A 66,085-nucleotide genomic window follows, 5' to 3' on the forward strand; every position below is an offset into this window, starting at 1 on the left:
GAGCTGAACCTTCTTCATATCTTAAAACTTGAAGTTAAAAAATAAATGAACTGAGTATTGCCCCTTTGAACTTGCTCGTGATAGATGATACACAATTTTTGTATATGTATCATGTGTGTCTATACTTTAAATATTGCAAAGGCAATTTTAAATAAATCCCCAAAATATATAAAAAATACTAAGGTTGCAATTGGAGATGATGCAAATAAGTGTGAATTTAAACATGTAAAGTGTAAAACGGTTCATATAAATTACAAAGTTGGATTAGTTTTGCATCGACAAATTTACTTTTTACTAAATAGACTTTTAGTTGTAATTGATGCAAATACAAATTCCAATAAATCATGTTTTTTTTTTTTTTATCAAAAGCTCACTTGAATGCAAGTTAACTTCTTTTTTATTGATGTACTTTTTACAATTTATTGTCAACGTAAATATACATCAAAGTTTGGTCTTCACCAAATACCCACCTCTCAGTCATATCTCACTGTGTATTAAGAATATCTCCCATGAATAATAATAACATGCATATACAGATATACTAAAGATGTTCCCGATGTAAGGCTAAGACATAGTGTAAGGTCGATCGGTATGACAATGTGAGGATTAAGCAACTCGGCTTAATGATAAATTTAATTAGGTGACGTGTTTTAAGTCTTCCAGCCAAACTGTTAATTGATGGATAGTTCAAATTCAAATTCAAAACAGACAGGTATATATCAGCTTGTAATGGTTAAACACGATTTATAATTGTTAAATATATATTCATAATAGCTGATCATGGTTTGTAACAGTTGAATATGGATCTGTGACTGTGTTTGTAATAGTTGAGTACATCAGTCATGAAGCACAGGTGAAATGACAACAATATTGGTTAATGTATCGGTCCATGTCGATACAAAAACTATCACAAACCTTTACAAGCCCACATTGAATCATTACAAACCGTGCTCAATTATTACATACCCATACCACTCGAGTACTCGACCATTACAAATTGATATTCACTATTGCAAATCGATACATATAACATATTTGCCTCTTTTAAAGTTTATAAATTATCACATTAGCTAATGCTGTAAAAAATTGTATAGATTATTGCCACCCAGTTATACCATTACAATTGTTAAAATAACATAGAGCTCTCAACGGATCGGGTCTGGGTCAGGACAGGGTTGAACCAGTGCTTAATCAATAAGAAATGTCAAAGTCCTGAAACCAAATCAGACCCCATAAGGTTTATAGTTTTAGACCTAGAATCAAACCGATCTGTTCTCGGGTCTGACCCGTTGGACCTGATTATAAAAAACATGCTGAAAATACTATTCATTTAATATATGACTTGGGTCGGGTTTGAGTTGGTTCAAGATGGGATAAAAGCAGTCCTGGCCCAATAATAATCGGGACCAAAAAAGAACCAAAACTAATCCATCGGTCTAAATCCCGGAACCAGAGCCAATAGAATCGGTTCAGTCCCATCAGGTCCATCAGATCGGACCCAATCCATTGACAGCCCTAAAATAACATGTGCTTTAAGCTTTAGCTATACCTTCTACCTTCGGTGTTCTTTTGATGGTTCAGACTTCACACATAAACTATTAAAAATGTGTATATACAAAATTTATAATAATTAAGACTCAGATTTAGTTTTATTGATCTGTATTGGGGAATTTTGAGTTTTCTTAATGTATCCGCTTGTATCTTAATTTATGTGCATCTTAACTTTTCTACCAAATTTATACATTCCCTAAGGCTTGGTTTGTTTGTAAAACAATTTCATTTGCACCAGCACAAAAGTATGTTAATGCAAATGAGCTAAGAGAAAACTCCGGTTTATTTTTTCTTCAGGTTTTACTTTGTTTATTTGCCTACATCTGGAGCAGCAAAGCTTGAAGCAAAGTAAATCCTGAAGAGGAAAAATGAACCAGAATTTGCACTCCCATGCATATACTCGTGCAAACGCACCATAGATTATAGATACCAATTCCACCAGAGAGGGAGAGAGAGAGAGATGACAAAAAAAAAGGGCCTACGACTTGCTGGGATGGTGGTGACCAATGACCAATACGTTACTTAGATTCCATTTTTCTTAGATTAATTATGGAAACTCATACACTGTTGTTGATACTCATACATTGTCGGAAACGCATAGAGCAGGCGAAAACAACTTCATAGCATCTCTGTACACTTTCATCACCAACTTGAAATCTCAATAGACATGAATGTCTACAAGCCCTCCCAACTTATCAGCCCCCACAGAGCAGCTGCTCTCCCTGCCGAGCTTCTCTGCTGAGACCTTCTGCCGCGCATGGCAGCGCAGCCATAGACACGAAAGCCTCGTCCAAGCTGCCTGACTAGCAAATTGAACCCTGTACGCCAGGCTCAGCTGTGCCCATATCTCGTTGCCGTTGCCCATTACATTTGACTCGCGATTTTCTTCATAGCCTTCCACATCTGATTCCGTGATCATCACAACTGACCCATCGTCAAATGTCACAACGTCTCCGGTGTTTGTGGAACCTGGGGTTTTCACAATTGGCACCTTCACCCAGAAGCCGGATCTTCCAACCCTCTTCACCTTGCGTCGGTAATACTCCTGGACAGCCTGCATTTCACAGCCTCACATTATTCCCTTAGAAAGAATTGGTCATCCAACCAACACAAATGTAGAAAATGGCCATCAATTGTCGAATTCCATGTTCTATTGCAAATCCAGAAACAAGGGCTTACATAGAAAAGTCATTAATATGATTGTATCTCATCAGGATAGTTGCCTTGACAGTCTTAAAATCCTGTAGGATATAATCATATTAGGTATAATTTGAGTTCTCGGAAATTTCCAGAACACTCCATTAAAAGAAAAAGTTAAAAGGGTGAGTATTGATGGTTAAATTAAAAGCCAATACCTGCCACTGGGAGGATGCTAAAAGCACCCTTCGCCTAATTGATCTCACATACTCGTATGCAGCATCAGGAGTCATCTGTTTGTGTTCCACCTGTATAAAAACAAAATAAAATAAAATATTAGTCTGAAAAAGTTTCAATTAATTCATTGTGCCTGATTCTTGGGTATAGTGCTGACCAAGTAACAGAGGACAATAGTTGTACTGCGTCCACGACCAGCTTTACAGTGAACGTATGTTGTTTTCCCACAAGATGCATTCTCTTCATGAGGACACAAGGGAAAAGGATCAAATTACTATAACAGGCAATTCTACGGAGCAACTTGAGTGCCTTTTATTTTAAAGACAACGCATTAAATAGAGGCAGGTAGTAACACGGTATGCAAAGGACATCAAAGCCAAAAGGTACAAACAGTCCATCGCCAAGGCCCAATCTGTACAAGCTATGATATGCATAGGTAATAATAAGCAGATATACTTCTCCAATCTTATAAACCCCAATCTCAGGTAAGATTATTTTTTTATTGTTACACTTTACCAATAAAATATTGCATTCAAAATTGAGTCAAATAGATTTGCAATCAGAATGAAAATAAGAATCGAAATATTTTCCCTCCCTTTTTTGACAGAGATCAAAAGAATTCCATAATGCTCCATCAGAAACTGGATCTGCTACCAACAAACCTCTCAATAAGACACTACAGCTGCACATTGGGAACATCTCCCCTTGAACGACAAGAGAGATCTTCCTAATGTGCGGCTTGTTGGGAGTAGATTCGAACTTGGTCCACCACAGGCACCTCTTGAAGCTATGAAAAACAAAATGCAATGGTTTCTCTTTCAAGTTGTATGCAAACCCATCTTGGTTTCCTATTCTGTAATCCTTGGAATAAGTATGGGCAAATTTCTTAAACTACCCCTGAGGTTTAGGAAATTGACCAACTATACCCCTACTGTGTCAGTATTGTCTTAAAGCACCCCTACTGTTTCTGACAATTGTTGCACAACTCCCTTTCCGTTAACTCTCCGTCACAGACCATTTACACGTGACCTCACGTGTTTGATTTAATGTTAAATTATACCCAAAATACCCTTTAATGGTCGGAAATGCCCTTTTCACTTACGCACAAAGAGATCTACTGTTCATTCTCCCCTTCCTCTCGACCACCTCCCGGACCCAAAATCCCCTGTTTGTCCATCTCCCTTGCCGGTCATACGCTGTTTCTTTCAGGTCATACACTCTCTGCATCCACTGTCTGGAGAGAAATGGATTGCACTCGGCTATGGCACAACTAGCGGCTCCACAGAGCACCCCCATCTCCTTCTTATCAGTCTGAGCGAGGCGGTGAGTGATGGACTGCCTAAGCTGCCATAGACCTCCTCTCATCTGATCGTGCAGTAAGATCTGATATATTGCAGAAGAAAAGGATAAGAAAATATAACATAGAAATGGATGGTGATCTGTAAAAGAATCTCTATCCAACAAACCCAGAAAACTGAAAATGTAAGCAACCCAACCCATTCCACCTCCTTACAAGCCATTACCAACAGCGCCCTCCCCATTGGGGCTGCAGCCAAACGCCCGAAACTCTCCTTTGCAACCTCAGAGCAGCAGTATAAGCTCCATGAGCATCAACAAGGGTGATGACCATCAACGAGGCATTCGTTCTTAATGACCTCGCCCACGCATCTGACCTCGGTGATTCTGCATTAGCTCTCTCGCAGAGATGTAGACTCTGCTCCCTTGCACCAGCGTCCTCCGATTTTTACAAGTTTAAGATCTCCAATTTTCTCTCTCTATTCAGCGTCCTCCAATTTCCCTCACTTTCTCTCTGTTCAGCGCCACAAGCTAGTTTCTGTGGGATATAGCCCTCTGATTTTCTCTCTCTGTTCAGCGTCTTCCGTCTCCTTCAATGTTCCCGGAATAACCTCACCGGCAACAATGTTCTTCTCCACTCCAGCAGCGGTGTATGTTCTTCTCTAATCAGAAACATCTCTACGCCTGTTGTGTTAAATATAGGGTCAAAATAGTAATTTACTATTTGGCTCCCTTTCTTAATGTAGGGGTAAAAACGACTTTTCATGTCTCTGTTACAATTTAACGATGGCAACAATTGTTAGAAACAGTAAGGGTACTTTAAGACAAAACTGAAACAGTAGGAGTATAGTTAGCCAATTTCCTAAACCTTGGGGGTAATTTAAGAAATTTGCCCAATAAATATTGATTTATTTTTTACTAGAAGGGTGGAAATAGACAGTAGTATACAGGCAAAGAAAATTTGAGGCCTTTCAAAAGTTTAGTCTGAAACTCTTGCTGGTTCTAGTGCAGATCATGGTGTAGACGGATAATCATTGAGAGCTTTTAATTTCAATGGGTCTATCAGTGATTTACTGCTGATATTCTCAAGGTTGTTAAGCTAATAAATTAGACCTGTGAAACAGTCATATTCCTGTCTTGGCTGATGCCTGGAAGCGAAAACAGCATCAACCTTAAGGACACTTTAGACACCAATTCTAAGGAAAAAGAAAAAAAAAAGCCATTCAGTTTATAATGTTCCAGGACAGGAAGGGAAACTGAAAAGATCACTTACTATGTATGAAGTCTACAGCTTGGCATATATCTCCAAATGATGGAGCAAAAAGGTAATCCCTTGTAGGAATCACCAAATGCTCAATGCCATAATCCTACAAATATACAGAGAACGTAAGTGAATAAACAAATGAACTTTATTAAAAACAATTAAAAGGATAAAAGAAAAAGGGTTGACCGGTGGTGTCAAAATAATACTGTCTTCTTAGCTTCCGTTCTGAAACTCAATCTAGTAATCCTTTACATATACATCATGACATTTTCTTAGAAATACTCAATCAAGTAAAAACACCATGTGCACAAAAGGGGGAAAAACTGCATAAATAATAGATTCTCAGAAAAAAGAAACTGTGAAAGCTGAAATGAGTATGAATCCTGGAAATGGAAAAGCAGTCATTAGCACTCAACAGTCAACCACTTCAACAAATGTAGATATCAGGTTGTGTGTTGTCAAAACATAGGGAATTGGGATGCCTTCAGAACAAATCAATTGTCACCTATCTGCGAAGTATCATTCACATAACAAGAAGGGTCTCTTTTTTCCTCTTTTGGAAAACATGGAAAATAAAATTAAACAAGCAAGTGATTCAAATGATTAAGAATTCTATGGTTCATGCCAAGAAAATGAGATAAAAGGAAGCTTCCTACTATAAGTTGTAAGAAATGCCCTCACCACAACTTTTAACCAATCCAGTCCGTCTCATTCTCGACATTAACCAAAAGAAGTTGGAAGCCAGTCGCAGTCAACATAAGTTAAGATCTTATAAAAACAATTCATTAAATAAAAGTTAACTAACAAAAAAGTTTGTTTCAGTAGCAAATAATAGATCAGTATTTGCCATATGAATAAATTCTAGAATGATTCATTTGTCTTTTCAAAATTTACAATAACCCAGAAGGCAGTGAAAAATGCACATTGTTAATCTAATGTACTGACATGACAGTAAAGTTTTCAGACTTAAAAGGTTTCAGCTATATTTTTTCCCCTCTTACAATTACAACTTTGTCTTTCATACAGGGATAAGAACAAGAAGCCTGATATTTAGCAGAACTAAACAAGTAAAAACTAGCAGCAAAAAAGATCAAGTGAAAAACTGAAAATGAAGTGAAAGATAATAACAGAGATAAATACTCACATGATATAATGATGTGGGAACCAAAGTCTCATATGGCTCATTTAGTGTGATGACTCCATGAACTCCAAGTTGTTTCAAGCGTGGAACATCAGTTGGAAATGGAACAGCACCTAACAATATAAACTGATAATGAGTGTATTAGTACCATATTTAGAAATGGCTAAATACTTTCAAAATCATGAATATAAAACATAAGTCATTTAAGTCCAAGATTCCTTTAAACTACAGATCCAGATAATTAATTTCAGAATATAACCATATAACTGAACTGCAGCAAAGCTAGTAAATGTTTACATAGGAAAACCCAGACTATCTAAATTATTGAACAAAAAAAAACACCTTAGAATACCTAAGAAACGAGAACAGAACCACATCTACTGATCTACTTGAACCCAAAGCAGAACCATTTACTTAACTACAGGATAATAGCCATCATGATTCATATTGAAAGAATGTCCAAAGGAAGACTATCAAGGAAAATACAATCTAAGCCAGATCATTATAAATGCAGAGGACAACAGCAACTATGCATATTGGACAGGATTAGGAGCGGAGAATTTTTCTCAGTGCCATTAACTTGGTGACTAGAAGGATTCAAACTTGGCAGCCATTAAAGGCACTGAAGAAACTATTAGTTTTGCAAAATGAAAAAGAAGTTATTCATTCAACATGCATTACCAGCAAAATGGCAACACCTAAAAGAAAAAGAAAAGGTGGACATAGCAAAGAAATCTAAAAGGTCTTCAAAATTCAGATGATGCAGAAATGTTGTAGTAGCTTAAACTTGCAAGGGAACCCTTTGAATGGCAAATGAACTGTTAGAGAATATCAACCTATTCAAGGACTCATCTAACAGCTTAAGCTTTTAGGTTGAATGGTTCTTTGAGATGGTATCAGAGCCATTTTGACCAAGTGGTCTAGTGTTCAATCCTCATTACCCCCATTATAATTAAGGATTCGACTATAATTAAATAAGTTTCAGCACAAGGTATGGGTGGGCCTGTGCTTGTTCACGCTTCAAGCCCAATGGGCTTTCGTGTGAGGGAGCATGTTAGAGAATATTAACCTATTCAAGGACCTCATCTAACAGCTTAAGCTTTTAGGTTGAGTGGTTCTTTGAGATGAACAATCAAAGAAAGGAGCATATTAGCTTATTGTGTGACTGATAAATTAGAAAAACATGGAGGCAGCATCCCAAGAAAAGGACTACATCAAAATGGCTGCATGGATGCATGTTTCAATAACATCTAATATCTTAATGGAAACAAGGTCAGATACACCATGGAATGACATAATTTGGACCAAACTGCCTCTATAAGCATTCTAGAACTTTGCATCTACAAGAAAAAAATAACCAAGTCAATAACTAGTTAATCATAATCTTGCAATCTAGACTAGTCCACCACGAAATAGTCCATGGTATAATCCTTACCAATAAACAAAAGTGTCCTGGTGTAGAGGCAACAAATTAATCAGTTATTTCTGTAAATTTATGCCAACAATGATGGATAGCCATCTCATGTTTCAGAAAGAACAATAGTTCTGAAGTGGCCAAGCCCACTGAATAGTTCCTAAGCAGGAATATTACCTGCTTGTTTCACACTCCACTGCATCACCCATTCCATAGTGGATTAAAGAATTGGAGCAAAATAATGATCAGGAGAGAGAGAGAGAGAGAGAGGAAATGGCCTCGAAAGAGACTGTTTTTAATTAAATGGTTGAAGAAGCTTTTGACAGATTGAGGGAAGGAGATGATGGGGAGATAGAAAGAAGGCGAAAGAAGGTTGCAAACCTGACTTTTGAGAAGAATGCAGTCTTGGAGTTAAAGAGGATCAATGACAACAATAAGGTTTTGAAAGATTTGAATAGGATTCCAAATGCTGCAAGACATTTCAAAAGTCAGGAAAAAACATATAGTTTAGGTTTCGAAAATTTTGCCATATTGAATGGGGGTTTATTGGGGGCCAGCCCTATTAAGAAGGTGAAGAAAACAAAGAAAGCTCTCAAGAGAAGTAGAGAGGCTCCTGTTCAAGTTGCTGAAGGATTTGAAGAAAGGAGTTAAGTGTTGGGCCATGTTTATCTTGTAGTCTTGTGAAGTGATGTAGGGCTGTAGCAGAGTCTGGGTTTTGGTGTTTTGGCAGTAGGATGTCTAGTTGATCCCATTTTAGATGTTGGTTTGCAGGCTATTTATTGTTGTTTTATGGGTTTTATAAGGTCTGGTGATTGTCTCCAGATCTTGGGCATGGAGAATTTGTGTTTTTGGAGTGAGTTGTAGTCAAGGGGGTGGCTTCAGGTGTGGTTGGGTCATGGGTGTAGGGTGTAGGGTGGTTTATTTCTTCTCTCTGGTGACCTTTGGTCACCTTTCGTGTATTCTCTCCTTTTTAGTTTTAATAATTTTATTTTTATCTTAAAAATATTTTAAGAGAACCATGGCATCATTTATCACTAACAGAATTTCCTTTTTCCTCTAACTTTTTTCAATAACAATGATCGTAAGACTACTGAAGTTTAAAATCAAGTGAAAACCACAATTTTTAAGCCATAACTGGCTCCATCCTTTCTGAAGTGGTCTATATTCATTCATTCTGATTCTATTCTCTCTCCACATAAAATAATAAAAATAGACACATCAGAACGTAACATACAAATGGAGAATCTCTGTCACAATATTACTGACTGAAATCTAGAATTATGAAGACTTTTTTTTTGAAAGGTAATATGAAAACATATTATCGTCAAGAAGAGATCTGCTGCACTACTTGCTTTGTTTTTGGTATTTCTTCAACTTCCAATTACAGCTGATATGTAGAGAGACTGATAGTGTAACATCCCAAAATGTCATGCATGCAGCCCCAAAATGACCTGACTTTTAATTCATGTAACTAAAGTTTCCTAACATCTAAAGGATGGTGGTCTCTTGGGGGCGGGGCCATGTAATAGATTTAAAGGGCCTACAAGAAAAAGGGAGTGAAAGCCAAAAATAAAATTCAAAGAGGTGATGAGAAGAATGGCCGAATTTTTAAAGATTGGAGGAAGATTAAGAAAAGCAAAGTAAAAATGATTCCAGAATCTCAAGGAGAAGAAAATATGTTAGACGAGAGTGAAGAAGATGAAAAGATGATAAGATGATAGAGACCGAGTAGAAGGTGATGAGGTAGTTGTTGACCAGGTGAGGGAGGTGGAAGGGGAGTTTGATCCTAAAAAAATTATTGAAACAGAGGTTCAAGTGAGCAAAATATTAGGTCTGCGATTTCTGGGAGGGGAGGAATTTGCACATAAAGCATTCTTGGAATTGAAAAGAATTTGCCTACGTCTGTCATCTAATTGGGGTATTTTATAAAGGTTTTTGAATCTAGGGTGATTGAGGTGAGTTTAGAATGGGGGTGCTTGAGTTTAGGGTGGAGTTTTAAGGTTGTAAAAGAATGGGTAGGGGCTCAAAGGTGAATTTTCAACGTTTGTTTGGAGGGTGTTGAGCTTTTCTTTCTTTTTCTTTGCGGGTGATACCTTGTCACCTTGTAATTGTTCTCCTTTTTTCTTTTGTCTTGAATAAATTTTCTTTTTTATTTACAACCAAAAAAATCAGAGAATGCATAAAGCCATAAATGGGTCTCGTCAAGGTTGTTACTATATTAATCAGTAAAAACATTAAGGAAAATAGTAATATCTGGCTCCCTTCTCAAGCATGACATCTTCATTGGTTAAGATAACAGCTCTCTCTATTGCCGTTTTAGGGCCATCTCTTATTAAAAAAATGGCAACTTAGGAGTATTAGAATTAAGGTAAAGGTTTTGTCATCTTCAAACTTACTAATGACCTACACAATTGACATGACGAGTGATTACGGTTTTCTGATGCTCTAATTGTGTTTTCCTATAGCGTATTGTTCCCTCTTTTAACTTACATAAATCAACAACTACTGCCTAAATCCAAAGGAAAAGCGATAATTGGAGATCTCCCGAAAACAAAGATGTCTCCTTGGCATAAAAAATAACCCAAAACCGCATAGGAGAAGCTCAGGCGAACTCAAAAAATAAATATGTCAAAGGATGCGTGGATGTAAAATGTACCTCGTCGACTCCATCCCACCATCGAAACTCGGCCTGAATCTTATTCCGGACAACATTATACAGAAGAGTTGGGTAGAAGAGAACACGAGCTCCTGTTCCAATTAAAGCTCTTTTTGCACTTGATACAGCAATCTCGTTACAGAAAACATTAGACACCGTCTCTTCTTCTCCACTTTCCAGGTCCACTTTCTTCAATTCTTCAATATGCATGCCTCCGATGGAATCCACAGGTGAACCAAATTGAAAACACCTCGTTTACGAAGCACAAATTGCTTTAGTGTCTGCCACCCAAACGTATATCTGGTGGGTCAAAATTCTGAAACCATCATACAGGAAAAAGTAACTTCCGCATCTTCATTCTTAACTCAATTCCCTCTTTCACTCGAAACTCCCTAGTCCTTTTCCCTTCAATTTCTGGCAACCAACACCAAACAAGGTTGATATCTTCTGTAGCTCAAAAAACCTCAAGGAATCAAAACTAAAAGCCACAAAAATCTCTACAGTCCTTCCAACCAAACCAAGAGCACAACATGATCAGCGATTGGACCTTAGAATTTATAAGAGAAACTGAACTATGATGATTACTCAGAGACAGACCGAACCGAAGAAAAGCACATATTCTTCACTGGATTGCACAAGATCTACCATGACTGAACCTGAAAATCCACGCAGAGACGAACAAAGACGATTCCTCTCCTGCAAGAGATTCGCCGATTCCTTAGCTGTCCTTGTCGTGATCGAATCGAACCATCAACCATGCACAGACTTTAAAAAATTCTAGTTTTCTTGTTCCGTCAGATTCTCGTCTCTACCCTTCTCCTCTCAACAAACCCTGGAAATGGAAAGCCAAATTAATTAACTAATTTCTACAAAAAATAGGGGGAATTTAGCCTGCAAAGCGCCATCAACTTTACTCTAATTTACGATATTACCATCGTAGTATCGATTCTTTTCCAGATTCCTGTTATTACAAAGACAAGGCCCCTGGGCCTGGACACTTGGACTGGTGATACCAGAATCAGAGAACCTAGCTCAGTCTCGAAACCAAACACGTCAGCATGATGATACTCTGATAGTGGGTCCCAGTTTCCCAACATCGTTCGATCTGATACGACAGTGCGTCTCGACTCTAGAGCTACAACTTAAATGCCAGACGATTGTAACCGTTGGATTGATTTCAGATGGGACCAATAAGTATGGATTCCAATCTGACGAGAGGTATACGTTTGCTCAATGAGTCAGTTACGTAGAAAAACAATATATAGTAGAAAAATAAAGGGATTTTTAGCCTGCACTCATTAAGCAATCCAAATTTGTTTTATTGTAGTAACGGTACCCTTTGTAATTAGTAATCAGTCTACTTTCAAGGACAAATAGAGCATAATCTTATTACCCATTAATATATTTTAGTTGTTATTTTCAGCGCTTTTATAATTTAGATTATTATCCAGTAATTTGGGCTTTGCTCCCTGAATTATAAAATGCGATAATTTATTAAGTGAATTTTCAAAACTTGTCAATCTACTACCTCTCATTTGTCATTAGACCTGTTCATGTTGCAGGTCCAATACAGTCTAAGTGTCATTTAATTTTTTTATCAATTATTTAAATATTGACAAAAAAATTAACAGTCTCAAATCCTTACATCTTTTATTCAAAAAAGTTGGGGTTACTAAAATATCCACCGAAGACGTAACCTCGACTTTCTTGAATAGAATAGGAAAGGATTTGAGACTGTTCATATTTTATCAATATGTGGATGGTTGATAAAGAAAATTAGATGACACTTAAAGGGCATTGTATCTTTTCAAATGTCACTTAACGACTAGTTAACAGATTGATTAACAACAAGTATTGGATTGACACATTTTGAAAGTTTGGGTATTGAATTGTTGCGTTTTAAAGTTTGGGGATCAAAATGGCACTAAGCCTAAAGTACAGGGTACTAATTAGGAATTTTCCCTATAATTTATTTATAGACAAAAAAATTCATTTTTCCTACCCTTTATAAATGGCAAGGAAAACATAATTTTGAATTTTGATTCTCTTGGTTTTGGATTTTTTGTAAACGTTCGTTTTAGGGGTGGGTGAGATTAGGGGTGCAAGTTGGGCGGGTTGGGTCGGGTTTATGGTCAACCTAGACCCGACCCTAAAATTTGGGCATAAGGCCAGAGCCCGAGGTCAAGCCCAATTTTCCCAACCTGAGCCCAGCCCCCCTGTAATTTGATGCACTCGGGTTGGGTTCGGGCTCGGGTTGGTGAATGAACCCACTCTAAAATTACACATATATAAATATATTTATGCAAATATATATTCATATATTTATGTATGTATGTATGTAAATATGTATGCAAATATATATATGTATGTATGTAAATATGTATGCAACATGTACATATATACACATATATATGTATAAATGTATATAATTGGGCTGGGTTCAGGCTACCTAAGGGCTAGAACCGAGCCCGGCCCGAAAAATAAAAAAACCCAACTTCTTGGGCCTAAGCGCAACCCATGTAAAATTCCGAGTTGGACCGGTTCGGGCTCAAGTTGGGCCTGCCCAAGTTGCACCCCTAGGTGAGATCACTCTCATTAATCATTAATATACATGTTCATGGGCCGAGTAGCTCATCCCCCCACTTTTAGTTGGGCTTTGACATAAATTTAGGCCCATGGGTTCAGGTTTGGGCTCAAAACCTAAGTAGGGCTACAAATAGATAACTTGCATCTAGATTCAATCTAAAATCTAAAATCTAATTGAATTTGAAGACCTCAAATTCAAATTCAAATCCTAATAGACTCAAGTATGATTCGGATTTAATTCGATTTTGCTTTAATTTTTTAAAATAAAAATAATAATTAATTTTCAACTTTTATATATAATAAATTAATATATATATATATATTACATGTTGAATTTACTATATATAAATTCATATATAATATAATATAAATAAATAGCTTATATAATTTTAAATATAATTATATATTTTTATATTAAAATTAATAAATATTACAATATAATTAGATTCAGATTTTAATAGGATTGGATGCAGTCAAATCCAAATTCAATCCAACTATTAATCGGATGCATATTGCAAAATCCAAATTTGATCCGAATACATAAACACATCATTTGAATTCAAGATAATTGGATCAGATGTTGGATCGAGTCATAGAGTTTCGAGTATTAATGCATCATTGACAATAGGGCTTCAATTGAGCTGAGCTCTAATCAAATAGTTTAGGCTCTAATTTGAATCTTAAGCTAAGCTTGATTAGTTATTCAAATTCAAGCTCAACTAATAAAAAGTTTAACTCTAAAGTTCAAGCTCTTGAGTTTTACTCGATTAACATACACAAATAGATAGATAGATAGATATAACATAGTATGAAAATAGATTTTTATGTAAAATATAATTTTATATTCTATGTATAATGTGCAAATACTTCCTACCTTTCAAGCCAAACTTGAGCTTTAATCAAACTAGCTTGAACCAGGAAATAAAGTTTGAATCGAACTCAAACTTGAACTCAAGTTTATAGTATTTTAGTCAACCCGAGCCAAGACATACAGAAGTTTGGCTCATCTTGGATTGATTGCACCTCAAATTGAAAGGCTCACATGTAAGTATCATGTAGGTATTTTAACTTTATGATGCCAAAAGTTCAAAATCATGCTTGATTGGGAAACTTTGAATTCAACCATTTATACCATCTTTTGGGTTATGTGCATATGGGTGTTGGGAGCACCGTTTTTAATTTATTTGGCATTTCCCTTGATAAGGGGTATTTTTACTTTTTTTTTCTTTGATAGCAAAAGAAAAAAAAATCATTCATTCTATACACATAAATAAAAGGGATATTGTCTAAAACTCACCATGAGTTTTTAGCATTTCTCTTAAACTCACCACAACTTTTCAAAACTTCTAAAACTCACCATGTCAGCAAGTTTTTATTTTCCAAAATTCACCTTCCCTTAGTGCACCATTAATGTTTCTTAACAAAGGTGTCCATGTCAGCATAAATAATAATTTTTATGACCAAATCACCCTTGAATGGTGAGTTAGAGGAAAAGGTTTTTTTTTTATTTTTCAATTTTTTTTTTACATTTTAGTGTTTTGTTATAATTTCTAATGTTTTTTTATAATTTCTGTTTTTTTACGTTTTTTATTTCTACTATCTATAAAATTTCCTGTATCTTTTGTTATTTATTTGCAATTTTTGTGTTTTTCTATAATTTTTGGTTTTTTTCTACAATTTTTATTTTCTGAATTTGTTTTTCAATTTTTGTAGTTTCTATAATTTGAAAATAATTTTTTATTTGGTGTGAAATTTCTATAATTTTTTTATATTTTTTGCAATTTCTTTTTCTATGTATTTTATATTTGAAAATATTTTTTGAACTTTTTTCCTTTTTTTCATATCTAAATATTAAAATATATGTATATATTTTATATTTTTCTATGAAGGTTAAAATAGTAATATATTAACAGCCGTTAGTCTCTTTAACGTCAAGTTAGTGACATGGTGAGTTTTAGACATTTTGAAAAGTTGTGGTCAATTTAAGAGAAATATTGAAAACTCATGGTGAGTTTTTGACAATTTCCCTAAAAAAATTACAAATGGATATCTAGTCTTCTAGTCTTCTCCTTAAACTCTCTCTCCTTTTCCCTTTCCTATCCTTTCTCATTGAACCTCTCTTGTTCCTCCGTTCCCTCTATCTAGTCTTCTCATTAGGCCACATGGCAAAGCTCTTAGATATCTCTCCATAATAGGAAACTTCCCAAAACACGTGTAAAAATAAGAACATAAATGATTAGTATGTTGCATCTTTGTGGCAACTTCCCCTCATAGTTCTCAATTTACATGCTACATGCTCCTCTTCTTATTCCTCTTAGTTTACACACTACTCTTCTCATTCCACTATTTACTCATCTTATTCCTCTTTCTAACCATCTTCCCCATTGGTAAGTAAAGTCCCAACAAGAATTTTCTTTTTCTTTTTTTTTTTTACTTTTTACAAAGTATTTAATAACCATGAATCTTTGTTTAGAAGTTTTGGATGCAGCTATTGTAATTTGCTTTGGCAAAAGGATAGTTCTGACCACCTCATCTAATTGATGCCCTAGAAGGTACATATTGATTGCTTTTTTTTCATGGAGCCTCATAATCTTTGTTGAAACCGACTATTGCCGATATAGGTTTTGTTAGGGTTTCCTCCTTACGCGGTGGGATAAACAAAGAGATAAGGCTATAAAGGGAGATAGGAAAATGACAAGAGGAAACTTCCTATCCTAGAAAGGCGGTTATGATTTTTTAAGCACATAGCGGATAAGTTCTTTAGGATTTTGCCACGTGTCCATGAAAATCTTCTTGGGATCAGAATTTTCTGTCCTTAAAATTCCCTGGTAGGCATGCTTACAGAAACAACCTTTTTAAGAGATTACATGTAATCATGTGGGGTGGTGCCCCTTTTGTGCAAATGCCTAATAATGAATATGTAGCATTGCAAATAGACTGGCACCATTGCTACCTGAGAGGCACCCCACTATGTTAGGTTAATCCAAGAGTTTTGATAGATTGTGATAGCGCATCGATCGTTGGTTGTACCACTTATGTTTGTTAGTGACATCGCATATTGTATTTTTGTAATCGCTTATTCTAAGTGATACCTATGTTAATAAGGAGGTTAGTGAGCTAGCTCATCACAGGCGCCATCAGAGGTCCCATATGGTTTGTTAGGTCATGGGGCCCTGCGATTTCAGGGCCCATTGCAAGCCCTTTGTTAGCTCATCACTATAGGTATTGTGGCGGTTACTTCTAGTTCATTACGGTCCACATTGCAAGCTCTTTGATGTTGATGTACATGTACTGACACAACTAATAAAGACAAATAAAAGATAAAGTGATAAAAGACAAAAAGTGAAAGGCAAAGGCCTTTATTGGCTTGTCTTGCTAGCCAATACGCCTTTGGTTATTCAACAACTTGGGTGAGTTCTCTCTCAATTCTCTTAATAACTCTAAGAAAAATATCAAAGAAATAAAAAATATCAACAATATGTGCATCCACTCTTGATGAAAATTTTCATGTTTTCTATCCATATTTGTTGTTGTAATCTAGAATTTTTCTTAATATTCATCATCTAGTTGTAACTAGATAAAAAAAAAAAAAACATTGTACCCATTATAATTGTTGATCACGTAAATTTTGGTGTTCTCTACTATTGTTTATTTTGTATTTGATTGTTTCCCTTTATTACTATGTGCTTAACATTTGTTGTTAAATCTCTTTAGTTTATAAAAGAAAAATATAGGAATTTATTCCCAACTAAATGTATTAAAGCACTTAGCTCTTATGTAAATCATGGAAGGAAGTTCAATTAGAATGATTTTGTTAAATGAAATGAATTGGTTTCTCTAAAAACCAAAAGTCGAGAATTTATTGCTTTCTAGAGACTTATATGCACATATGAAAGGTTATAATGGCAAGTTGAAAGATATGTCCAATGAGGATTGATAATTCCTTGACTTGAAAGTGGTTGCTTTTATTAGACAATGGTTAGATGATTGTTTTATTACCTTGTAACTAATGAAACTATATATTGTTTCACTTTGGAACAAATTGGAAGAGTTATATGAAAATATCACTTATAATAAGGCTTTCTTGATTAAGAACCTTGTAAATTTGAATTACAATGAAGGTACCTCCATCACCAAATACCTTAATCAAATGCAAGACATTATAAATCAATTGACTTCAATGAAAATGGTGTTGGATGATAAGCTTCAAACTCTATTATTGCTTAGTTCATTGCTAAAAAGTTGGAAGACACTTGCGGTATCTCTTAGTAACTTTGGACCTGATGGACTAGTGACAATAAATATGCTAAGAGGTAGTTTGCTTAATAAGGAAATTAGAAAAAAAAATCACTGAATCCAAAAGCCAATGCTCTTCTTACAGAAACTTGGGGTATAAGCCAAAGTAAATCCAAGTCAAGGAAAAACATCATTCTTTCATTGCAAGAAACAAGACCATTACAAGAGTAAGTGTGGGAAACTCAAGAAAGACATTAAGAAAGAGAAACACCATTATAGTTATAAGTGGAGCTATTGTTCTTATAGGTTGTGAAGAGCTTTGCATCAATTTAGCATGCCATGACACAAATTATATTGTTGATACATGTTTTTCCTATCATTCTACTCCTCATAAGGAATATTTTACCTCCAACAATGCAAGCGATTTTGGTGTTATGAGAATGAGAAATAGTGGAACTTCCAAAATTATGGGAATGGGTGATATTTGTCTTAAGACTAATGCAAGTTACAAACTAATTCTCAAGGATGTCAGGCATATTCCAAATCTTTATTTGAATTTGATTTCAAATAGGAAACTAGATGAACATGGTTTCAATGACCAATTTGATAATGAAAATGGAAACTATCCAAGGGGGTCTCTTGTGGTAGAAAAAGGCAAGAGGTGTTGCATTCTTTACCATATATATTATGTATGCAAAGGTGAAGTTATACTATGAAAAAGGAAATCCCAACAAACTTATGGCATAGATAGTTGGGCTACATGAGTAAGAAGGGGATGCAAATTCTTTTCAAGAAAAATCTTTCAACTAGTATGAAAAGTATGCATTTTAATACATGCATTCATTATTTACATAGTAAACCATGGTTTTTAAAACCGACCTAGAGACCGAACCAGTAAGGGGTCTAGTTATCGGGTCAAACGGTCCGGCCATTCGAACCAAACGGTTGGTCCGTTCTAACAAAAAAAAAATAGAAAATAAAAACGGTCAAAACAGTTTGAACGTTTAACCGCCCGGGTCAACGGTTTGTTGACCAAAATCAACATTTTTTTGAGAAATCCTGGTTTTGGGGAAAAACGAAACAGGTCACCTGACCGGTTCCCAGTTTTTCTGCTCCGTCCAGTCCGGTCCAATTTTGAAAACCATGTAGTAAACAAAATAAAGTTTCATTTCAAAGTTATCCTCATAAAAGAATGCGTGTTTTAAAATTAATTCATTGATTCATTCTAATGTTTTGTAGGCCTATGAAAGCTAAGACTCCTGGTGGTGCATCTTAGTTTGTTACTTTCACAAATGATGCTAGTAGAAAAGTATAGGCTTATGCTTTGAAATCTAAAGATTAAGTGTTTGATGTCTTTAAAATTTTTCATTCTATGGTTGAAAGAGAGACAAATAAACGTCTCAAGTAGTGGTGGCAATTGGGCAGGTTGGGTTGGGTTTGGTTTGGGTTGAGCTACAAACCAACCCATCTAACCTGCCAACCCATTTAATGACCTAGTTATATAAAATTAAAGGGGTTAGGTTTAACCCAAATCCGCTTTAACCCAATCCAACCCGCCCAAACCCATTAATCTTATATTTATGGACTTAAAAAATAAACTAACTCTCTCTTAACAAATAAGTTGGTCATAGCTTGGTGTTAAATTGTAGTTACTATTTACACAGGTGGTGAATGTTCAAATCACATTACATGCATGCTATTTTTACATAAGCGGCGAAGCCATTTGACTATGTTTGGATTTCGAGTTTGACCGAACAACTTAGGTTCAATCCGATCAAACCAACTTGAACTATCTAATTGGATTATCTTCGAGCTAATCTCATCAAGGGTGGTTGAACCGTTTAGATCTGGATCAGTCTGGTTAGATCGGATTGGACTGGTTCAGTTAATGGTGGATTGACTTGGACCGGACCACATCAGGTTTGTGCACAGGTTTGGGACCGAACTAGTGGGTCAGCGTAAGTAAATCGGGTTGATCCGAATTCTAGTCAGGTTGTGTGGCTATTAGTGGACCGGACGATCCAGACCGGGCAAAACACGTGGACACCGAACCATCCCACCCAAAACCGTTTTAGATTCGAGTTGACTTGGATCGGCTTGTATCGGGTCGGGTCGGTCTGTGTGAATATTGGTTGGGCCAGACGAACCAAATTGAACAGAGCAAGCAGTACCGAACCATCCCGCCCAGGGTCTATTTCGGATTCAGGATGATCCAAATCAATATATACTGGATTGGGTCAGACCGCATTGAACTGGTCCGAACTTGGGTCAAATTGATTTGGATTTAGTTGGGTGAAGTGCGTTGATTCAAGACAAAACTAAATTTAGTCAATAATTAATAGAAAATTAATGCATTAATTATAAATTATTTAATTCAAATGAAGAAAATTAAAAGAAAAGGCTAAGGAATTAATACTTATGTAATGGTTAACCCAATGGTTATCCACAACCCAACCCATTTAAATGGGCGAGGTTGGGTGATGGGTTGATCACACAACCCGCCAAGTAAATGGGTGGGTTAGATACCGGGTGGATTGGGTGGGTTAGATACTGGGTAGATTGGGTGGGTTCAGCAGGTTGGGTGAAAAATTGCCACCCCTACTCTCAAATGCATATGTACTAACAATAGTGGTGAATATGAAATCAATTTCAGAATTATTATAAGAACCATGACATTCAGCATGGTAATCAGTCCCTAAGAGTCCTTAGAAAAAATAATGTAGCTAAGAGAATGAACCACACCATTTTATAGAGAAGTAGATATATATTGTCACAAAGAAAGTTGTCAAGATGCTATTAGGGAAAAATTATGCATATAGTAGTGTATTTGGTGAATTAATCTCCATTAATTCCCTTGAATGGTAATATTGCTGAAAGAGTATAGATAGGAAGTGACATTTTTCTATGATCATCTTAAGGCGTTTGGTTGTAGAGCCTTTTTGCATATATCTAAGGATGAGTAGTCTAAGCTTGATGGCAAAACCAAGCAATGTATTTTCTTGGGCTATACAAATGAAAATTTTGGTTAGAAGTTCTGGGATTTAGTGAGCAAGAAGATCCTTAGAAGCAAAGATTTGATCTTTCTTGAAGAAAAAATTGAGAACCCTTAAGTAGAAATAGTAAATTTGTAGATTTGGATCCATTTTCTCCTCCCTTGATGTATAGAAATGATGAGGGAGATGTAAACAAGAAGATATAAATTTAAAAAATGATAAAAATGTTCCTAATCAAGATGTCGATGATGATGAATAGGGGGATTGGCCCCCTCATTTACTTAAGAATGTCAACTACAAAACGCCAACCATCAATAAAATTCCACCAGAAGATACCCACCAATTGAATACATAATACTTTTAGATGTAGATAAACCTGAAAGCTTCCAAAAAATTCACGGTAATAAAAGCATAAGAAGAATGGTATAAGGTTACACGAGAGGAGATGAATTCGTTGAGACAACCCAATTAATATACCAATTGAGCCACCACTCGATTGGCACAGGACCATCCTCGCCACTTGCACCCGTGCATTGGGAATATCATTCCATAGAGGGTTATGTGAGAACCAAATCCGATTTCACCACAACTCACATTAATAATCATAGATTCATCTACGAAAAAGTAAAAAAAAAAAAGACAAACTCGATTGATGCAATACTCCGGACTTATGGTGTACAATAAATTTGTATAAGGCTTACGAAAAAAATCTTGAATTCTTGGCATTGCTCAATTTTCGATAGAGGATGGGACACAATTGCTGTATATATTTGGACTTTGTGGCTTGTACAAACACTCAAGCCCACGTATCAAGAGGCCCACTCACTCATCAAAAGAAACAAGAGGCCCACACCAACGACATTAGCCCAATATATTATAGAAAGTTCTAATTCATTCCAACTGCCCATAACACCACAAAATAAAAGAAAAAGAAAAGAAAGGGAAGAAAAATATTTCATGATCACTGATCAGTAATCCAAGTTCCGTCCAGAGACTCTGAATTCTGAAATGTATAACAAAGGTAAAGGAGTTTGGTTCTTAAAGGGGTTGCAGGCAACTGAATAAGAACTCACATTCTTTAAAAAGATGTGCGGTTCAACTGTTCAAGTACAGCAGCTCAAAAGATCAAAAGCCATCAACCCGCTATAACCAACCAGAATGAAAATAAATAACAGTAGCGATACTTCTCCAATCTAGACGCTGGTTACAGAGATTGTAAGTCCATGTAGATCATCTTCGCATCTCATCTCCATGGCTATGAATTTCAAAATTAACTTGATACCCAAGTGGCAAATATGAACATAAAAGAGAAGGGAAAAGTGGAAGAAAAACATAAACTTCAAATTGATATATTGTTTTGAATTTTATAGGGCAGAAGAAGCTTCAAGTTTACCTTGACGAGCTTCTACTACTGGCTTGCCCTGTTGATCTCTTGATGGATTCAATCCTCTGAAGCCTAATCTGCTCTCTGAATTTGGCTATGAACTCGGCAGCCTTCTTGTCCACTTCATTTGGATCGCCCCCAGCCTCAGTGCCAGTGTTGGAGGCAGCTTCTTCATCGGCAAAGCTTTCTTCGTAGTCGTCAGCCTCACAATCAGAGTCTTCATCAGATTCCACAGTAACCTTGTCCAGAAATTCTTTACTCTCCTCTATTTGATATTTGGACAGTGATGGCTTTGGTTTTTCTGTGATAACTGGAAGTTGCTCCGGCCCTCCCACCTTTCTTTTTCCAACCTTGTCATCCATTCGTTCTTCATTGCTTTCTCGAGCTTTCCTTGCCTCCAAAACTGGTTCGCCTGCTTTAATTGTTCTAACCGATCTTCCCATTGATGATGATCTTTCAATATTAGTTCTTGGCCTACCATCAGACTTGAAACTGCCAGACCCCAAGTTGCTTCTGCTCCGCATATCCTTCATCCTCTTCCTATTAAAATCCTTCAATTCGTCTTCCATGCTTCTCCTCACGTCCCTCTTCCCATAAGAAGACCCATCGCTTGCTGAGCTAGAATTCGATGACAAGAATGCAGACTTTCGATAGAATGGAGGTGGCGGTGGTGGGGCGGGAGGGGGAGAAGATTTGTAAAAGCTCTTCTTCTTCACCATTTCTTCCACACTCTTGCCTCGCAGTTCTGGCGAAAGTGAAGGAGCAGGAGACAGCTTCTTCGGCGAGGAAGTCGTTGAACTGGGTCGAGATGACCAAGACGTTTGGGATTGGAAGGACCGTGACTCGAGCGGATCCAATTCAGATTCGTCAACTGAAGGAGGGAGAGAATACAGAGGAGGGGTTATAGCACCTGTTTCTTCCTTCATTTCCATTCTTCCCGACCTAGAACGCCAAGGAATTGGGGATGGAAGGACAACACTTTCCTTCAATTTCTCCTCCAAATCTAGAGGATCCAAACCACCCAACTCCCCATTTCTGGTTTTATTAGAACTCTTTGAACCTGAATTGGACCTGCTGAGCGAAGCCGACGATAAACCATGAGGTTCAACGGTGGATTCAAGAGCATCTCGGTGTGAAACCCGGGATTTCAAGCTTCGAACAGGCAGAAGAAGTGGTTTATTACTAATAGTACTGATGGTACTTTTCTGCTCATCAAGAGCAGGGGTTTCTTGCTCAACAACAACGACGGGTTCCCCACGAAAGTACTGAGAGTTCCAGGTTTGGATCTTGTTCTCATCAGACCCACATGGGCTTTCGACCTCATCATCAAAAACTGAAGAAACCTGAAGAATTCTAGAGACGTAACTTTGAGCACTATCTATTTTTGTCTGGCTTTCCTTCTCTGTTTCGACATTTCGTCGACTAAATAGGCCGTAACAGACGGCAATACCAACAAAGAGAAGATGAAGAAGCTCCCAGCTTCTGGCCAGTATAGTTTGATTGATAAATTCGGGAGCTTGAGACGGGAAAAGTGGAACAACAATAAGCAAAATTGCGACAAGAACAGCTTTATACAGGAAATGAGCGTAGAACTTACTTGCTGCAATTGGAGTTGAAGGTCCTACCTCAGAACTCGGTCGTTGGGGTCTGTAGTGAGAGTCTACATCCTCCATTGAAGAACAGAGATAAGGTTTTCTTTCTCTTGAAACCGGTTTCTTGCAGAAAGGAATCTAGAAGCCAATGAAGCAGAAGCAGATGAAGAAGAGGAAGAGGAGGAAACTTTGAGTCTAAGGAAAGAAAGCAAAAGAGAAAGTTTGGGAGGAGACGAGGGAGCAGATATCAAGCTTGCTTTGGTTTCATGTTAACTGTTTAGTATTTAAATGACACAAATAACCTCTCCTTTAACGCATATAAAAAACTGCCACAATAATCAAATTTAAATTAATAATCTAGAAGCAGAATTAGAATGTAGGTCAGGTAAGTGAACTAGAACAAACTGGATACAGATTCTGTTTATACAAAATTCTTTGACCTTCTGACTTATGGATGGTAACTCAAAATGGGTTCATGTGGTTCTGTATATTACCCTTTTCCACGTGGCAAGTGTAGCCTATAGCCAATTAGCCATCAGCATCCTTTTCTTTTATATTACCCTTTTCCACGTGGCAAGTACCCATGACCATGATTTGAGTCTAAAATAGTTAGTTTGCTTAGGAATTTAGGATAGTCCCTTCCTTCCACATATGATGCTTGCTTAGGAGTGAACCCTTCACTAATCTCCCACTCACCCCCCCCCCCACCCAAAAATAAATAAATAAATAATGTTACCAGGACAATAAAGGAATATAAACTCTCAAGATTTGCAGTTGTGGTTCATAACCTTGTCTGTTAAAGAGAAGGGTATTTCTGACATATCAAATTTAAAATATGTGTTGTATTGTTCAGGAGTTACATTTTTAGGCAGAGAATGGGGATGCATTTGGAATTTGGGGCAAAAGAGGGGGGCAGTCAAGTAATCATGTTGCGTGGATGTGGTCAGGATTCCTCTTTTTTATGCGTACGCTTGCTTTTAGAAAACAAGTAAATAGTTCTGTGCTTGCAGAGAACGCTTTTGTTCACTTTTGTTCAAATGGGTCATACGGTGGGAAGAATTTTGGTGTTTAGATGCTCTAGAGGACCACGCTGAGTCTCGTTTATTAAAATAGTAAAGAAAGCTGTGAATCACTGAGTTGTGACTTTTGAAGTTTTGAGCAATGTTTTCATAATCGGAGTCGGACTGGAAAAAACCTGACCGGTTCCATTTAACTCAAAACCGTTTTTTGACCAAAAACCGTTGGTTTAAACAGTAAATTACTGATTCGGGTGGTCAAGCTGCTGAACCATTCGACCTAGGAAGGTTTTTGGCCGTTTTTTTGTGTTTTTAAATTTTTTTATTTCTTTGTCTAAGTGAATTGTCCGTTTGAATCAGACAATTAGACCATTTGACCCAGGAACCAGACCCATAACAGTTTTCTATTCCGCTTATAAAAACCTGAGTTTTGGATGATAAGTATGTATATGTTTGGCACCAGTGCTGCATATACAATACCGTTTTCTGTGTGGGTTGAAAGTATCATTTTCTGAGAAGATGGTGTCTTTTTTTTGTTTGTTTGGAAATGTTACTACCAGGTAGGACGTTTACTAGGACAACAACAACACCTTATGTTTGGTACCAGTGCTCCATATTTGTTTTCAGCACTGGTACCCATTATAGGAAGTCCACATCATGTCCTTGTTGGCAGCAACGAGCTCCAAATTGAGAAAAAAATTTGGGGTTTCCCCATACCACGCCTTCTCGATTTCCAAGACATGGTTTGGAGCATTATTTTTTATGAAAAAACGGTTTCAAGTAGGTTACCGTTTTCTGGAGTACTGATTTTTTTTCAACATGGCGCTGATGTGTCACCGTTCTTGCCCCATAGACAAAATCCCCTACCCCATCCCTCTCCATCCTCGATGGTGGGGGAGGTTTGATGTAAGGCACCAATAGGGAATTTTAGGGTATTTTAAAAATGAAACTATGTAAATTTATGTGTATATTAGAAATGAGATTATGAGATCCTCAGGCTTTGGGAATTTGAGGGAAACTTAGGAACATTTTAGAAATTAACAATAAATCTAGGGGTAATTTAATAATTTAACACCAAGTTTAGAGTGGGTTCGAGGAGTTATATGCTAACCTCATCCCCATTTGTGGGCAAAAAGTTTTTTCTCATCCTTATTTAAAATCGAAGAAAATTAGGAATGGCAACTTTCCCCATAAAATTTGGATCTTGCCTTGCCTTGCCCCACCCCAAATGAGACAAGTCCCTTGATCTTAAACAGGGACAAGGAAAATATCTTTACCTCAAGTCCGGAACAAGGCTGGGATGTGATTTGCATATAATTCCCTAAACTCGACAGTTAATTATTAAAATATCCCTTAGGTTTAATATTAATTTCTAAGGTACCCCTAAATTCCTATAATCTCATTTCTAAAATACTCCCAAATTTCGATGTATTTTTAAGTGACTGCCTTAGGATGAGGAAAATCCGAGAATTCGATGTCCCCAATGAGTAGGGGTAACTTGCACCTGAACTTGCCCTGCCACTAGGAACATACAGGATTGTGGTGGAGATGGGGTAGTGGATTTTGGCTACAAAGTAGGGACAGGGATGGGGTGCCCCACTCCAAACCCACCTCGTTTCCATTCCTAGGGAAAATCCACCCCATTTGGAGTGGGACGAGAATTCAATTCAATGGTGAAATTGCCATCCCTATGACTGACCCAATTTTGTCTCCCAAATGTGCTATATAAATTTTTAAAAGATATGCCTAAAAATCAATATTAGAAACACAATTAATTAACATGTTTGGTTAAAATATTAATTTCCCTATTAATTAATTTTTGATTAAAACATTTTATGTTATATTTTCAAATGGATTATGTTGTTTCCCCAACTTTGCGTGTGATTTCCCAAAGAAAAGAAAGCATAAGAACAAATGAACCAAGGGCCCGAAAATCAATACACACAAGAAGAAGAAATTCATGGATATACTTATTGAAAATTTTCAAAAAAAAATGGCATTATGGGTGTAAACGGAATGAATTTAAAACCAATCAGGCAATGTCCGAATTTGAATTCGATTAAAAAATTCCAATATCTGAATTTGATTCGATATCCGTCAGATATTGAAAATAAAAATTCAAATTTGACTTCGATTAAATATTCGAATCGATTTGAATTCGAGCAATTAATTATTTTAGGTAATTAATAAATATATAAAATAAATATTTTATTTATATAAAGTATATAAATTATTTCATATATAAAATATTTAAATATTTTATATATTATATATAAGAATTAAATAATCAGTCGAATTCAAATATTTATCGGATCGAATCAAGTCATATTCAAATTCGACTAACTAAATATTCGAATTATCTTGATTCGATTATTCCGAATCTTAAATTGAAAATCAGATTTCCAAATACTGTCGGCACCCCTAATCGGCATTCTAAATGAAATTATTTATATAGTATTAGAAAGACAAAGGGGGAGGTAATTCACATCTATGCCCCAAAAATGTTCTACAACACATCTCAGCGTGCATTGAGAACATCTCTCATACTTGTCATTGAGAGAAATGGGATGTGATGTGGGAATGTGGAGTGCTATGAGGCACGTCGTGTGGGGCGCCCATGTGAACTCAGGGGGAATGCAGGTGATTGATGCCATTGCTAATATTCTTTTTTCTTAGATGCTAAAGTAGGTTTTGGTCATTTGGATGATATGCACACGCACAGACAAGGCCTTGTTGTGGATTCGAGTGGGTTTTGGTTGATCTTCGCCAGCACTTGCGTGTTTGTCTACTCATGGCCCATTACTACTGAATTTGTAGGGTTGCATTCAAAGATTACCAAAAGTGACCTTATCACTTTGATTAATAAAGTATAAGCTTATCCATATTCATCTATTGCTTCGATTTTCAAAACTATGCCACATTTCAAATTATCACACGGCTCCTATGTATAATATAGTTTTCAATAAAAATTTCACACAAAATAAAAACAGACAACCGAAATGGCAAACGAGTCATGAGAAGAGTAATATTCTTTCTTTTTGAAGAAATCAAAAGAAGCGAGGTGACAAGGTATCTCTTTCTTTTCTTTTCGTGCAGACTATGCCACCGACCCAATTTACCCAAAGGTCCCAAACTACATTTTTTGTCAAGACTTGCTATGCTGTTCCGGGAGCTTCTACTTGCTATAATTTTGAACAAACAGAAAAGCAAATGGAAAATGTGAAAATATAAATTTATCAGTCCATATATCAAAATGGTCACAAATCGCAAGCTCGATATAATCATAAGAAGAAAAGTCCTGATGATTATGGGGTGGTGAACCGAAGTAACATCCAACACTCCCCATCAACCAATACTAATGAGTTTGAGTTTGATTCGCCACTAGGCGGCAGCAGGGCACCGGTGTCAGCAACCAGAAGGGAGCTCCGGCGGTGGGTGCCGGTAGTGAGAAAAGACCAGGGCCTGACAGAAGGGTCGAATCAAGATGTCAGTTCAATGGGCTCGGTCTAATGTTGACGTGGGTTTTGCTAGTTTTTTAAATCCTAATCTTTTAAATCCAGTTTATTTATCGGTAAATAAGAGGGGGAAAGTTGGTTAATAAGTATCTTTTTTCCATTGAACAATTTTATAGTGTTTTTTGCATTAAGGTCTCGTTCCATTCACAGACTCTAGTAAGGGGAAGTGATATACCCACGTTCTTTTTGAAAATTTAAGTGGAACCCATGGTTAATATATTTTCCTCAGGTAAATGATACCTCAGAAAATGTTACCCTTGTCACATTTGAAAAAGTTAACTTTCCTGAGTGGAGAGTAAATGCTTAAAATACAATCCACCAAAAAAAAATATCTATTCAAACAATATAATCCAAAAAACATGTACTTGGGTCTAAGGGTAAAATGACAAAAAATAGAAACATGAACCACTTACCCCGAAAAATGTGGGTGAGATAGAAGAACATGAGAAGTTGAGATGCCTCATTTAACTGGGTAAATTTAACAAAAAAAAAAAAAAATACAGAGATAAGTGCACTTATCCAGGTAAATGGTCTTTCGGTAAACAAACAAGGTCTAAGTACAAGGTCACATGGTAAAGAGAATTTTATTCACTCGGGTATAACTTACTCCATTTCCTATGTGGATAAATAACTTTCTCGTCTGAAAAAAATAAAAAGTTTATAAAACATAATATGACAAAATTATTCTTTTAAACATTTGTTTTTTATGGATAAAAACATCATTATATTATTTACCTAAGCATCAAAACAACACGAATAAGTGTACTTACCCACGTAAATATTACCTAAGAAACATTTATCTGAATAAATGTATTTATTCGGGTAAGTGAGAAATTTATAAACAAACGAGGCTGTTGTCAGGATTCTCTCACCACATTTTGATTTGTTGCACATTCATCATCTGCTGTAAAGAAGAAAAATGAACAAACAGCCAAACCCATGCAAGTCTTCGCAACTTACTTCATCAGCATCAACAAAAAAAAAAAAAAAAAATTGTGTATCGTATCTTTGTCAACCTGAAGTCTGAACAAACAAACAAGTAGAAATTTGTTAATTGTGGGTGGGATTGAAGTGCAAGGGTAAGGAGGCGAAATCGAAGGGGAACCCGATCAACTGGATCGTTTCTCACTGAAATTAGCATACTACTGAAATAAGCAATAATTGAGGATGTTTCTCTAGGAACTTTTTGGAATATGAAATATACCACCCCACGACCATGAGCTCATGTTTTCCTGTGTAAAATCCTGGCAATTTGTTTACCAATTCAGGGTCGGTGGCATAAGCACAGGACTAGATAGTCTGTGTGGAATCTACAGACTTTTGTGCTTTGCATTTTTATCATTCTCATAATGGGATGGTGTTTATTGATGTTCATAGTTAATAACTTAATATATTGTTTTTTATTGGTGAAAGGAGGTAGAAGAGAAGGCCCTTTTTGAGATGCATATATAAACATCTCTAGGGATGTAATCGGATCGGATCCAACTAGATTTGCTTCCAATCCAATTATCAAACCTTTGGATGGATCCAATCCAAAATCTGATATGTCAGACTTGGATCGCATTTAGATTTAACCTACATTTGACTTATTATGCTTAAAATGGTAAAAAAATTAAAATTTTAAAAATTAATTTTTTTTAATTTATACATGACAAATGCATATAATATAAATATTAAATTTATCAATTATAAATTATATATATATATATATATCTTTATATATACATACTTATACTATAAAATATTTTTTTTAATGAGATCCAATGGAATTAAATCTACATCTGATCCAATTATTACTCGGATGCAAATTCTAATATCTAAACATGGGATAATCAGATTCAATGTCGAATCATATCAAACTTTAAGAATCCATTGACAACTACACAACACACATACATATTAATAAGTGTTTGCATGAATATATGTTTATATAACATAAAGATATGAAGTCAAGTCACGTTCAGTTGATCGAGGATTCAACCAAGTTACAGAAAATCTAAGCGCTTAAGGCCATGTGTGGTTCAATTCTCATTTTTACCCAAGACAAAATTCTAAAATGGATAAAAAGGCATAAAAATAGGCAGAATGAGAAAATACTGCTATGAACCGAACACTTGCTTTCCTAAAATTGAATTCATTTCAGATTTACAAGTGTCCTATGTTGCTCATTTTCATTCTTCAAAAAAAAAAATGTGTGGGTATTCATAAACAACCAAGCTAGGTCTCCAACAGTCAATGTTTACCGGTTGATATAGATGTTTTGTAAAAGTACTCTCATAAAAGTACTTTCGTAAAAATGCTTTCAAAAAAGTACTTCCATAAACTGCTTTCATAAAAGTGCTTTAGTAAAATACTTTTATAAAAGTGTTTTAATGTAAAAATACTTTTATAAAAGTGTTTTAATGTAAAAATACTTTTATAAAAGTGATTTAATGTAAAAGTATTTTCATAAAAGTACTTGTGTAAAAATGCTTTTATAAAAGTACTTTACTTTCACAAAATTACTTTTCATAAATTTACTTTTATAAAAGTGCTTTTGTAAAAGGCTTTCGTGTAAAAGTGTTTTCATGTATAAGTTCTTTTACAAAAGTGCTTTCATAAAAGTACTTTTGTAAAAGTGATTTCACAAAAGTAAACATCTATGGCAACATTTGTGTAGGCAAAGTTTCCTCAAAGAATGAAAATGAGCAAGATGGGGCATGGTTATTTTCCATTCTGCAGGCTACTCAATTTTTGTGCTATGGGGCTGATTTTTCATTCTAAAAAGAATGTGGCCTATGGCAAGAATTTTGTAACCAAACACTCTAATGTTATTCATTTTTGCCTAGAATAAGCAAGAATTAAAGCTATGTTTGGTTTGAAGGAATAAGTAGGGAAAGGCAAGGAAACCTTTACAAACTTTGTATAGGTTTTCATACCTTTTTCCTTCAAACCAAACATAGCCTAAAAGAATGATGCCCAGAGTAGTGAACCAAATATGGCCTAAAATACTTCATTTTATTGTTGCCTTATTCCAGAACTAGACCTGTTCATGGGCTGGATAGGCCGGGTTTGGACCAAAACTTACCTCTTTATTAACAGAAAATGTCCAAACCCAAACCTGAGCCCATAACCCAACTATTGGGCCTAGATCTTGAGTCAAAACTTGACCCTAAAGCCCTATAAATATAAATATATATATTGGGCCTGATCTTGACCTTACCCATGGATAGGTCTATCCAAAACTGAACCTAGAGTTTCATTTGTCCTTGGCGCGCATTGTTTGGCTGCAGGCTGAGTTCGTGTTGTGTATTGTATCCTCGGTATCTTAGGGTAAAAATACGTTTCAAATGTATTTAGCATGTAAACACAAGGGATTGTTGATGGTGCGCGATCCGGTCGGTCCAACCTATCAACGATCTTGCCTCTGACTGGAGCAAAAGGTGCATGAAACGGGGAAGAAAGCGAGTAATCTCCGTGGAGGAACCCGATGAGAGTGCTCCGAAGCTCAAGTTAGTATTTCCACAAAGGCAAGATAAAAAACCAAATGGCGCAAAGTTATCACGTACCTCCATTCTTGGGGGGAAGAGGGCCTTTTATAACCACTTCGCGCACTCACTCCCAAGCTCCTGTCAGGTCGGGTATCATTACCTCTGCACTTCTGCCAGCTCGGGTGTCATCACCTCTGCACTTCTACCAGCTCGGGTGTCATCACCTCTGCACTTCTGTCAGCTCGGGTGTCATCACCTCTACTGGGGTAGACAACCGCCACTGCTCTCTTTGTCGGAGCCGTCTCTGTAACTGGAGGTGGCGATGGTAGGTGGCCGTTGAAGTGTTGCTGTCAAGCGTTAGATCCTAAGTCAGTCAGGTGCGCCGCCTCAGGATACAGACTCCTTTGGTGTCAGGTACGGTTGTTCAGTTTGGCGGCCTGGAGACGAAGTGCCAGAGGGGTGTGCGAGGTGAAGTCTTGAGTTCGGATAGTGTGGCCCAAACTGCCCTGGGGTGGGCCAGTTCGGGTTGTTGCCCTTTGCGCTCCTCGCAAGGCTCGGGGTCAAAGGGAGAGTTCGGGCTCCCTTAGGGGAGCTCGGACCGCTGGTTCCTCCTCTCGGATCTCGCACCTTGAGCGCACTGCCGTTCCGATCTGTCGCTCCTGCCAGGTCACCCTCGGTTGCTTCCACGTGTTGGGTGGCCAAGAGGTCAGGCCAAATCTTCCTCCATCAATTGCCCCCCACTCCTCACGCTAAGGGTCTTGCCCTAGTACGGGGAGTTTGCGAGGTAACGGGTGGATTTGACCCGTACTTCAAACCGGTTGACTGATGGCGTGAAGTGTGCGTACGTTAGGAGATTTCCGGATTCATCGAGTGCCAAAAAGTCAGAAAACGCGCCAATCCGTCTTTAAATGCTGGGAGATGTGACGGCGGGCGTTATTTCAAATTCAAAAAATGCGCCACTATTGCCTTCAATGCTGGGAGACGTGACAGTGGGTGTTATTTCAAATTAGAAAAAACGCGCCGTTGCTGCCTTCAATGTTGGGAGACGTGCACCGGCGCTACTTCAGTTCCCAAAGACGTGCGGCCAGTCACGTCTCGGTCTTAAGAGGCGTGCGGTCAGCTTGATCGTGGGACATTGGATTTGCCTCGATCATAGCCATCGGTTTTTGGTCACTGTGGGTATAAATAGTGGGGGACCCCCAGTCGCTTTCCATCGCCATTCTCCTGCGCTCGCTTCTTGAGCTCGCGTCCAAGTTTTAGCTCGCGTCAACCTTTCATAGTTCGTTTGCTTTTTCCGGGTGAGTCAATACTCTCTTCCTAGTTTTTCTTTCCTCCTGATGTCTAGCTCAGACAGCTTAGACAGCTTCTTGAGGGGGTCAAATGCAGGTTCCACGAACTGAGTTGCATCCCCTGACAGCCTTAGTAAGCTCGAGGAAGAGCTCGAGGAAGAGTTCGAACCCATAAGCCAAGTCGCCTCGGGTAGTTTGGCGTCCTCCTCCCGTCGATGTCGGATGTTAGACAAGTTTGGGCCCTCAACCATGACGCCTAAGGGGCTTTACTCCCTTATCACCCAGTTCAACCTGCCCGAGGAGTATACTTACTTTATACCCTCGGGCGACTTCCCTTGGGAACACGGTCCTGACGAGATCGTGATATTCGGGAGCAGCTCATCGCCGAGCTGTGCCTACCTTTCCACCCTCTCATCGTCGAGGTTATGAACCACTTCAGCGTCACCGTTGGTCAGCTCCACCCGAATTCTATCTGCAATTTGGTTGGGACTATCTCCCTCTTTTGCGAACACATTCTGCCTTTAGACCTGTAAATCTTCTCTTCCATTCTCATGCTTAAGAAGCAAGCGGGTCCCCTTCCCGAGCGTAGCCGGGCGTACTACCTGTCTCCTCGCCCGGGGTTCAAGCTTTTACACAATCTTCCCAACAAAGTCCCGGTGTGGAAACGAGACTACTTCAGAGTACGAAGTGCAACGGGGTGGCCTTTCCAAACCGGGTGGGGATTGGCTGCCCCTGACCCTGGTGTTACACTAGATAGGGAGACGGCGAAGGGCCTCCGGGACTGGGCCCGGCTCGGGCTAAAATGCCACCATTATTTGACGGAGGCCAAGCTCATCTAGGCCGGCCTGAGTTCGGGTAGGTTCCTTGCTCAGAGGTTTGCCTTTGTTTTGCTTTCCATTCTTTCGTCTTCCTGATGCCAAGCTCTTTTTGCAGGTGTGATGGACGTAGAAAGGACTTGCGGTGGGAACCTGTTTCATGCCATGAAGAGGAGGAAGCGAGTTGCCAAACGGACTTGTGTCGAACTGCCTCAAGATGCGGAGCTCGAGGTATCGAGCTCTCCGCCAATGGATCCGCTCAGGGAGCCCGAGATGGCCCCTCTAGTACAAAAAGCGGCAGGGGCCCCTTACGCCGAGGCTGCTTATACCCGAGGCTGCTTATACCCGGGCTGGGCCTTCAGGCTCGGGAGGCCAAGGTGAGTTCAGGAGCGTGCTGTCACCGAACCACGCCCTTCAGAAAAGTAGGGAGGCCGTTTACCCTGAGGAGGTCGCGGCGTGGGCCGAGCTTCCTTTGAACGACGTAGTTGGGCGTGCTGCCTCTTATGCCATGGTGGTAAGTCAACAACTTCTTGTCGGGCTCCTTGTCATTACCTTTCTTGCTATTACTCTTTTAACATTGTCGTTATTTTTCCTTTTGGTAGGTGAACTCCACCATCCATGCTTTAGCGGCCCAAGCAGAAAGGAGCTCGAACCGGGCACGAGCTGCCGAAGAGGCTTCCCGCGCTGCCGAAGCGGCTTCTCGCGCTGCACAGGCCAGGCTGGCGAGGTCTCAGAGAGACACCGAGGCCATGGGAGTGGTGGTGAAGCACATGGCGGACCTGAGGCTGGACTTGCAGCATCAGGTCGAATACCTTCAGGAGGATATTAGGGAGAGGATGGAGATCTTTTCGCAAGGCATCGAGGATGCCAAGAAGAAGGTCGTCGATGACTATATCGCCTCGCCGCGCTTTGACGACCTGATGGTGAACTCGTACAGGAGGGGTTTTAAACTGAGCCGGTGGATGATCAGGAACGCGTACCCCGAGCTCGACATCAGCGCCATAACCACTTCGCGCATAACTCAGGAGATGGCCAACGCGGCTGACGGTGAACCGGATTCTGAGGACGAGGCAGGACCCTCGGGTATCGTTGAAGTGCCTTCCGAGGATGAGGAAGATGTACCACCGGAACTATTAGCTCGCATCTGTTTTTTTTTTTTTTTTTTTTTTTGGGAATGTACACAGTATTCTGCAATGAAATGTCCTCCTTTTGGTTAAGTGTTGTTCTATCACCCTCTCTTTTTTCCAAACTGACTATATGCCTCTGATGATGAGATGCTGAGGAGGTGGCTAAGTCTTTTGGTGTCGAGGTCCTTGTTAGCTCGGCATTCTAGCCATAGGCTCTGGTAGCGACTCCTAGTTCACTTCGCTTGGGGATTTATAGGTAGTATCGTCTCAAGTTAATGACGTTCCATGCTCGGGGTACTTGTTTGCCCTCTAAGGTTTCGAGCTCGTATGCTCCCCCGAGTGTTCTCTTTACTCGGTAGGGTCCTTCCCAGTTCGGTCGAAGTTTGCCAACGCTAGGCTCGGGAGCCATGATCTTACGGAGACCAGGTCGCCGACGCGGAAGTTCCGCTTTTTTACTCTAGCATTGTAGTACCGAGCTACTCTTTGCTGGTAGGCTGCGGTCCGGATGTACGCGAGGTCTCTTACCTCGTCGAGTAGATCAAGGTTGGTACGTAGCTCGTCTCCGTTTGTCTGATCGTCGTATGCTTCTAGTCGCAGTGTGGGTACTTCGATCTCCGCCGGTATTACTGCTTCGGTGCCGTAGGTGAGGTTAAAGGGGGTCTCTCCCATGGCGGTTTTCTCCGTAGTTCGGTGGGCCCATAGAACACTGGGTAGCTCGTCCGCCCACAGCCCTTTAGCTCGGTCTAGTCGCGCTTTCAGCCCGCGGAGGATAGGTCTGTTCATGACTTCTACTTGCCCGTCTGCTTGCAGGTGTGTGACCGATGTAAAATTCTGCCGAATCCCCATATCTTGACACCATTCCTGAAATTTGATGTCCTCGAACCGCTTGCCATTGTCGGAGATCAGTACCCGAGGTAACCCGAAGCGACATACTATGTTCTTTCAAAAGAAGTTCTGTACGTTTCGAGCTGTGACTATTGCGAGAGGTTCAGCTTCTACCCACTTTGTGAAGTAATCTACCGCCACCACTAGGAACTTCCTCCCACCTTTTGCTGGCGGGAATGGCCCCAGGAGGTCGATGCCCCATTGCGCAAAGTGCCATGGACTGGTGAGATACTTGAGGTCGGCAGCAGGCTGATGGTGGATATTGGCATGCTTCTGACAATTGTCGCATTTTCTGACGAGCTCGATGGCCTCTGCCTTCATCGTTGGCCAGTAGTACCCTTGTCGAAGTGCCTTCTGGGCGAGGGCCCTGCCCCCCAAGTGTCCGCCGCACAGACCTTCATGAGTGTCGTGGAGTACGAGCTCGGCTTCGGCAGGTCGAAAGCAACGCAAGTAGGGGAGCGTGTAGGATCGTCGGTACAGTCGTACGTCTATTATGACATATTTGGCTGCCTAGCGTTGCACCCTTCTGGCTGCATTGCGATCCGCAGGGAGGGTCTCATCTAGCAAGAAGCTCGCGAGTGAGTCGATCCAGCTCGGCTCTGCTTTAAGGACGGGAGCGACCTCCTTTGCCCCCCCGAGAAAGCTAGGCCGAGGTAAGTCCTCTATGTACACGTTTCTCATGGCATTGTGGCAGATGCTGGCTAACCGGGACAGGGCGTCGGCCTCAATGTTCTCTGACCTCGGGATTTGCTTGATGAAGTGTGACTGGAAGTTGAGTAGGGCCTCATTTACCTTTGCCAATTGGCGATCATAGTTAGCTCGCATGCTTCATATTCGCCCGTAACCTGGTTGACCACAAGCTGGGAATCGCTGCAGATAACTATGTTTCGCTCTTACCTCTTGCGCTAGGGCCAGCCCAACTATCAATGCCTCATACTCCGCCTCGTTGTTGGATGCCGCGAACTCAAAGTGTAGCGCGTATTCCAATTTCGTGCCACCCGGGCCACGCAGGACTATTCTAGCCCCACTGCCCTATTGGTTCGAGGAGCCATCTACGTGAAGGATCCAGGGCTCCTCATCCCAGTTCGCGTTTGACCTAACTAGGAGAGATGCCACCCTGGCTGCTACCTCACGGGGTTCGGACTCTATTGGCCTGGGAGCTCCGGGCTCACCCGAACTAGGGATCTCGGGCTCAACCGGCCTAGGGACTTCGGGGCTGAACGTGCACTCGGCGATGAAATCTGCTAAGCTTGGGCCTTAATAGAAGTTCGTGGCTTATACTGGAGGTCGTACTCGTTGAGCTAGATGGCCCACTTCGTCAGCCGACCGGAAACCTCGGGCTTGAGTAAGACTTGCCTCAGAGGTTTGTCAGTCAAGACGATGACAGTGTGAGCCTGGAAATATGGGCGGAGTTTCCAAGCTGCAATTATCAGTGTGTATGCCAACATTTCTATCTGCATGTATCTCGTCTCTGCTCCCTACAAAACTTTACTAACATAATAGATGGGTCGTTGGACCCGATCTACTTCTTTTATTAGTACCGAACTGACCACCTCGTCGCTTGTCGAGAGGTACAGTTCTAAGACCTCACCCTCCTCGGGCCTGGTTAAGACCGGCACACTAGCGAGGTAGTTCTTTAGCTCGCCGAACGCGAGTGGGCAGTCTCGGGTCCATTCGAACCCTTTGCCTTTAATTGCTTTAAAGAAAGGCAGGCAGCGGTCTGCCGACTTGGACATAAAGCTGCTCATGGCAGCTATGCGGCCATTTAGCCTCTGAACCTCTTTTACTTTTCGGGGTGGTCTCATATCTAGGATGGCCTTTATCTTGTCCGGGTTGGCCTCAATACCACACTGGTTGACGATGTACCCTAGGAACTTACCCGATGTGACACCGAAGACACACTTGTTTGGGTTTAGTTTCATGCTAAATTGACGCAGAATTTGGAAGACAGAGTGCAAGTCTTGTATTAATTCATGCGAAAACTGTGTCTTGACGACCATGTTGTCTACATAACATTCTATCTTCGTGCTAATTAAGGGCCAAAACAGCTTATTCACGAGTCTTTGGAAGGTCGCCACATCATTCTTCAGTCCGAAGGGCATGACCTTGTAGCAGTACAGGCCGAACTCGGTTATGAAGGTGGTTTTTTCCTCATCAGACTGGTCCATCCTGATTTGGTTGTAGCCCGAGTAGGCGTCCAAGAAGCTTAGCAACTCATGTCTCGAGGTCGCGTCCACTAGGCGGTCAATTCTAGGGAGGGGGAAGCAATCTTTCGGGCAAGCTCGGTTCAGGTCGGTGTAGTTGACGCACATGCGCCACTTGCCGTTTGCCTTTTTAACCAGAACTGGGTTGGCTACCCAGCTCGGGTAATGAACTTCCCTTATGAAGTCCGTTGCGAGGAGCTTCTCGACCTCCTCATCGACCGCCCTCTAGCGTTCAGGGGCTAAGTTGTGTTTCTTCTGTCTAATGGGTCTGACTACAGGGTCAGTATTAAGTTTGTGAGTTATAAGGCTGGGGTAAATACCGGGCATATCGGCCGCAGACCATGCAAAAATATCTAAATGTTGAAGTAAGAAACTTACCAGTTCGGATCGTAGAGGTTCCTAGACAGAAGCACCGATCTAGGTCCGCAGCTGAAGTTGGGATTGCGACCGTTTCTTCTGTGGGCGCAGCTCGTTTTTCGCCTTGCTCCGTAGGCCGCTCCAGTTCGAGGTTGTCGGCCACCTTGGTTTTTCCCTTCAGGGCGGCAACATAGCACTTGCGGGACTCGATCTGGTCGCCCCGCGCTACCCCCACACCGAAGTCTGAAGGAAACTTCATTGCCAAGTAGTAGGTGGAGACCACTGCCCATAGGACATGAGTGATTGGCCGCCCTATTATGGCAGGGAGGGGGTCGCGACCACCAGGAAATCGTGGTTGAGTCTGACCGCAGAGGGCCATGTGCCGACTTCCACAGGTACTGTTATTTTCCTGAGGGGCCTGACTTCCTCTCCCCTGAAGCCCACCAGAGGAGTGTTTGCAGGCTTCAACTCGCTTCTCTGCAACTAAAGCTGGTCAAATGCCGACTTGAAGATAATGTCCATTGAGCTGCCTGATTCAACAAGCACACGCCTGACTTCGAAGTCGTTGATCCTTAGTTTTATGACAAGCGCATCATCGTGGGGGTAGTGGACCCCTCGCGCATCGTCTTCCGTGCAGAAAATCAGTTCCTCCGTCTTTGGCCTCTTCGGAGGGTTCAACTCTTCTCGGGCAGCTTCGCGAACTGACGCCCGGGCCGCTGCCGAAGTACAACCCGCTACTACCGAACCTCCCACTATCACGTGGATGGTTCCCCAAACTGGCCTCTCTTCCGGAGGCTGTCTCTGCGACTGTTCGGTCAGCCTGCTGCTGGACTCGAGAGCATCCTTACCGTGCTCCCCTTACCGACCTGTCTTATTATTATCATTATTATTATTATTATTATGTTGTACAAAATTTCTTAAGTACCCGCAAAGGATGAGTCCCTCTATCTCGTCCCGGAGATTATTACAATGTTCGGTACTATGACCGTGGTATCTATGAAACTACAGTACAAGTTTTTGTTCCTCTCGTTTGGGTTCCCTTTTAGGCGAGGTGGCCACTTTACGTACAGGGCGTCTTTGATCGTCATCAAGATCTCAGCCCGCTTCGTGTTCAAGGGCGTGTAGTCTGTTCGACCTGCCATGAGAGCTCGGAATGGCTGGCTTGGTTTTGGCGCTCAAGCTGGATCCTTCCGGCTATCTCCCTGATTGGGGAGTTCTTCTCTCTTTCTTTTTTCAAACCCGCCCCCAGTCCTTTGGTTGATCTCCTCCTCCGTTCGCATGAACTTGTCCGCGAGCTTAAGGAACTCAGCAATGGTCGCGAGCTAGTTGGCAACTATGTGCCACTTGAACTCCTTGTGTGTTACCCCCATCTTGGCCACCGCGAGCTGAACTGCGGGGTCCAAGCGTGGGATCTGTAGGCATGCGTCGTTAAACCGCTTGATGTAGCTGCAGATGGGCTCCCCTTCCTTCTGGACCATGCCGAGGAGGCTCTTCTCGGTTCGGGGGCACCGCTTGCTGGTGACGAAGTGTGCGGTGAAGACCTGCACGAACTAGGCCCAACTCCTTATTGACACGGGGGCCAAGTTCCTATACCAGGTGCGAGCCACTCCTCTGAAGGTGGTAGTGAAGGCTACGCACATACAGGACTTGCTAGCCCTAGCCAGGTGCATCTGGGATTGGAAGGCATCGACATGGTCGCTGGGGTCAAAGGACCCATCATACTTGTCGAGTGGGGGTAGTTTGAAGTCTCTGGGCATAGGAACTGCAAGGAGTTCTGATGACAGGGGGGAGGGACTGAGAGGATTGGGGCAGCCTTTACCTCTTCCGAGCTTGCTTCTTCACCTCGGAGCTCGGGCAGGACGCGGGTTGCAGTCGGCGGCTTCGCCGACGGCGCCTCTACTGCTTGGAAGGTCCGGCGTTGGCACTGCTTGCCTCGGTGTTCCCGAGCTCGGTGGGCCTGGGCTGCAGGAGGTAGCCCGCGGCTAAGGCGCTGAACCGGTTTTCGGTGTGCAGGGGCCCGTCCTGAGAACGCCGAGGTGATGCTGACTTGATGGATCGGGTTCTTGGTCCGCGTCGGCGACCTGGCGATGCGGGGGCAGCCGCTCTCTCTCTCCTGCCGGGGGATGAAGCTTGGCTTCTAGAGGGGCTCCGAGCCTGGGAGGCCCAAGCTTGGGAAGCCTTCTAGTGGGGGTGCCCACCGTGAGGGGAGGGCTTGGCTCGCCTAACGGCGGGGTGCCGAGGTGGGAGCTGACTTTGAGGCAATTGGGGGAACTGCTGTTGGTAGTGGTATTGGGATACATGGTGCAGCATCTGCTGCTGGTAGATTTGATGTTGTTGAAGTTGTTGCATTTGGGCTTGGATGGCCCGCATGCCATGCACCAGGTCATCAAGATGGTTCTGGCTATTTGCTGGGGGAACAATGGTTGGTTCAGCAAAGGTGGTTCCTATAGAGGGAGGAAGGGGGACGTTCATGGCGGGAAGATTCACGGGCGCCACTGTTCGTGGCACATTCAGGCTGGGGATCCCATCCACCGGAAGGGGGATGGTGAACTGTCCGATGCACACCACGGGGACTTGAAGTTGTTCCCCGGTGGCGTTCATGTCCGTGCTACGTCCGGCATTGTTGGAAGAAGCCATGGGTGTTGGGGTTTCTTGGAAAAAAGGTGTTATGAAAGTTTTAGAGGGAGGCTTTTAGAAGCGTTTCCCACTGACGGCGCCAATTGATGGTGCGTGATCCGGTCGGTCCTACCTGTCAACGATCTTGCCTCTGACTGGAGCAAAAGGAGCCTGAAACGGGGAAGAAAGCGAGTAGTCTCCGGGGAGGAACCCGATGAGAGTGCTCCGAAGCTCAAGTTAGTATTTCCTCAAAGGCAAGATAAAAACCAGATGGCGCAAAGTTATCACGTACCTCTCTTCTTGGGGGGAAGGGGGCCTTTTATAACCACTTCGAGCACTCACTCCCAAGCTCCTGTCAGGTCAGGTATCATTACCTCTACACTTCTACCAGCTCGGGTGTCATCACCTCTGCACTTCTGCCAGCTCGGGTGTCATCACCTCTGCTGGGGCAAACAACCGCCATTGCTCTCTTTGTCGTAGCCGTCTCTGTAACTGGAGGTGGCGGTGGCAGGTGGCCGTTGAAGTGCGGCTGTCAAGCGTCAGATCCTAAATCAGTCAGGTGCGCCGCCTCAGGATACGGACTCCTGTGGTGTCAGGTACGGTTGTTCAGTTCGGCGGCCTGGAGACAGTGTCGAAGTGGTGTGCGAGGTGAAGTCTTGAGTTCGGATAGTGTGGCCCAAACTGCCCTGGGGTGGGCCAGTTTGGGTTGTTGCCCTTTGCGCACCTCGCAAGGCTCGAGGTCAAAGGGAGAATTCGGGCTCTTTTTGGGGAGCTCGGACCGTTGGTTCCTCCTCTCGGAGCTCGCGCCTTGAGCGCACTGCCATGCCGACCCGTCGCTCCTGCAAGGTCACCATCGGTTGCTTCCACGTGTTGGGTGGCCAAAAGATCGGGCGAAATCTTCGTCTATCAATTGTGGTTAACGGAGTCTTGACTCTTGATGACGTTTGCATAATTGCATTACAGCCAATCTTGGTTTCGGTTGCATCAAATTTTAGTAGCCTCAGTTTAACGTCGTTTGGCTGTTCCATGTATTAACCATGCCCAAAAAGAGATGGTCTATTTGGTCTATAGCATCCTCATAGAGTCATAGAGGACGAGATTAAGCCATCACTCAGTAGGAAAACCACACCTTGCATCAATACAGTCAGTCACATCTATCTTATGGCTCTATTTGGTTTTATAGAAAATAAGAGAGAAACAAAAAGATGAGAAAAAATTGTTAAAAAATTTGTATTAAACCAAACACGGCCTTATATGTTCATGCATAGATGCCTTGCACGCCTAATAACATAATCAATGCTGTGGCCTGTAAGACATCTCAGTTTCATTCTTACCCATCTGTAATTGAGGCTTTAGTTTTAAAGCCATCATTGTCTGTATACCATCCATGCCCAGAATGAGATGGCCTATCTTTCACATACAGCATGAGTCATGAGTGTTATGTGAACTCTGGATGATCTCATCATTATCTAGGAGGCCAATCTGATTAGATGATGTACTATTTTCATCCAATAGATTAATTCCTATTTCCAAAAGACTAGAGTTGTAAACTGGGTCATACTGGTTGTATAGCCCAACATTATATGGATCATTTTGGGCTTGAATTTTCTATTTTATTTTATTATTTGATAAATAAATCCTCCGATGGCCTAGCCAACGGCCTAACCCCTCGTAGGCCATGTCAAACCTGACCTTTTAAGGGTTTCGTGGTAGGCAGGTACAGCCCACCCACACCCGTATGCCGGTCCAGCACAGCCCGTTAAATCACAGATGAATCAAGAGCACGGCCCACTTTGCACCTCTATAGAAGACGGATAATTTGAGCCATAGAAATCATTAACAAGTTTGATGACTCTCAACCTCTCGCACCTTGGTTAACCTTGTGGGTCTGTGTATGCTCGACTGCTATTGTAGATTCCTGCATAGGAAGTCTAATTGAAAACCCATCTGAGTCTAAAAAGGAGATGGACCAAGTTAACAGTCATAGAATACAAGGATATTCTCTGATTTCTGTCATCTACTGCACCAGTCCCTTCGTCTGTCCTCTTGATAAAGCAGAGAAAAGACTAGACATCTTCCTTTTTGAAGTAGTCTATTCGTAATCATGTCAGTCAAATTATGAAGATTGATAATGAATTTACAGACTTTTCAATGAAACAGCTTTCCATCTACTAGCACCCGTTAAGAAAAGTTAACCGTTGTTACAAGTTGAAGGAATAGATGAGCCCGGGGTATCCGAAAAGTAATTGGGTGAAGATAAAGAAGAAATGATTTAAATACCCATAAATTAAAAACTAAACATGATACAGAAAAGAATGAAATAGCAAAACAAGATTCATATAGCTGATCCCATATAATCGTCGAGACAAGGTATAGATGATAATGATTTCATGAAACTATTTTTGCATTTATCCAATTGCATGAATCATACTTTGCTGCTCATAAATAAGAATGGCAACTAGGTGGGTGGAGCCGTTTTTGGCATATCCCATCCCCAACCCCGAATATATGTACCCCACCCTAGCCCTGACAGGGCTGGAAATCCCAGCCCCATCCATCCCCATTCTTGGAGCCAACATGGATCCTTGAATTTCTCCTACTGTATTTTTAGTTGTTGCATTCAAACTTGACCAAGTTGTTTTTTATAAATTCTTCTAAAAATCATAATGTCTTCATGTGTATGTGGTGATTTGGTTTATCAAGTATCTTTTGATATATCCATTCTAAAATAATAATAATAATAATATTATACATACATACATACATATGCACGTGTGCACGCACACACATATTAAGAGAGTGGTGGACAAATACCACCCTCACCTCACTCTCGTCAGGTGAGTTAAGGCTATGTTTGATTGGAAGAAAAGAGTAAGGAAAGAAAGGAAATGTAGGAAAACCTTTACAAATCTTATATGAATTTCCCTACTTTTTCTTTTTTTTCCCTCAAAGCAAACATAGCCTAAGGGTTTCCTGAAGCCTGCCCTGACCCTGGTCAGCGGGGGTGGGTCTGATTGCCTGCCATCACTACTCATTTAATGGTCATTGAACAAAGAACAAGAAAGGCTAGAGAAGATATTCCTAACCTATCATAAGATCTTTTTCATTAAGGTTGTTTCATAGACTCCATTCCTTCTTTTACATGATATGTACTAAATTTGCTTTCGTGGCTCTTGTTTTGCCCATTTAGTAGGGCTTCCCATGGTTTGTTTAACCGAATTGTGGGCTTTTTTTTTTTCTAAACTGAGTTAGTAGTACTGGTTTTTGGAAAACATTAACCAAAACCAAACTCAAGCCAATAGGTTAACCGATTGATTGGTTCGGTTAATCACCAGTCTAATTTGTCATTTTTTCAGTTATTTGTTTTTATAATATATTATAAATAAATATATATGTATATCAGTCAATTCGGTTAACCACCGATTTTTTATATTGGTTAACTGAAACTAAACCAGTACCTTTGATTTTTTGAAAATACTGAACTGATCGGTTCAGTTAATTGAAAATTTTGGTTCGATTTAGTTTTTTAGTTTTTACTGATCACCCCTACCATTTGGTCCATTTAATTCAAGTGCTAATCATGGGAGTCCGGATCTGCTCCTCACACCAACCTTACAACACATCCCAATCGCACATCAAGAAAATCCCCCATGCTTATGTGTTATTATTCATGGGGAGGTGTTCCCAATACATAGTGGGATGTGTTGTGAGGTCAATGTGTGGAAGCAAGTCCCAGTTCTAAGCATGGAACAAGGACTAGGAATATTTTTTTTTATCAATATTGAATACTAACCAAATCACACTAATGGAGCATGTCTAAGACAGTTAATCATGCCTAATTCGAATATATGTCTATGATCTCTGAAAAAAATGCAATAAAATCTGTTTTCTTAATTCTCCCGCACCTATTAGGAAGGATTTATATCAGGCTTCTTCTCCTCTCGAGTAATATACCCCAATTTTTCCATTACACCAATAGCCATCTTAATTGAATGTACTCATTCTAGATAATTTGTACCATCCAATTTAATTGTAGTAATAATTGTATATCCAAATCAGTCACGGGCACTTCCTCCACCAAAGCCTAGCTCGTCGGTTGATTTCTGTTCAGCACTATAGCCCTCCATATCAAAACTCAACCAACTTAAAACAATAAGGAAAGCAATTAAAAAATACTCGAAGATAGATCAATCTCACAAAAAAGGATGAGAGTTTCTTCTAGAAGTTGAAAACGCAATCCAGAGAGATTTCTCCATTCCCATGGATAGAGAGAAGAGGGAGAAAATCCAATCGAGCTCTCCAAGAATCTCAAAGAGAGCCAGAAATTGAACTGCCCTCCATTGAATCCCCTAAAGTGTCCAGAAAAACCTCCTAATGACTTTTCTCATCACTCTAGTTCTTCGTGATTTTGATGCCTAAACACAAACCACCCTCATGATGACTGAATCCCACCAAAAAAATTCAACAACAGGGCAAACCAGAGGCAATCAATCAACACTCTGTTTCCTCATGCAATCAACTAATCTAGGACAGCATGGATCACCCACCTTCAAGAAGGCTTAACTGGGCTCTAATACCAAGTAGAAATCAGCAAAAAAATTAAAATCAATATAAAAGAGAAGAGAATAGAAGAGAGAACTTGTGAGAGAAGAGAAGTGAAGAAGAATGAACGAAGAAAAGAAGAGAAGCCAATAATGCTGACTGCCCCGCCCCTCTCTCATTAACTTGTATACTGAAGAAGAGTGAATGTACAAAGACAAGAATATGACAGCCAGTGCTTACAACTTAAAAAAGAAATAAACTACTACTCTAACAACTTCTAAAAAGTAAGTTGTGGTCCTGACTAACTAATTAAACAAAAACAAATAAGAAATGAGCTATCAATGAAATCAAGCCAATGACAGCAAAATCCTCAACACCCATATTGATTAATTAAAAATCAACATCTTCATTTCTAAAAAACAAGGAAAAATTGCTAAGGATCTTTTCAGAAAACAGCTACCATGTATGTATAGCAAAGGCTTTTAAAGACAAATTGAAACTCATATGGGAAAAGATGCCAAAACTTTTACTGGTCAAAAAGCTTAGAAAATGTTTTTATTTTTTCGATAGAAAAACTAGTATCTAAGAGCTCCGAAAGTCTTTTACATGGGCGGGATCTCCCACAGATGCAAACAAAACTCCAAGGCAGGCAACATTGTTTTTAGTGATAAATGTTTTTGAAGACCCAACCAAACTTAATTTTGACTGAACCCAAGAGAGTTGTCTACTCATCTTCCATTCTATTTTGATATCCTCCAAAGAGCAAGGATACATAGCAAAACTAGAACTAGTCAAGATTCTGGTACAATACCAAGAAAAATCAATAAAAATAAAGAAAAATAACTCAAATTTGAATTGGTGGTATCAAGTCTACCGATTGGCTGGATTGGTCTTGGGTCAGTCATCCCCTTGGCAAACGTAATCTAATTTTCTTGGTTCTGTTGTAAACAAATGGGTATCTGTTTAAGAAAGCTTTCACTAGCTGGCATCATAAACACCTCATTAATTTGCTTCTCAAAGCTAATAACCTATACCTAATAACTTGAATGATGTCAATAAAAGCTCAGTCAATGGAGGGTCATGAATCATGATTCAAGCCCTCAATTGAAGTATTCTCGGAAAAGGGATAATATTCTCAATCAGAGTTCCTAGTTTTTCTCCATATACATATTTTGAATTATAACTCATTGAATTTAAGTGTCTTTCTTTTTCTGGGTAGGCAAAGCTAGTAAAGCTTGTGGGTTGAAACCTGAAACTTAAAATTAATGCCCCATTTATTTTATTAAATAAAATTAATACCTCATTTGTTTCTACTTTCTGAGTATTCTACTTCCCTTCAGCTTTAAAGAAAATGGATTTGTATTTAGTAACAAGAGGCCAATTCCTCCAGAAGAATTATCAATGGATGAGTAAAAGGGTGAATGAAGAAAGAGTAGTTCAGGAGAGAAATTTCTCGAATAGTATTCTGTACTTTGGGTTTAGTGACACTTTGGTCCTTGAACTTTAAAATGTGACAATTCAGTACTTGAATTTTTAAAACATATTAATCCACTATCTGTCGTTAATAAGCTATTAAGTGGCATTTGAAAAGACATAAATGTCCTTCAAATGTTATCTAATTCTCTTATCAACTATCAAATATATTGACAAAAAATGAACAAATCTCAAATCTTTGCCTCTTCTATTCAAGAAAGTTGGAATCACGTCTCAGTAGTCATTTTGGTGATCCCAACTTTTTCAATAGAAGAGGCAAGTATTTGAGATTTGTTCATTTTTTGTCAATAAATTTGATAGTTGGTAAAGAGAATTAGATGACATTATAAAGGCATTTTTGTCTTTTCAAGTGTCACTTAATATCTGATTAACGGAACGATTAACAAGTATCAAAATTGGCACATTTTAAAATTTTGGGTATTGAATTATTACATTTTAAAGTTCAAGAACCAAAGTGTCATTAGACCCAAAATACAGTATACTAATCGATAATTTTCTTAAAAAATTATCAATGGACGAGGAAGAAGGGTGAAAAGAGAGTCGCATAAAGGGAGAGAGAGAGATTATTTGAGGAGGTTGGGTGCAACAAATGATGAGCCCAGTAAGGTGTCGGCAGCAATCAAAGGATTCCTTAATTCCTTTCCTCCTCTTTTTGTTTAAACTACAGGTACAAAGACCTCAAATCTTTAATAAATTCACACGATTAATTAGCCAGCTGGACTGGTTAGAAATTACAGAAAAAAAAAAGGCTTTTGAAATGGAGAAGAGAGAAATTGATGATGTCAACTCACTACAGTGTAACACGTCACTTCCATCCCATCATCAACTCTTTGATGATGTTGCCTCCAAAATTTGCTGTTCTACTTTTCTCTTCGTTTTGTTTTTTTTACTCATTGCTTTTTTATTTTATTTTTCACATTTTTGTTCTATTGTGGGGTTAATCTGTTTGATTAACAGGGCCCCACGTGGCAGCACGCGAAGCTATCATTAGTAAATTCAAATTCAAAACAGTGAAAGTGAATCTATCTTATCTCTCCATCTCTCAATCCAACGGTGCTAAATGAGCCAACGTGGTTTCGATAATGAAATCTGAATCCATCTATACGCCACTGAACCCAACCATACCTTAGGACATAGGTAGCTTTGAGGGAAAAAAAAAAAGGTATCTGGTGAAAGTGAACCACCAACAACGCCTAGACCTTTGTCAGTTCATCACACATGGTGGGCCCACCTGCATCTGTAGCCGAAAGATCACAGCCATTGGTTCCTGGTACAGAAATTATCCAGAGTTTGACCGTCGGCTCTGTCTCTGAGCACGCATGGACTATAACAACCCAACAGGAGCATTTTCGTCATTTAAGTTTCTATAGGAAATAGCCTCTTTCAACCGTCAGATTCGAATATTCTAACAAGAAAACCTACCAGTAGTTGAAGACATGAATCCAACGGTTAAGAATCGAGCCCTCATCTGCAGGTAACCGCACGGTATCGCTCATAGAAGGAACCTATTTATCACGTGCATCAATCACCCTTTATATGGCTCGGGTATCCGATACTTTGCCGCGTGTACTGACTGATGTTATTTTCACCGATTTCGTCTCTCTCTCTCTCTCTCTCTCTGCGCAAAAAGCTTCTCGCCGGCCTCAATCCAGAAGAAAGAGACCGGTTTCCAGAAATTGAATCTTCTTTGAACCTCTGAAACCTCAAAATTCAAAATATTTCTAGGATTTTAAAAAGCTCCAAGCTTTTTCTTGAGTTTGTTGGGTTTCAGCAAATTGAAGGACGCTTTTCATCCCTTTTCTTTATTTCTACTTTGCTGGCAACGTAACTGAGAGTTATTGGGATCTGACGCGTCCAGATATTTCTCTCTGATCTACGATTTTTTATTGTTTGCGCGCATTAATGAGCTCCCACTTTCCGATTAATTACCCTAGAATGGAAAAGCAATGGAATAAAGCTTATAAGTTCTTCCATTAGGTAGGAGATAGGAAACTTGTCTTTACTCTGTTCATGACATGGAACACAACCACAAGCTCAGAGTTGTTGTGAGCGTAGTCTGTGCAACATTAACATTGCTGGTCGTCCTCTTATCTTTGTTCTACCTCTGGCGCAAGAGATGGATGCGACGCTCATCTGCAGAGATGGAGGACCTCGAGTGCAAGGAAGAACATATAGTCGAAACAGAGGACTTGCTTACTTTTCCGGGTGGTGAGAGTCTCACCATTCATGATATCTTGGATGCTCCGGGAGAAGTTGTCGGAAAATCAAATTACGGGACACTATACAAGGCTAGTTTACAGAGGCATGAGTCAGTGAGGTTGCTTCGGTTTCTCAGACCGGCGTGCACGGGAAGGATGAAGGAGATTATTGATGCAATTCAGATGCTGGGGTATGTCAGGCATCCCAATTTGGTACCTCTTCAGGCCTTCTATGCGGGGCCGAGAGGAGAGAAGCTTCTTGTCCATCCCTTCTTAAGCCGAGGTACTCTGGCTCAGTTCATTCAAGGTAAATCTCCTACAATTTATTATTTAAATTTGTTGCGATTTATTTTCTACTGCAAATGCATTTCAGATCATCTTGGATGAACATTTAGAATCATGGTTGAATAGATTGAATTGACAAAAATGTAAGACGAGGTTAAACAGCTTTGATTTGATTCTATAATCCAAATGGAGAACTAATATCTGCCTCTTTAATTAGAAAAAAACGTTAATCGAATGAAGACATAAGTTCTTTTTTTTTCACATTCTTTTTATATTTATGGTTTCTGACCGACATATCCATGTACTTATTTTTCTCATATTGTCTATGTATCTACATCCATTTACTGAAATACAAAAAAAAAAACACCCATTTTCCTTCTTTTCTGAATCATTGAATCAATATCTGCTTTTGTTATACTATGTTCTCTTAATTAAAAAAACTGAAATCAAGCTTATTTTGAAGTTTTTTATCAACTATATCTTGTTCGCACTTTGCAAACATAATTTCTTTCTTGGGGCTACTTTGTAAGTATTTTTGTTTATTTTCCCAGCTTTCTGAGGAGCCCTTAATTAGATTTGCACTGAAATCACATATTCTTTCTGTGCATGTGGAGAAATCACCTCACTGTTCCAATTCCGATAGTCATGTTGTTTCTTCTCTGTGTGTAATTATGTTTGATCTTAACTACTTTTTTTGTTATTTCTTCTTTCCTCTTCCTCCTGTAAGAGAATTCATTCTCTTAGTTTTATGAAACTTTCAGAATTAACTCGAGTTCGAATTGAGATCATTTTGAGTTGCCATTTTTTATTCTCTTTTTCAAGTTAAACAAGACATCTTAAATGGAGAAAATATGTTTTCTTATTGACAGATGGAGACAGTGAGTCACACAAATGGGGTATCATTTACAGGATCTTCGTTGGTATTGCCAGAGGACTAGATCATCTTCATTTTGGATTGCAGAAACCCATTATTCATGGAAATCTTAAATCAAAGAATATTTTGCTAGATGGAAGTTACCAATCCTATGTGTCAGATTTTGGCCTACATTTCCTCTTGAATCCAACTGCAGGTCAGGAAATGCTTGAAGCTTCTGCCATTCAGGGATATAAAGCCCCTGAGTTGATCAAGATGAAGGATGCAAGCAAAGAGAGTGATATATACAGTCTTGGGGTCATCTTACTTGAGTTACTTACCAGGAAGGGGCCCATTATCACCAACTCATCACCCACTCAGGATCTATATCTGCCAAACTCTATGAGAAATGCAATTCTTGATCAAAAGTTCTCAGACATATTTCATCCCAGCTTACTTCTTAATGAAGGCAGTGATCAAAAGTCAATCATGGAAGAGCGCATCCTCATGTTCTTTCAGTTAGCAATGGCTTGTTGTTCTCCTTCCCCATCTTTGAGACCGGATATAAAACAAGTGCTTATAAAGCTCGAAGAAATTGGAAGATAGAAGTCCTTGGATTTTTCAGACTACTGTTGGGAACTTGATTTGATGGTGGCCAACATGGGGATGTCTTGAAGCGGCCAAACACTTACATTTCAATAATCTATTATTGATAGTGTTTGTGGCCACCAAAATGATGATGACAATTGTGATGGTGATGATCTTAATTTAAGGGCAATGAAAGAGTGTTCCTCTTGAACCAAAGTTGAAAATTTCAGCCATCTGGGCAGGATGATAGAGTCGGTGATTGGATGTGTTGTGTTTAGAGTTTTTGTTCATTTGCAAGTTAAGAAAAGAAAGAAATACTGAATTTGATGGGCCCCAGCTTGGATACTGTTGATAAACTCATTGACAAATATAGTTCTACAAGATGGTGGAAGAACCCATTATAGATAGCAAAGGATTGGATTTCTTTAAGCACTCAAGAAATGGACCTTCAATGGAGAATTGACCATAGTTACTTCAAGAATGGAGTAGAGTTTGAATTACATTTGGAGGTTAGCTAGTCAAACCAACGGCAAGTAGGATCAGGCTTTTCCGAATTCTTTTTACCATGAATATCTGGAAAATATGTGGAGAACAAAGTTCCTCTTGATGACACTACTTGATCATTTCTCCTATCTCTTACTCAAATGCAGTTCCATCTATCGTTTCTTTTATTATCATCCAAGCTTGTACTACAAGGAATTTGTTCAGGGATAAGTGTGTCTTTGTTTCCATCATGAGAGGTTGGTGATCAGATTCCTTTAAACCAAAAGCAGTTTTGTCTTGGGTGGCTAAACCATTCTTCAATGGCTACTGGAGACAGAGCATCAGCACAGGAAAAGACGGTTCTAAGGTCATTTTCATAGTGGTCTGTAATAAAAAATTATCTTCCATCTTTGTCCACATCAGTCCATACAAAACTTGATACACTGTAATCTATTTTATGTAATTGCAGATGGGATATTTAAATTATTTCCTCTTTTATCCCGGCTGCCCCCTTCCACCCTCTCAATATATAAAAACAGAGCCTCCACATGCCTTTTCAATGAATCTGCTAAGTAATTTATTCCTCCTAAGTGTGCGATCTGTTGGCTGCTTTCTGCAAGATTTTCATATCAAAATTCATTATTTTAATAACGACTTTTATAGTAAGAAGAAGAAGAATATAAGAACATGAATACAATGCCTAATTTATTACTTTCTCCGGCATGGCATGGGGATGGGGTGCCATGGTGGGTGTGAGTGGGTATGAAAGTAGTTGGGGTGAAGTAGAACAAAGGAATGACACAGCGTGACTGAGCTGGACTTTTATCAATTGGATGGAATACATATTTTGGTTGTCCACCTGTTTGGATCTGAAGTCCCGGAACTGAAGCTTCAAATTCAGATGTCCATCTACTCCAAATAAGGTTGTTAACTTGGAAACTTGACACTTCCATCCAAAGAGATGAGGGCCAGGTTTGGTGTTTGGCAATCCTGTCTAAAATGATAAGGGCATCATTTGACGGCTCTCATGATTCCGTGACCCTCCTTCCGCTCAGGCCGAGACAATAGCCCATTTGCCACAGGAAATGCACCACCTGACAAGGTAGACAAGGAGGTCCAAGACAATATAATAATATACACGACGCAGAGGATGGTGTGGGGTGTTAGGCTGTTAGCTTCTAGCAAGGCCAGGCATGATGGGGCTCAGCCTCTCTTTGATAGAACTTTGGTAGGCCCAACTGCCCAAGACTGAAGTCTCCACCCAATCCGTGAACTTTGGGGTTGGGTTTAATTTTTATGGCACTTCTCATCAAATGTAAGGACAGATTGGATCATTGAATCAGCATTCCGTATGAAGCAAACCCCTGTTACTGCAGGCTCCAGAACCTGCAGGGTTGTAATAGGGTACCTCCAGCCTAAAGGTAAGATGGTTTTTGTCTGTGACAAGTAATAAAGGTAATGTCTCCTACTGGTAAAATCTGTTGTTCAATTGATTGACCACCCCTTAGGTGAAGTGATGAGCCCTAGTAAAAAAGAATGAATACTCTCAATTGTTGGACTCAGACCGATTGATATTTGAAATTTGAAACCATTTTGGTCACTGGGTCACGGGTCGACCAGTAGGGACCATTACTTGGTGTAATGATAAAATTTCGGACCGGTAAAACACGAGTCATGAGAACGGGGCTTCAACCCTGATAGATAGCAGTCACTTTGTGAAAAAATAAATCAATAAATAAAACCAAATGTTAACACCATATCCACTTATCCAGCCTACCCCTCTCACAGTCCCACCCAGAACCCCATATCGCTGGGATCAACATTGGGTAATGGCTGTCACGGTCGAGTAATCTGATCATGTAATTCAATTATTTGACTCACTGGGATTAAAAAGAGAAAATGTTAGAAAATAGATACCAAATTCAAATTATCTTTTTTAAAACTGTTTATATCAGTATAAGCTTAATACACTTAAATATTGTAGTGATGTTAAAATCGACCCTAAGGCTGAACCGTTTTTCCTCTAGGTTGCAGGACATTGGTTTAATTTTTTATTTTTTATAAAAAAAAAATTAGATTTGAGGCCAAAAAAAATATTTTTTAGCAAAAATAGTGGGATAAAACGATTTTGGAATGCATATATCACAAAATGTATCCAAAATCAAAAAGAAAAAATCACCCTGATTACAAGGTTATGACCTTCAGAAGTTTGTATATAAATTGTAACTCGTAGATATCAATGATGAAGTGGGTCAATGGTCAACCACCTAGATTGAATGGATTTTGACCAATTCAGTGATTTTTAAGCTGTTATTACCAAAAAAAAATGATTTTTAAGCTGCTAGTGGGTTTGGCGACAAGATTCTCTGCAAGCAAAACTCTGCACACACTCTTGTAAACATGGGAATCCAGCCACGCATTGATAACATCACCCCATGAATTTTTCATATACGTGCAGAAGATATTCTCAATGTATACGATTGGATGCTATGTGAGCAGAGTTTTTGCTTGTAGGAGACCCAGGTTTGTGGGTTTATGGTTTACTAAACCGGAATTATGGCCGGCTGATGGTTTTACCAATTTTATCAGCCAGATCAACGACAGTTCACAAGCATTGTATTGTAAGCAAAGTTCAAGATATCGATACGGTACACTCCATATCTTTGGGTACACAATATACTTGTTTACAAAACAGGTGTTTACTAAAAAAATAAAAGCACATGGTTTAAATCAATGTTTTAAAAATCGACCCGGAGGCCGAACTGTTTTTGCATCTAAGTCGTGGGTATATATATGTGTGTGTGTGTGTGTGTGTAAATACATATTTAAACAATAAATAATGTATAAATATGTTTTAGATATGTTGTATGTATTATTTTATATTTAATTTATGTTTTTTAATTCAGTTTTTAATTTTTTTTATAAAAAATATTAAAAATTGCAATTTGAGGCCAAAAAATAGGTTTTTTCGCAAAAATAGCGAGGCAAGGCACCTGTAGCACCTTGGGACGCATGGATCTCGAAAAGCTACCCAAAATCAAAAAACAAATCACCCCAACCGAACATTGGAGTGCAAAGTTATGGCCTCTGAAAATTTGCATGCATTGAGTGTGCAACCCACGACCTGGTCACTGGGTCAACAGCCGAACCGGTTGGGTCAAACTGCTTTTGACCGTCTGACAGGTCTTGACTGACTCGGACCCATAATCCTGACTGGGTGACAGTTCGAACAGTTCAACCGGCCGAGTCAACGGCAGGTTGAAAACATGGTTTAAACTTTAAAGTATCAATACACCTCTCATACACAAAAGTGTATCGATACCTTGAAACATGATTGTAGGCTATAACATGTTATGTAGTTGAGATAGATTTGATCAATCAACATTTCTAAAGCTGCATTTTAACAAGAGAAAATTCTTGACCAATACCTGTACTTTGGGGGTTGTGTCAGGTCAGTCCCTGAATTTCAAAATATGTTTCTACAGTACCTTGAACTTTCAAATTGTGTCTAATAGGGCCCTACCATTAGTTGACCATCAATCAATACTGTCACATGGCATCAGGTGCACATTAAATAATTTTAAAATGATAAAATTACCCTTCATGGTATTTTCCTAACCACTTTACCTATTTCGTCTGAGTGTTAAAAGAAGGAAAGGGGAATAAGGGTTATGAAACTGGACACCGATCAATTGTTGAAGCTCCCACTCCCCAGATGTGCAAAAGAAGACTGCATGAACTCAACATTAACGAACGCGATGATTCTCCACCACAATCGCCGCATCTGAAGCACTACCATTTCAACCTGCTCAGCTCTTGAGTTAGTTTATGTGGAAGTGGCAGATAAAGAAAATTATATGACATCTGACGGGTATTTCTATCATTTCACTCATCCATTAACATTCGGAACCTATTAGATACAATTTGAAAGTTCAGAATCTACATAAACACGTTTTGAAGTTCTCGGGGACTGACTTGGCACAACCCCGGGTACTGATCAGAAATTTTCGCTTTTAACAATTTTCCTCTTATAAACAAGTCTTTTACCAGGAAAAACGAAAACTGTTGAACTATATTCCTTGACCCATCATCACTGTTATTCTACAGCGTATTGGGTCTGCATCTACAGGACATGCAGATGATACTGGACCCTAAATGCTAAATAAAGGCGGTCACCACCACCAGTCACACATTCCCACCCAAAAATATTCCCTCAGCAAGAATCGGTCGGGTCAAATGGTCCTTAACTAAACCAGTGCAGAATTTTTTTGAGCTCTTTTACGATCTTTTGATTCTTTTACTGCCGCCCAAATAATTACAGCAGAACTTAGCCGTATGATCCAGTCCAAGCTACTTTTTAGCTCAATCTCTCATCTTGGACCCATTAAATTGTGGAACCCGACAATCTGAAAAGTGAACAATTATGAGGGCCCAACCATTCCAAAAGTCCCTTGTCATTGTGACTTTTTTTTTCATTCTCCTCCCACCCCTATATACATAGACATCCAAGACCATTACTGACCAACATGTCCTAAATCAATCAGTTTTTCCTCAAATTTTGAATATTAAGGCAATTATGGTTATATGCAGCTGTGAGACATGATCAGCCAGTGATTGTAATTTTGTATAATATATTAGTTCAAACAAAAGAATCTGCATCGTATAAAGGATAGATACAAGACGTAAAAGCATAAAGAGAAACAAGAGGAAATATCCATATCTTCCTTCTCATTGTAATCATAAAACGTAACTTATGCTTGATATGACAATGGAGTTGAAATTATAAATAACACCAACTATTGTTGTACCTTATGTAATTCGGGAAAGGAAACCTCACAAGCTTAGAAGACAATGATCAACCCAATAATGAAGAATCAATTTACTTCAAAGTTTACAAACATGGATTGTTTATTGCTACTCACCTTTAGCCCAATAAAGTATCCTAACAATGACAAGCCAAGAAAACTTTACAATTAACTTGCGATTAGGAAGCCTGTCTTGAAACTAAGATAACAGATGAGACTTTGTTTTGGCTGCAAAGGTACAGGATTCCCATCAAGTACTCTTTCATCAGCTCATGCAATCACGGAAGATTCTCTAATGAGCTGAACTTGAAGTTGCCAGAAAAGATAGCTTCTCTATCTGTCCAGCCAAGAAAGTACCATTAGTTCCTTGAGATACATACAGCACTGGGACATCAAAATCGCAAAAGTTGAAGAAGAAACAGTTGTTGTACAATAGTAAGTGCCAATCAGCAAGGTAACAAGAACCCTATGTAATATTCTCATTTAATGATACTCTCATACCTAAAAGCATATTCCGTTGTATAATAGTATCAAGATCTATTCTGTGGTAGAGAAAACATGGCAAGTCATTCACTTCACATAAATGAGATGGTATATTCCCCTCATGGTCTCTCAGATCAAGGATGTCTTCAACCCCCTATTTCTCTAATAAGCAAATTGAGACAAGAACCAGTATCTGGCAGTGGTGCATTGAATCAATTAGTTCAGTTACAATGCAAAGCCTCAGCTTTATATTCAGTTATTCAGTGCATCACATTAATTCTTCAATTAACAAACAACCAACAAGAAATGGCAATTACAAAGATACAATGAGAAGCAACCAATGTTGGGAAATGGTGACCTACCTGTTAATGACAGGCAAGCAGACTCCCGACGAGCATACCTTGACATAGCCTGAAAGCATAACAAAGACAGTTGCATCAGGCTTTCAATGCCCATTTAACAGTTTAGTTTATGGGTGAATGATGCCCAAATACAAATATGGCCACGTGGGTAACTCCCCTTGGCTCAAGATTTGATAGGTTATGTGCAAACCCCTCATTTAAGGGAAGTAGGTGTGCAAGCTCAGATTCAGCGGTCAATATGTGAAAATATGGTCTAAGAACAAAAAGATTACACCGTGACCAATTACACATGGGATTTAGTGGAATGACTTGTCTCAATATCAAACAATTGGATTAATGATATTTCTTGAACCATGAATATTTTCTCATGGGACTTTTCTTTTTGCTTTTTTTTGGTGGTGATGAGGAGGGTTAGTAATCAAGCCTTTTTGTTAATATGCATGTATGAAGATTGAAGAGATATAAGAAAAGGCCCAAAGACGATGAAATTTTACAATATACTGAGCTCTAAACCCAAAACATTGGACAGACAATAAATAAAGCCACTACACCTTGAGTTTTTCAACTCATTGAGAAATGAGAATTAGTGACAAATCCATCAAAAATTCCTTGACATCTGACATAGGCATCCCAAAAGCTCTTCCAAATTTTCAAAATTTCTTAGGTTTTGTTATTACCAAACAGCCTAACAGATAGAAGAAGGAACCATGGACCAAATAGTAGCTCCTCTTCTCACAACCACAACCGAATGCCAGGATAAACACTGCTTTCCCTCATCAAGGGAGGACAAACCATGAAGTCTGAAACAAAGCAAAAGAACGTTCAAAGGATGGAGCAAAAAAGGAAACAGATTCACCAACTCCTTTGTAGATATGCATATGATACAACATCCATGCAGCTGAATTCCTATATTATTGAAAGGTAAAAAGTGAGAACCTTGTCAAGTAAAATATCGGCCACAAGAAAGCCTCGATACAATGTGGAACATATTTCCTCCAAATACAACCAGCATTTCATACATCTAAAAAGGGCACCATGGAAAGATCTAACTCTGGACTTTCTAAAAGGCTCCACCTTTTCTCATGGGACATAAATAAGAAAAACACATTCTAGAGGTGAGCAGGATCTAACTGAAAGGTACCAGCATTAGATTATATCCTAATCAACAAAAAATGTGCAGGATAGTCAAGGAGCCATGGTGATGAACTGTCAAGATATCCAAGAGTACTCTTAATTGCAGAAACAGTACACACAAATTAGTTTCCACTGATGGCCAAGTGTTACTTGTGGTTCACATTAGGATACAGTCATACAGATTTGACAAATGGATGATCAAAACCTCCCCACAATCACACTATTTTGGAACTCAACAACTAGCTCAGGAAAATATCTAAGGTAGCCTCTATCTTTACCACTCACTCAAGAAGAGGGATAAGGTATCCACTATAATAGCAGGAAGGACCTTGGGGGATCTGATCATACCAAATGGATCTCAAAAAGGCCATTATCCAATTGATCAAAAAAAAGGTCATTACCCAATGTTGGTCTATCTGAGGTCTTGGGAGAGAGAGACTGGATACAGTCCTAACCTTTGGCATTTTTTTTTTTTGCACAAAGTGACCGCTCTCAGACTCAAACCCGTTTTCACACTTTCCAGCCCAAGATTTTACCATAACACCAGGTAATGGCCCCTACCATACCAAATGGATCTCTTACTCAAAAATCAACCACAAGAAATGTGAGGAAAAGTTTGTCCCTTCACCAGTTTGTACCCCAGGAATATGACTCTATTTAACATCATTAACCATGCATAATTAAAAGCAAATTCCAGATTTAAGTGATAAATGAAGGCAAAATACGAATGTAAATTCAATTGAAATTATTGAAAGATGAGAGAGCGTGCCTGCACTGCATGTGATGCAGCATCATTTGGCATTGGTGAACCATCATCAGAGAATACATTCCTGCAGCATGGACAAGCATCATAACAAAGAGTTAAACCAAGCAGACACTTGACTCATGGAGCAACTACGTTGCAACTTGGTTAAGGCCCAAGCTTAATCCAACTCACCATCCCAAATTGAAATGAGGTTCAAAAGATTCATACTCAAGTCAAGGTCTGGGGCAACCTGATCTAATCCAAACAGAAAATATGTTTGTCTTCATTTCAAACAGTAATTTTCATTTCAGTCAAGGATTGAAGTATCGATACGATACGTCTGATATGGGGCGTATCATATTGGTCTCAACTATAACTGATACTAGATACGCTACAATTGGAGGTGTATCCTGCCGGTCATGCGTATCGGGGCGTATCGGGGCAATATGGGTGTGTATCGGTCCATATTGCATTGTATTGGACGATATACATTGATAAGGACTGATACACTGCATCTTTCTACTAAAAAGTGGAGATGGGGTGATTCAAACCTAAGTTGCCTAGCACGCAATGCGCCTAAGACTTGAACCACCCTTTAAACCACTAGGCCAACTTGCTTCTTATGTTAATAAGTAAAATAAAATATCTTTTATTAGATACAGTATCTACATGTGATCCAAATAAATAATACATATTTATCTTTAACAATTTCAACAAAAAATTGAAAAGAATAATATTCAAAATTAATATTTTATAAACTAATGGAATAAATAATCTATCAAATCCACATTAAAATCAATAGATGATTTTCACCTCAAGAAATTTATACAAATAAAATACTAATAATGGAATAATTATTTTAGTACTTAAAGTTAATATATATATATATATATATATTTTTTAATTATTAATTAATATTTTAATTTACATTACATTAATAATGGAATAATTATTTTAGTAATTAAAAATTTGCATATGATATGTATCTTAAAAATTCTAGTAGATTTGATATATTTTAAATTGAGATTATATTTTTATAAATTATTAATTGATATTAATTGATCAAAAAAAATTACATTTGAGAATTTAATATTTGGTTGACTTTTTTGTTAATGTAAAAAAAGTAAAAATAAAAAAATAGAGAATAAATGATATAATTATTAAAATATAATATGTGCATATGTTATGTGTCTTGGACTCTTGACTAATGTATTATCAATAAAATTGTATGATATCTATGCATCCTGCTATATAAATTGTAATGTATTTTTTCATACACCATTAAAATATACATTGCCTATGTATTTATACATTATTTGTGGCTATTTGATTTTAAATTTAGTACTATTGTATTTATGGAATTTTTATGTGTTTCCCTAGCATATCCAAGCATTTCCATATTTTCCGTTCGTATCCATGCATTTCTAAAGCGTATTCGATTCTGAGTTCTTCGGTACGATGCCCAATGCCGATATTTTGATCCTTGATTTCAATATATATACAAATGTATAGAAATTTTAGGTGAAAGGTTTAACCTGATAAAATTCTTCCATGGAGTAAAAGAGGTCAACATGAGAAAAAGTACAAGACCAAGGTAAAAACTCCAACCATCCCCAGTAAAAGGATGTTCAACCTATTGCTGTTCAAATGCAATAGGTTATATCACCTTCTAGGCCCCTGCCCAAAGCAACCAACCCTAAAACATGGAATTTCCCATTCAAAAGGACACCAACATGAGACAAAACCAAGAAGCAAGGATCAAAACAATGACAAATGGTACCCCCCCCCCCCAAAAAAAGGACCTAAATTGGAAAAAATAACATACTTAAATGTAACAAAAAACGCCTTACAAAGCTTTTAGATTAAAGGAATCCTAGATTATTGATCAAAAAATAAGGGATCCTAGATTTTACTTTTTTACTCAGTAACTATAATTTGTTTTCTTGATACTTTAAGAAACAATGGTATATACACAGTGATGTGCCAGACACCCTGTCATTTCGCCTAGTCCCACTAGCCATCAATCTGTTTTCCCTTACAATTTCCTTTTTTTACTCAGCAACTGTTATTAGCTTTTTAAAAGAATGGTATATACACAGTAATGTACCAGGCACCCCATCATTTGGCTAGCCATCAATCTATTTTTCCTTACAATGTCCTTTAGGGAATCAAACGATTCAAACCCCAGTACAACGTATTTCCAGTGGCTCCTTGTTTTCCTAGCCCATCTGTCAGGTTATTGACAGACCTTAGGGTCCACCTATATCTTGTTATCAGCTCCTCTGTCAATTGTCTTATCTCCCACATGATGTACTTGTATGCTCATGAACATGCATTGTTCCTCCTTAGCCAGCTCACAACTGCTTTAGACTTTGGGATCCTAGGTATTCCCTATCATTATATCATTCCCTTCCGCACTTCACACTTTCTAGACTTCTATCTTGTGCCTACACCTCCAGGACACCCCCCTCCCCCTCTTCACAGACACACACAAGTTCTAAAAAATTTGTATCACCTTCGTGGTAGGCCTTCTTCCTTGCCCTGAACTTTCTCCCTGTCCTCCTTATAACTCCAAACTTAAAAAAAAAAAAAAGCCCCCTAATTAACATCATTAGCTTCAGCTAGAGCCCTTATTCCAAATTTTCCCAACAAATAAAAATAGGCATAACCAGAAATATTGGAGGATATAGAGTCCAAGTGACTTGCGTTAATATTTCTTTCAATGACCCTTTCTAGGAAGACCTCCGTGTTAACTTTTTTTTGTTCAATAAGAGAAGATTTTTAAGTCAAACTTGAAGATTACAACAGGGTGGGAAATTTCTCCACTTCAAACAACTTTATAGCTTTGCCCAAAACATTTAATGCCCAACACCCCCTTGTTTAGAGAGAGTACCGAACATCTCATTTGCTGTTTTTTCTCACCCATTTAAAAGCAACATTCAACTCCCTTGTAATACATTCAATTTCCTGAATTTTGTGCCTGTAGGTCCATGGGATTTGGGTACTGCATCTTGTCCAAGAAATGATCACCTGAGAGAACCACAAAGGGACCTCCCCCTCCTATCCCAGTTCTCCAGAATCAACTACTCACTGGCTAATATTTCTGCTGAGTTAACCGATGTTAAACTAGCAGATTGCTCTCACCCTTTGTTCCAATACCCAATCCCACTATGCTTTTAGTATAGTTGTCAAGGCATCGCCTAGGTGACTAGGCACCCTTGGCTGGGCACCTCGCCCAAACACCTTGACTTTTAGCAACTAGGCACCCTTCTAGGCGACAAAAAATGACAAGGTGGGCACCTTTTATAATATCATTTATATTGTTGTATCTATTAATGCATGTGTTAAAAGATTTTTTTTTTTGTTTTAATGTTTTACTATTGAAATTTAAAAGATCAAAGGGTTTTGAAGAGAGAAGAAAAAAAAGAAAGGTAAGAGGAAAAAAAAGAATAGAATTATAAAGAGGTTCTTTTTTTTCTATTCTCTATGTCTCTAATTAAATCAAACAGAAACTCCATCCTTGTTTTTTTCTATTTTAATTTCCATCTTGAATATTTATCATATAAAGTTAATAACCTCTTTAGCTGCTAATTGATATGAAACTGCTCTCTTAAATACTTATTACAGTATTATTATTTTTTAAAATAATGAAATTAATATATGTAAAAGATTTTTATCTTTTAAATGTGATGATTTGCCACATTTTTAGAGGAAATTTAATGTTCTTACTAAAGAGAATTGCTATTTTTTCAATTAATATACATGCTGAATGGTATATAAAACTAAGGAACTATTTCTTTTTTTTTTTTGAGAAAAGGTAATGTAATTTTTATTAATAGAAAATACTAGTACAAAGGCCCCCAAACACCTTAGATGGGGAAACAGCCCAAACATAGCAAAATTACAGATGCCATAGGCTCCTAGAATTCAGCCTAGCCCCCAACTGAGCAGATTGAATTCCACACAACTGAAGCAAGCTTTGACAATCCCTGTAATCCCCAGCTCCACAACATCTTCACCGAAGTTGGCATTGACCAGGCAAGACCCACCGAACCAAGAAAATGATTCCAAATTCTAGCAGATATTGAGCAGTGCAGATACAGATGACTGCTATCTTCCACTCCTTGACTACATAACACACACATCTGGTCCTGAATATGAACCCCTCTCTTACATAGGTTGGCTTTAGTTAAACACCTGTCTAGAACTGCAGCCCACACTAGACATTGATTTTTGAGGGAGAGGTTGGATTCCAGATTCTGGAAGTAGGCATATCTTCTGAAGTACTCATTGTCATGTGAGTGGCAAATGACTTGACTGAGAAGAGGCCATCTGTACTCCAAGTCCAGGACCAGCTGTCTTCATTGAGTAGATTTAGGGGTTGAAGGGAGAGCAGATCAAGTAGATCAGCCAGGACAGGAATTTCCCAATCCTGAAAACTCCTTCTGAAAGAAGGGCACCAGGCTACTGAGTTCCCCACCACCTCAAAACATTCAGCAATCACTGCATCTTGATGGTCTGCTAACTGGAATAGATGTGGAAATAACTCAGAGAGGAGTGTGGAAGGGATCTTTCCAGAAGAACAGCCTGTCACCCTTCCCAAGGTTGGGGCTTAAGCCTCTACTGAAAATGGGGAGAATGTCCATTATTTTCCTCCATACTGAACAGCCTAAGGATGGGGGAGAAGTGGTGATCCAATCTCCTCTATCTATGTTGTATTTTGTTGGCATTAACTTCCTCCACAAGTGGTTTCTTTCCAACCTGAACCTCCAGATCCATTTCCCAAGAAGAGCCTTATTAAAGGTTCTCATTCGCCTAATACCCAAGCCTCCTTTACTTTTCAAAGAGCACACCTTGTCCCAACTCACCAAGTGTATTTTCTTCCTATTCTCCTTCCAACCTTTCCATAAAAAGTCCCTTTGCAGCCTCTCAATTCTTTGGGCCACTTTACTTGGAATTGGGAATAAGGAGAGATAAAATGCCAGCAAATTGGATAAGGAGCTTTTTAACAGGGTAATTCTGCCCCCTAAGGACAAGCATTTAGCCTCCAAGTTGCCAATTTCTTTTCTAGCCACTCTAAGACTGGTTCCCAGATCAATGCTGAAGTGCATTTTGCTCCTAGAGGGAGTCCACTGTGTCGCCCATATAAAACTAAGGAACTATCCAAAAGTTAGTTTTTTATATTATAAAGTTTTTATCGCCTAGGCAACTAGGTGCCCCACATAGTTGTCAAGGCGGCGCCTAGGCGACTAGGCGATTTTTAGAAGTTGCCTCGCCCAACACCTACATGTTTTTGTATTAGGCACTCGGACATATATATGCTATACTATTTTTTTGAATGTGCATATGTATTATATCATTTTTATTGGTTTGTTTTATCTTATTACAATACACCCTGTTGTATATTATCTTTTTTTATTAAAGTAATTCTCTTTTACTTTAATAAACGAGGAGAAAACGAGAGCTAAGACTGAGAGCTGAGAAGAGAAAACGATGACGGGAAGACCTCCTGGTACATTCTTCTTCTTTTGGGATGAAACAGGGGCTCTGCCTCCTCCTCCTCCTCCTCCTCCTCCTTAACAATCCTCCTCCATTTTTTTTAGCCTGAAACAGGGTCTCCACCCCCTTAAACACAGTCCACATCGTCCTCTTGGACAACTTATGTTGTGAACGAAACAGGGGCTCCGCCCCCTTATTTTTCACTCTTTTCTTATCTGCAATCCCCCATTTTTTTTGGCCTGGATGCTAGCTATGGCACTTTATGTTTTATTCAAATGATTTTATTGCTAATAGCTAGCATACAGGTACGTTTGTTAGTATAAAAAACCAATAATGTAGCTTAAGAGGAGTAGGGATATATATTTTATACTTTCAAATTCCATCGCCTAAGCGACTAAGCGCCCTGTGCTCGCCTAGGCGACTTGACAACTATAGCACCCCAGTGTTGCCCAGAATCACCTAGACACCTTGAAAACTATGCCACTATCAGACCTTCAGCACCTGTTATAAACCAAACAAGAGTCTTTTTGACATTGTTTCTGTTAACTGCTCTGACAAAGTCAGTACCCTAAAACCTATTAAGATTTAAGAGTCATATCTTAGAAACCTACATATAGACACCAAATATATAAATCTCTAGTCACTTTCTAGAAATGTACACAAAAAATTCTTACCTTTGATCAGGTGGACTCCCCCACCAAATGTGCAAAGCTTGTTGTTTGCATCTCTTTTTTTTAGATGAATTGTTGTTGTTTGCATCTTCAACATTTAGTTAGCCAAAGAAAAGGGGAAGGATATTGTGAAGATGTACAGAGCGGCTATTATCTGGACTATTTGGGAGGAGAGAATTTCAAGGATCTTCTCAAATTAGGAGAGGAAGTACAGAAGCAATTATTGAAGCCATCAACATAATAGTGGTCCACTGGATAAAAACCTAAGACCTATTTGATGATATTCCAGTGGAAGTTCTGTTTAGTAGTTGGAAGGAAGTGGCAAACTCAGCCCCTTACAAGACTGCCACAGCTCCTCTTTGGTCTCCTCCAGCTAGTGGGTTTATGATGAGTTACCGCTCACCTCGGAAGCCCCTTCGAGGGTGGCTTAACCTCCTAAAACAGAAGATGGGGGGGAAAGAGAGGGGAAAGGTAGGAAGAAAATGACTCAGAGAGAGATGAAAGGGTTATTCATTCACGCCACTTATTACATGATCAGGGCCTTATATAGCTGGCCTATATGTATGCAATCATGGAGAGAATATTTTCTGGTGGCAGTGTAACTAACTCTGGGAGGCTCTGAGTGTAACTAACTCTGGGAGGCTCTGCCGCATGTCATGCTAGCCTCTCTGTCTTCTAGTGAAATGCTGTTCAGTGGTGGCCTGCTCCACTCCTATAGTTGGGTTCGGAGGGAGTGTTTGGGTCCCAACAATTCCTCCCCCCTTAGCATTGACCTTGTCCTCAAGGTCTAGGTTTGGAAACCTCTCGTTCAGCCTCAGATAAGGTTCCCAAGTGGCATCATCTGGAGGAAGCCCAGCCCATTCTACCTTGGCTTTTGGCACAACCTGACCACCTCATCGAACCCAACAGAAATCCACAATTCTGATAGGCTCCAGGTCAATGTCCCCTTCTTCAGTGAATTCAGGTAAGTTGGGTGAGACAGGTGTATGATTTCCCACCACCTTCTTAAGAAGTGAGATGTGAAACACTAGATGAAGCTTTGAAGTTGCAGGGAGGTCGAACCGATAAGAAACAAGGCCCACTCTCTCTAGAACCTTATAAGGCCCATAATACTTGGGTGCTAGCTTGTGCCAAGCCCGTCTTACTACCGAGATCTGGCGGT

At 39.4% G+C, this 66,085-nt stretch overlaps 4 protein-coding genes across 5 annotated transcripts in view; 1 reads left to right on the plus strand and 3 right to left on the minus strand.

The window, feature by feature from the left end:
- Positions 1-2,069: 2,069 nt before the first annotated feature.
- Positions 2,070-11,545, minus strand: LOC104598435 (phosphatidylglycerophosphate phosphatase PTPMT2-like). Its single transcript, XM_010260496.3, has 6 exons — positions 10,697-11,545; positions 6,630-6,752; positions 5,495-5,588; positions 3,083-3,165; positions 2,907-2,996; positions 2,070-2,605 (listed from the first exon to the last, which is right to left on the minus strand). The coding sequence occupies exons 1-6, from the start codon at positions 10,904-10,906 to the stop codon at positions 2,210-2,212; spliced, it is 996 nt and encodes a 331-aa protein (XP_010258798.1). The 5' UTR covers positions 10,907-11,545; the 3' UTR covers positions 2,070-2,209.
- A 9,840-nt stretch (positions 11,546-21,385) lies between these two features.
- LOC104598434 (uncharacterized) lies at positions 21,386-23,742 on the minus strand. Its single transcript, XM_010260495.3, has one exon. It carries the CDS (start codon positions 23,566-23,568, stop codon positions 21,901-21,903), a length of 1,668 nt encoding a protein of 555 aa, XP_010258797.1. The 5' UTR covers positions 23,569-23,742; the 3' UTR covers positions 21,386-21,900.
- A 24,639-nt stretch (positions 23,743-48,381) lies between these two features.
- LOC104598433 (putative kinase-like protein TMKL1) lies at positions 48,382-51,788 on the plus strand. The gene is made up of 2 exons (XM_010260494.3): positions 48,382-49,322; positions 50,170-51,788. The coding sequence occupies exons 1-2, from the start codon at positions 48,833-48,835 to the stop codon at positions 50,757-50,759; spliced, it is 1,080 nt and encodes a 359-aa protein (XP_010258796.1). The 5' UTR covers positions 48,382-48,832; the 3' UTR covers positions 50,760-51,788.
- Positions 51,789-55,923: 4,135 nt separating this feature from the next.
- LOC104598432 (ubiquinol-cytochrome C chaperone family protein) overlaps positions 55,924-66,085 on the minus strand; it is a 21,002-nt gene continuing 10,840 nt past the window's right edge. The window contains exons 6-9 of one of the 2 annotated variants that reach the window (XR_016077304.1): positions 58,778-58,838; positions 56,875-56,923; positions 56,531-56,705; positions 55,924-56,366 (exon numbers count right to left, since the gene is read on the minus strand). Coding sequence is in view for 1 of the 2 variants with exons in the window: in XM_010260492.3 (XP_010258794.1) it covers positions 56,308-56,366; positions 56,875-56,923; positions 58,778-58,838 (169 nt within the window). In the remaining variant the exon portion in view is untranslated. The remainder of the gene's footprint in view (positions 56,367-56,530; positions 56,706-56,874; positions 56,924-58,777; positions 58,839-66,085) is intronic. The other variant, XM_010260492.3, reaches the window with a different exon arrangement.

This window comes from Nelumbo nucifera, chromosome 6 (genome assembly GCF_055504915.1).
Source record: "Nelumbo nucifera cultivar China Antique chromosome 6, China Antique-T2T, whole genome shotgun sequence".
NCBI classification, from domain to species: Eukaryota; Viridiplantae; Streptophyta; class Magnoliopsida; order Proteales; family Nelumbonaceae; genus Nelumbo; species Nelumbo nucifera.

Bases quoted from the DNA above. Each gene is read 5' to 3' on its own strand.
- LOC104598435 (XM_010260496.3), bottom strand. From the start codon at position 10,906: ATGCATATTGAAGAATTGAAGAAAGTGGACCTGGAAAGTGGAGAAGAA. The intron at 3,166-5,494 runs GTAAGTGATCTT...GTCCTCATGAAG, and splicing joins AGCTGTAGACTTCATACATA to AGAATGCATCTTGTGGGAAA. The intron at 2,606-2,906 runs GTATTGGCTTTT...TGTGAAATGCAG, and splicing joins TAGCATCCTCCCAGTGGCAG to GCTGTCCAGGAGTATTACCG.
- LOC104598434 (XM_010260495.3), bottom strand. From the start codon at position 23,568: ATGGAGGATGTAGACTCTCACTACAGACCCCAACGACCGAGTTCTGAG.
- LOC104598433 (XM_010260494.3), top strand. From the start codon at position 48,833: ATGGAACACAACCACAAGCTCAGAGTTGTTGTGAGCGTAGTCTGTGCA. The intron at 49,323-50,169 runs GTAAATCTCCTA...TCTTATTGACAG, and splicing joins TCTGGCTCAGTTCATTCAAG to ATGGAGACAGTGAGTCACAC.